Source organism: Pagrus pagrus (genome assembly GCF_965226575.1).
Source record: "Pagrus pagrus genome assembly, chromosome: 9".
In the NCBI taxonomy this organism is placed as follows: Eukaryota; Metazoa; Chordata; class Actinopteri; order Spariformes; family Sparidae; genus Pagrus; species Pagrus pagrus.
Window position 1 is genome coordinate 34,103,714 of NC_140193.1, and position 62,062 is coordinate 34,165,775.

A 62,062-nucleotide genomic window follows, 5' to 3' on the forward strand; every position below is an offset into this window, starting at 1 on the left:
CGATCAGGGAGCGGTATTTAGGTTAGAGGCGGGACTTATAGCAGAGACCGACATTTAACCCTTTGTGTGCCATAATCATTGACTTAACACTACGGACAGTGGTTGTATTGATAGTGACTACACAGTAGCGGCCAAATATTGGTAGGGATGTGTCCCAAGCGTCCCTACCCAATTCTACGCCCTTGGCCACAGGAGTACATTCAGTACTAGACTAATTCCACCAAGATGCACCACAGAGCGCCACAGGAAACCATTCCTGCCTGTGGCCATCAAACTGTTCATCTCCTAGCTCTGAGTGTCAGACACTCTGAGTCAATAGGAGGACTCTGGAAACAGCAATAACCCATATTTCAACTGTAGCATTATTTATTTCACTGTATATTATTATTATTATTATTATTATTATTATTATTACACTGTATATATGGATATATTCTAGGACAGGGGTTTGCAACCTGCAGCTCTGGAGCCACATGCGGCTCTTTTGCCCCACTGCAGTGGCTCCCTGTGGCTTTGACATTTTACATGAAAATGAATTATATATATATATATATATATATATATATATATATATATATTATCATCATCACTGCTTTAGGCCGACAGTGATTCTTGCATTCTCCTAAAGTAAAAATGCGTAGCCTACACACAGAATTGTATCTGTTCTATCAAGTTGTGATTAATTGAATGATCCTGATTTAACACATTGTATTTAATGCTCAAGCCCGAGGGTTGATTGCTGTATGTGGCTGAGGATAAAAAAGAAGGATTAACTCACACTGAAATGGACTAAAATAAATTTAAACTGGCTTGTGTGTTTTGTTTTTTTTACTTTTACTGCCTGCCACTATGTGTTTTATTTACTATCAAAAGAGGCTACTTTTTATTTTGTACATTTTCACAAACACAGGGAGGACTTAAGTAGGTCTAGTTCTGTATTGCTACTCTATTCTATTCTATTTCATAAATGCACCAAAACATGGCATCATTGAAATGGAAATGCAAAGTTCAAGTACCTTATACTGTAAGCATAAGTAGCCCACTGCAGAGTTGCCACATCATGTGGAATTATAAATGAACGTTCATTGAGGCTGATTAATAATCTTGATAGGCTAATTTAGACTTTCTAGGCCGTGTTACCTTCATCATAAGACACAAATATGTTTTGCAGCTCCAGACATATTTTTTTGGCAAGGGACGTGGACAAAAATGGCTCTTTTGATCGTAAAGGTTGCTGACCCCTGTTCTAGGAGAATGTACATTTCTTGTATTTTTGTTCTGTTTTTATTGTTCTTGTTTATATATTATTTTATTCTTCTGCATATTTCTGGTACTTTGAATGGGAGCAGCTGTAACGCATGCAATTTCCCCTTGGGGATCAATAAAGCATTTCTGATTCTGATTCTGATTCCTTCAAGGATAATATCTTCCAGATATTGTGAGATATTATTCAAAACCTCACAGGCTGGCCATACAGCATGCTTGTTTAGTGAACTGCCCTTTGCCATACCAGCGTTTCAGTACAGTTTTAATGTCTGTATCTGTAGAATATGTCACAGACATGAAGAGAATACACACATCAGGTGAAGGGCTTTTTTCCCCTGTGCACTCTCCTTTTCTTTCAAATATGTCCTAATAGTCAAAAATGTGCTACTGATATCGTTGCACAGAGTTTATACTGTTTCACACACAGCGTGTCTCAAAATGTAGCGTTTTTTGGTCTGGTGAGTTTCTCCGTGGACGACAAAGAAGCCAATATTAGTAACTTTTTAATTTTGTTTTTACTGTAAAAAAAAAAGAGAGAGAGAGAGAGAGAGAGCGAGCGTCAATAGGTTATATTCTTTCATCAATTTGGTGTAAATGGTGAAATCAGTTGAAACAGCTGCTGGGGGGTAAGACTCGGAGCAGATAGGATGCACTGACACGATCAGACAGGCTTTTGCAGCGAGCCACGACAAACGGACACTTTTTACAAGGAAAGAAACATCTTAATGTATTGTATTTAATATCAAATGCTCAAGATGTTACCAGAGTGACACTTCATTTACGTGATCCAAAACCATAACTTTTACACACACAGCAGACCACGTCTTGCAACAACTATCAAGTTTTTCACAACAGTTGTATCATTTAAATATGAAAAGGTATGCCATCACCGCATACCCCAGAGAGAGACTGGTCATTGTCACTGTCATTCACTAGCCTATTTATATTATTAATGTAGAAACATACTCATTACATTGAAAAAACAACAACATTTTTTATGGTTAAAATAATGTTTGTTGAATGCTTTATTGATCTCTACAGATGTATGATATCACTGCTTTCATGGGAGATCAGACCCGACTTTATAGGAGCTCAGCTCCCACTGGCTCCCACGTAACTCGAACCCAGCTCACACCGGTCCAAATGTATGGTCTGAAGTATGCGGGGAAGTAGGCTTCTTTTGTAAAGACCAATGTGTTGGAAAAGCGTGGGAGTGTTTCAGTGCGTACATCTTGTTTACACGTCCGACCCCAAGTCTTGTTGCGTCAGCTTTAATCCAGCTTTAACTTTCACTTTTGATTTTGATATCAGTCGGTACAGCAGGCTGACTGTCGTCTGGCTCCTTTCTCCCTTTGTGGCAAGAAAAATATATCAGCATCGAAATACCTAAGAGGTAAAGTTAACACGGCTTTTCTGTCAGGGTAGGCTGTATTTGACTGACCTCATTTTCCTCTTTAACCGAGTTTTGTTTTCGTCCGGCAGGCCATGACTGACATTTACGGTAACCGCATGAATGGCAAGGTAAGGGCTCGGTGATTTAGGCTAATAAGTATTGAAAGAGTGAACTCGTTGTCGGTGAATGACTAAATCATCCAGGCTGGTTGTAAACTGGGCTATTTGTGATTGTCAGGACGATGGTCTGGATGACGAAGACAGCCAATTCAAGGAGGCCGCAAAAGATCTGGAGACATGGAAGGTAAGATGCAAAGTTCAAATCACTGACATCGTCTCCGCTACACTTCCTCTACACCGAACTGTTTTATTTGAAAGCTGAAGAGAGTTCAGGCTGTACGGAGTGTATAGAGTTATTTGTAGTATGAGTAGGTCAAAACGCAATCTGTTAAAATATGGTGGGTGTAGCTTAATATTGGATGTTTCTGTTCAATAACTGATAATAGATAGGCTACACTTCCTGATTCAACAGCCCTGTGAACAGCTGTAGCTAGTGGAATAGTAGCCTAGCCTACTCAGATCCTTAGACTACATAGATGTTCTAATTTTTTTTTTTCTAAAAATAGGGCTGTAAAGAGATTTAGAAAAATAAACTAAATAATTACATGCTTTGTGATCCATTAATCTAACTGCACCTACAAATATTTGCTGTGACAAGCATTTGAAAAATATTTCAATGCAAATGTTTTGGTAGATGAATGTATCAATGAATAGATAGGAATTATACACTTTAAAGCAACATTATGTAGGAATTTGTATTCTGTGTGATTTTGCGCCGGCCACTGTTTCTGAGTTCAACACATCTAAATAAATATCCAAAGTTTCTGGAAGTGAACATGCATGCTCACGCATTTTTGCCATGCAAAAGTCCAAATTTACACAAGCCTTGCACACAACTCAGAACAATAATGCCAAGCAGCCATAACCCTAAACCTGAACAAGAGAGAGAGAGAGATGATAGCACCTGGCTGTAAAATGCCACTAGCTAAACCTTTAGTCAAAATGGGCTGACTTGGTTCATAATAAAAACACATAACACAGCCACAACATCAAGCAAGTGCAACAACACAAGACATACTGTAACTAAGCTAGTCAAGCTAATGTCGCTTACAACAATAAACCAGTGGTGTCTATTCTGGTGTTTCGGATTATAACGGATTAATTCAGATTAAACACAGTAGTAATAGTTTTAATCCCCCAAAGTAAATGGGCCTGTATATTTTTATTTCTTTTTATGAATTTGCCGTCTGGGGATCAATAAAGGCATCTTCTGTTCTAATTGTATTTATCTGTAATCTTTTCACTGCTATAAAAATATAGAAAGCAGACTGACTGCCTACTGGAAACATCTGGTAAACTAACTTGTACAGCTGAATCATAGGTTGAAAAACAATAGATGTGTAGAATGAAGCTAGTAGTCAATAAAATATTGTTATCTACATTGGGGGGCCCTGCAGAAAATTTTCCACTGTTAAATGGGGATGTAGTGACAACTCACAGCAGTTGCAGGTTGCTTTCAGGAATCTCTGAAGTTGATTCAGAGCAGAGGGGGAACCAGAAAACATTTTCTCCATAAAATATGATCAAGTTTCAACAAAATTAGTGATAGCTGGTGTTGTATGCTACGTAGTACTGTAAAACGCTGCACACTGAGTTTCGACCTGCTACCTGAAGTTATAAGTGACCTGGGGGCGAAGTGACTGAGACAGAGTCCGTTGACCCTGTTACAAGAAACTGTAACATTAAAATTATTTTGAAGCTGCTATTCTAAGGTGAAAGAGCTACATAGTGTTGCTTTAAAGGGGGTGACATTTAAGACTAGAAGTACTCAGATGGTCTGAAAATTTCTTGCTGCATACCTTGCACAGAATGGTGCTCCTGTCACCAGTTCCATTTTGGCGTTTTTTAAACCCATTCCAGTGTACTTTGGTATTTTTACAGATAACGTTCGTCGGTAGCCCCTCCAGTTATGCCACATTTTTGTTTTTTAAACCATACCTTTTATGATTTTGTTGCTGAAGCACATCATGCGTATGGCAGAAATGTTGTTATCATTGGAGAAGAAGGCAGGTGTTTCGGACTAAGAGCAGTGGATTTTGAGTAAGCCCTGGTCATCTTTAGACCATCCAGCCTAACTGGCTGGACCACCCGAGGAAGGAAGAGAGTTGGAATAAGAGCCATATGCTAATCCAGTTTGGTTTAAAGGTAATGTGTGTAATACGTAGTGGCATCTAGCACAACAAACTTGGCAGAAATGGAATATAAGTATGTAAGTATGTATAAGTATATTTTAATAACTGTATAATCACCCGAATATAAGAGTTGTTATTACCTTAGAATTAGCCATTAATATCTAAATAGGGAGTGGGTCTCCTTCCACGTAGGTCACCAGGTTCCACCGCCATGTTTCTACGATAGCCCAGAACCGGACAAACCTAGCACTAGTGAGGGCCTTTGAAACGTGGCTACTGGACATTTCCGGGTTGGAAGAAGAAGAAGAGCAAGTGGCACCTGTTTCCTGCTAAACAGTCTGTATTGTGAGAAGTTTGAAATGACAATATAAATAATGCATTATACGTATTTTGTACCAGAAATATCACAGGAGTGTGATTTGTTGTTGAAGAAACGAAAACTCCAAGATGCTAAACAAGCTAATCAGGACGAGCGACGGCATAAAACAATGATAAACATTGGAGCTGCCTTTCCCAAATGGAAACTTCTGATGATAGAGAAATGTTTGCAGACTGACACCGAAGTAGGTCAGTGTATCGTTACAGATTACAACCGACCGTAATAAATATTTCCCACTGCTGCTAATAGTACAAAACCTTAGGGCTGCACAATTAATTGAATTTTAATCACGATCACGATTTTGGCTGCCACGATTAAATTAAGATGATCATCGCGATATTAACATTTAAAAAGCGGGCTCTGTTGCATGTCAAATCAAGCACTGTCTCAACCCAATAGTCAGCCAACCACCAGGGGGCGAACGAAAGGTTAGGGCTTCATTAAGCTGCCTTAATAGCAAGCGAGCGCACCCTGCAGCAGCGGCAGCCTCAACTTATATTCAACAGTGTGACACCCCGTCCTGACATACAGCGACGCGACAGCGAGCGAGCGAGGAAGTGATTAGAGTGTGTACTTTTCAATCAGCCTGTCCTGACATGCCGCGAGTGATATCGCTCCGTCCAGCGATGTTGCTCAACCCTGAAAAAATAGCTCACTCTGTCTCTATCTGGACGACATTTTGCAGCGGTGTCCCGCCCCTAACATTTCTAAAACTTCTAACTTCCTAAACTCCTTCTCTTTTCAGAGTTGTGTCTGCGCCACAGGGCAACACAACTAACTTATTCAACTACCTGAAAAAACACCACAAACCCGAATATGATGAATGCATGAACAGGGTGTCCGCGGGGTTGTAAAAGGTATTAAAAGGTAGTAAATGAAATTAGCAAAAATTAAGGCCATTAAAAAATATTAAAAAGTAATAAACGTCATCTGACGAGGTATTAAATTTTCGAACCACTATCCAACTATGAGGTTTTTTTCCATTTGTGGTAAGTGCAGGCCTAGTCTATGCTCCAGCCGGATAGCACACGGCTGGCTTGCTGCCAAAAGTTTCCAAAAGTTAGCTACGATTGATGAAGTCTTGGGGAAATGTAATTTTGGACATCTGGTTAGAGGACTTGAGATTCAAAGACTGGCTTAGGCCAGTAGTTGGTAACAGCCGAGAGGCTTATTGCCACGTCTGTAAAAAGACAATGAATATCACCTGGATGGGCGTGAATGCTGTCAGGTCACACATGGAGTCTATTAGCCACCAAACAAGAATGCACGGACGTAGTGAGCAACTACCAATTTCGATGTTCTGCGCTAGTGCGATGGCTACATCACTGCAAACCTCCACCGCTATCCCGCTAGCCACTGCCAGCGGTAAGCCTAGTTTATGCTTCTGCGTCGCGGCGACGGCGTAGCTATGTCGTCGACCCTACACCGTCATTGAGCATTCGAAGTTCTGCGTCGAGGGAATGCGTTGTTCCGCTCGTACCACAAAAACTTTAAAAATGGCGGTGTTGTTATACTGTTGACCGGAAAAGCAACTGCCGGAAATGACGTTCTGAGCGGACCAATCACAGTCCTTGCCGTTCGCGTCTCGACGCGTCGACGTGACGCGTAGTCAGGATTTTTTTGAGGCGCACGTCAGGCTACGCCGCAGGGTCCGTGTAGGTGTCTGCGTAGCTACGCCGTCGCCGCAACGCAGAAGCATAAATCAGGCTGTAGGCTTACCAGCACCGTGAGTAGACCTACACAGACGTCAGACATCAAACTCTATGTCTGTCTGTCTGTCTGTCTCTCTCTCTCTCGCCTACTTACTGAGTTTTCTTTTAAACAGACGGCAGAACTATATTACGCCAAAACTCGCCTGCTGACTGAATGAATGAGGAAATCAAATACCGTGTGTGGCTGAAAGAGGGCGGAGACAGAGAGAAACTCGAGGTTTGTTGAGAAAAACCTGGTCCCGACCAGGTTAGGTTCATAGAGTATGTTACCATGGTAACTGACCGAGAGCTTAAGTTACCTCTCTCTGTGAAACAGGCTAGAGTTACCCCTCTTTCTCTGGTTTGAGTTACCTCCCTTTGTGAAACGGAAAACTCAGAGTTTCCCTCATTTCAGGGTTAACAGACTCAGAGTTTTCACTAAACCTGCTTTGTGAAACGGACCCCAGCTCTTTGAAGTCTGAGATTACCTTATAACTTGTTAAAATAAATGTTCCTGGTTTCGTTGAATGCTTTACATTGTAGGAGAAAGTGCATCTCTGTCTCAACCTCACCTGTCGAGCAGTGACCACATGTTGTGTTTTCTTTTGGTTGCCATGATTTTTTTGTCTTCCTGTTTGGATTGTCAGTTTGTGGTCACTGAGCCTGTACTTGGTGAGCATCTGTCTCTGCTTTCTATCTCTGACAGTAGTGAGATATTCTGCTCATTCATCATCTCTTTTTAGGGCTAGATAACATTCTGATCTACTTTGGCTTTTAGTTTCTTCTTTCCAATGCTGCAGGTAGGTTTCTTTACATTGTGTTATAATTAGCTTTACTCTGATTGGTGTTTGGAGAACAGTGTTGTTGTGAGGCTGGTCAGACTGTGTCTGAGAGGGGGCAGTTAGCCTCAGTACCAACTGACATAGGGACTCTTTTCTGGGCTCAGCTCTTGAGTTTGGAGGGCTTTGGAGTGGAGGGTGTCTCGGGGGCTGGATTTCAGGTGGTTAAAAAAGTTGAGCGTTCTCTTTTGAATGTTAATTATCAGTGGGTATCTGCCTAATTCTGCTCTACATGCATTTGTTGGTGTGTTTCTGTGTACATGAAAAAATGTGTCTGCAGAATTCTGCATGTAAAGACTGTTGGATGTTTGTTTCTCTCTCTTTTTTTTTCTCTCCCTCTTTTTTCTCTCTCTCTCTTTTTTCTCTCTCTTTCTTTCTCTATATTTTGTCTTCATTGAGATAGAATGATAGTGAACGAAAGAGTGTAGCGCTGGAGAAGTGGTGTGTGCTCTTCCTACACATAACAATGAAATCATTTTTTGTCTTGGGTTAGAATTAAATAACAAATAATTGTGTATAGGTCAGTATTTTTATTGAGGCAGAAAAGTAACAAAGTATCCAGTAATAATAGGTACTTGATTTGAATTGTAAGCATTACTACACTTATTCACTTAGAAAGTTAAGTAACAAAATGACAGTAATCCGTTACTTTATAATTAGTTACCCCCAACACTGAAGTTCGAAAGGTTGCCACTACAGTTGCAGCTCGAAGTCGTGTTGGTATTAAAAAATATTGTGAAGGTATTAAAAAAGGTATTAAAAGGTATTAAATTCAACTTAAGAATTTCTGTATATACCCTGATGAAGGCCAAAGCTAATGCTGGTCCACTAAATCCCCGTCCGTGTCCAACAACCCAGGCACTTTATGATTGCACTCTGTAATGGCATATTTATTTTTTGTCCTTTGTCTTGGGTACATTTTATTTTATTATTTATGATTTATTATTATTTTAAGTTTCAATTTGAAGCCTTGTTCTGATACGGTTTGTTTAAAAAAGAAAGTGCAATAAAAAGATGTGTTTTACCTAATATAATGAATAATCGTGATTAATAATCGTGGTTATCATTTTGGCCATAATGGTGCAGCCCTACAAAACCTACATAATGTAAAATGTTTATTAGCAGTACATTAGTTTCACTGAAAAGAGATGCTGGCACGTATAACATTAAATGTTAGCACACTGTAGCCTCAGTTTATGCCTCTCAGAATTATTCCATGTCTGCTGTGTCTTGTCTTGTGTGTAACACGCGGGGCAATCACTAGCTAAGATATTTAGGGCTGGGAGTGTGCCAATGACAGTCAAAGTAATGGCTTAGCGTGACAGATAAACTGAGGAAAAGTTTGCTCGCCATCGAGTTAATAAACTATGTGAATTGTTTTCACAGTGCTCCATAATTTCTTTGTATGACTTTTTTTTTTTTTTTTAGCTATCACCTATAGTTTTATAGACTAAATAACTAAATACATATTTACCTCATCACTTGAATTAGTAGAAATACTTGACGCTGTTGTGAATGAGTCCATATTTAGAAAATTAGTTTAGTCTCTTGGCCACCATAGCTTCACCAACGTCTTCATAAAGGGAGGGGTGAGTGAGTGAGTGTTGCAGTCTGGAACCTGACCGCTAGATGCCGCTAAATACTTGATATATTACACACTGTACCTTCTAGGCTGCTCCTGGCTAAAGTCTGGTTGCAGGAAAAGGAAAAGGATGAAATGGCCAAACAACGTGAAATCAGAAACTGTTGTGCCTACAGAGACCTGTCTCCACCTCAACATCTCTGATCAATCCATTGCACTCCATGGGCTAACCATGTTCTGAGCCAACAGAGTCCAGCAGCATAGCGGGACGAGACGAGGTGCACTAACATCGATACTCTGTGGAGTCAAAGTTGATAGACAGTGCTTCCCAGATGGAGAAAGAATCACATAATTTAAATGTGTTCCTTAATTATAATAACAGTACTAATAATAACGATGAAGATGATAGTGATGCCAATAGGAGTCAAGCAGGACTACAACAGCAGGGCCAACTAGATCCATGAGTACCTATGAGATGAGAAAGCACGGAGACACCGGGGAAGAAGCCAAGTTAGTAACCTGCGTTAATGAGACATGAATGTGTATGGCTAGAGAGGAAGAGAAGGAAGCTCAGTGCATCATGGAGAGTCCTACAGGAAGCAATATGGCGGCATTGCTAAGGGCCTATAAAGGCACTAACTAGGTTTTAAGCCTTCTCTTAAAATAGAGAGGGTTTCTGACTCCCGAATCGACACCGGAAGATGATTCCACAAGAGAGGAGCTTGATAGCTATAGGCTCAGCTTCTCATTCTACTTTTAGAGACTCTAGGAACCACAACTAACCCTGCATCCTGAGAGCGCAGCATTCTAGCTGGGTAATAGGGTATAATGAGCTCTTTAAGATATGCCGGTGCCTGGTCATTAATAGATGTGAGAAGGATGATTTTAAATTCTGTTCTGGATTTTACAGGAAGCCAATGCCGAGAGGCTAATGTGGGAGAAATATGATAATCTAATATTAGTTCTTATTAGTACATGCACAGCATTATTCTGGATCAGCTGGGGAGTCTTTAGGGACTTGTTTGGCAAGTAACAAACGCATTGGACTTGCTGCATCTTTTCAGGATAATATATTCCTGATTTATGTCCTTTTTAAAACACAGGGTTTTTCCTGGTACCAAACAGGGCGATGGTAGTAGGTGAATCACCGCCAACGCCCTATTTGGAGGGGCCAAGGCTGCGGCAAAACATTTTTGATTAGTAATTTTCATAATGGCATCATGCCAATTAACCACAATTTCAGATACTTTAGGCTAAACAGTTTATAACAACTCAAAAAGATGGCAAAATGTGTCCTCTCAGGAAGTATATTTAAATAAGTCTGTTCTTTAGAGTGACTCTTTAAATGAAATATAATAAAAATAAAAATATACTTGATGTATGCGGATGATTTGGTTGTTTTTTCCCCGAGCAGTGCTGGTCTCCAACAGCTGCTGAATTTCTGCTCTGTACATGGTGCTGAACACGACATAAAATATAATGCCAGCAAGAGTTATGTTCTGATCTGCCGCACTAGAGAGGACCAAAAAATGGCTTTTCCTGTTTTTAATCTGTCAAATAATAATATTGCTCCCTGTAAAAAGGTCAAATACCTTCGCCATTTCCTTACAGAGGACATGACAGATGATGATGACATTAGAAGGCAGTGCTGCAAAATGTATGTGCAGGCAAATACTCTTGCTCGCAGGTTTCATTCGTGTACAGATGACGTCCAAATATCTCTGTTCAAAGCGTACTGTACACCTCTGTACACCGCATACCTGTGGGTTAACTATAAGAAAGCAAGCATGAAAAAACTACAGGTTGCTTATAATGATGCATTAAGACTCTTACTTAAAAGACCCTGATGGCTGAGTGCGAGTGAAATGTTTGTAAATGCACGTGTCAACACCTTTAACGCCGTACTTAGAAACCTAATGTATAGATTTATGTGCCGGCTTGATGCCTCAGAAAATCATATAATTAATAGTTTGATCCACATCAACTGTAGTTCCAGCAGGTATCAATCTCTGTTCTGGAGACACTGAAACAGTTGTCTATTTTTAACTTTATAGTAAATTTTATTTTTGATATTAACTATGTAAAACCCAATTTTTATGTTTTTAGCTTTATTCTCTTTTACTGTTTGTGTTGTCTGTTGTCGTGTTTGTGTTTGTCTTGCTATGGACCCTGAGTCTGAAATAAAGTTATATACATATACTAATTTACAGTTAAAGTGCCAAAAATGGGAACTGTCCCCGCGTGATAGAATGATATGGGCAGCCCACTACACATTATAGACCGACAACATACAACATTTAATGTAGAACCACAATTTATTGAAATGTATATATGTATTGTATGTATGTATTTATGTATTATTATTATTATTATTATTATTATATTTTGTGGTTATATTTACATTAATTAATGTGAAAAAGAAATGTGACTTTAGTGCCATTTAGACAATCCTGCAGAATTTTTCAATACATACATAGCCTTTTTCAAATATATAGGCTTACAGACTGTAAAGGACAAAGCCCGCTAGCCTCAGCATCGTAGTATCTGCTGGTGGCTAGTCTTATAACGACAGGTGATTCTGAATGTCAAGTCCGGGTTTTAGAATGGAAAGTTGGAGTGTCTGCCTGTTTTCCAGGACACATTTCATTAGGCATTGAAAAGGAAACTTGTAAAACGCATCAATATGCATTTAATAGTAGGATCATACCAACTTGTCTGTCAGTGGGGTCATTTTGTAATCTCAAGCAAATATTAACCAAACACATAGCAGCTATAGCCTATAATGAATTAAACATTAATCTTACCGCTTTGTGTGCTCCTCCAAATCAACACTGCTTGCCACTTGAGGATCATGATGGCCAAACAGTTGGTTGATTTTTTGTATTTGGACATCTCTAATGCCTGCTTCCATTCTATCTGAGCATTTCAGCTCCTCCTTTACTTTTTGCTATTTTCATGTAGTTTCACCTGGCAAAATATAAATACATAAAAAATAGGTTGTAACTCAGAACCAATTGTAATGGTAAAGTACAACCAGGGAAAGTGGTATATATAGCTGCTAGCTTGAAACACTACACTAGAGGTCAATACATGTGGAGCTTTTAACGAGCTTATATGACAATAATAATCGGTAAAGCGCTAGGGCCTGTCAAAAGGTAAGATGGGCCAGTGTAAGCGAAAGTGTCTGACAGGCTCAACAATGCAGCAGCCTACTTGGACTTGCCCCGGTGTGCCGGATGGCCAGTCCACCTCTGCACTTGTTCAAATATCAGGACATCGCCTGACACCGAAAGCTCTTTGGACTGAAGGAAATTTCTTTGAGGAAAATTGAAGTTTATTTTCTTCCTTTGCTTCCATTCTGGGATGTGGACATAGTCAGGCTACGCGACAGTGGCACAATGGACAACTGCGGTCATTGCATGTTAAAAAACTGTGATGAAGACATGGAATGATTATATTGTGTATTACGGTGGGGGCCGCCTCCAAAATTAATATGCAGGAGAAACCCTGAATATGAACCGATTAATCGGCTATCTGCTTTTTGCTTCTCCCAAGAAGAAGGCCTTTAAAAATCCACAATCGGTCGACCTCTAGTCCAGAGTAGCTATATTATTAAGTAATGTGTCTCTAAGATATTCAAGGCCCGGCACAATAACTTCTGTTTTGTCTGAGTTCAGTAGTCATCCAGTTTAGTACAATTGTGTATCAACTGCATAACAATGAAAATTGTGAAAACATTTTGTAATGATATTTCCTAAAGGAAGCATATATGAAGTGGACAGTATTGGACCGAGCACAGAACTTTGTGGAACCCTGTGACTAAGTTTGGCATGCAATCAGGATTAAATGTTAACTTAAGATCGCCCTAATAAATATAACTAACACCAGCCCAGTGCAGTTCTTTTAATGCCAATTAAATGTTCCCATCTTTGTAATAGGTTATGATGGTCAGTGGTGTCAAAAGCGGCAAGATCTAACAAGACTTCACAGAGACAAGACCCTCATCAGATGCAATTAGATCTTATAAAAACAATCTTATGGAAAATCCTCATATAAGCAATTGTTATGTAGAAAGTAACATGAGTGATTGGCAATTCTTTCTCAAGGATCTTACAGAAAAGAGGAAGGTTAGATATTGGTCTATAGTTGGCTTAATCCTCCAGATCAAGTGTAGGCTTTTTCAAAAAGAGGTCTGATTACAGCTACTTTAAAGGACTGTGGTACATAGCCTTTTAATAGGGACAGATTGATCATGTCTAGTGCTAACTATAGGTAGAACTTCTTTCATCAACTTAGATGGGATTGAGTCTCGGAGATATGTTGATGGTTTAGATGAAGAAATTACTGAAGTTAGCTGGTGAAGGCCAATGGCAGAAAAGCAATCTAGATATATATCTGGTTTTACAGCTGTTTCTAGGATTTCTGTGTTGGAGACTAAATTGGTAACATTTTAGGTCAGAAGGTGATGAATTTTGTCTCTAATAATTACAATTTTATCATTAAAGAAGCGCATGAAGACATTACTGCTGAGTGTTATGTGTCTCTGAAAATTTCCCACACATCTAACTATAATCTGTCTTGACTCTCCCTGCATTGTCTCAAGACTAAAGTAGAGAAAGCTGATGATGTGAAAGCCAGGCTCATTTTGGAAAAACTGGAAGAAGATGATGCCAAGACAAAGGCCCAGGAGGAAATGTTGGTTTGCGTCCAAAAGCAAGAGGAGTGCCAGGAGGAATTCTCTCAAAGTATTAATGCACTGCAGGTACAGTTGTCTCTGTCACATCTACAAACTTTTTGGAAGAAATTGAATGAGAAAAACAAGGGAATTACTGTAGTATTTCCTTGTGTTCTTTCCCACAGGATGAAATCCTGAAGCTTGGTAAACGCAGACAGGATTTGCTGGACAAACTGAAGAGATATCAAGCTGAACTGGAGGCTAAGAGGGCGGAGTCCACCAAACTGAAGCAGAAATTCAAGGTTGGAATGGAAAAAATCTTCCAGGCTGTCTCTCCTAATTACAGTGGCAATACACTGACATGCAACTATAGAACCCCAGACAGTTTTTTTCATCAAGACCCATGCATTATTTTCTGAGAAATAATCTTAAATGTCCCTTTATCCAGATCCCCACCAAAAGTTAATATGGTCTATTCTGGGTTGAGAACCATCCTTCATCCAAGTTTTGTGGAAAGTATATTTTGTGTAATCCTTCTGACAAACCAACCAACCAGCCAACAAACAAATAAACAACTGGACACTGAAAACTTAAAGGAATAGTGTAACCGGTATTTACATCCTGCTGTGAGTTTCAAAGTTTCAAATCAATAGTGCAGGCAGATCCCTCTTGTGTTTGTGTGTCGCTCGGTCGCTCACAGCTGGATGTAAATACCGGTGTGTATCTACCGCAAGTTCTTGTTGATCTTGTCTGGCGCAGCTTCCGTAGTGCGAGCGGCAAGTCTCCCTCACAGCGACCGTGCCTCCAGGCAAATATGGTATAGTGACTGTTTAGGCTAGAAAAATGTACTAAATGACGTTGTTTCAAGTAAACTCTGGATGTCACCACTTCAGGACACTTGGATTGCAGCGGACAAGCAGTATGGAGGAATATTACAAAGTTTTTGTGTAGTTTTATGGACCTTTTCGTCTTGGGCACCATTGACGCCCGTTATATGGATTTTTGCTGAAGGATGGTACCCCCGCGGGTCTCCAGCTGCACATTGAGGAATAAGAAACTACACCAGATTTCTCATCAGCATGAGGGTGTGTCGATAATGACTGAATTTTGTTCTAGAGTGAACTATTCCTTTAACCTCCTTGGTGGAAAGTAATAACATACAATTGCAGTGTCACAGATATAATTATTGTTCTGTCACTCAGTGTGTTTGTCCACCTTTCCAGATCTACGTCCAGATTCCGGACACAGAAGTAAAGTTCTGGGGTCAGAATAAAGATGAGAGGGAGGATGACGGTCAGCTAATCAGAGGAGTGTTTTCCATCAGCCAGAGACCCACTGTGCTCCTGCAGGGAGGACAGGCACTCATTACATTCGAAGAGGAGAGAGGTACACATTACTTGATCTACTCTACTCGCTATACTGCAACATTGTAACTAGCTGAGTTCTTTACTTGTATTGTAATATTAATAAAACCAAAATATTGACAAATAATGGCCGCGTTTCCCAGATTCGTTAAGAAGCTCTTAAGTGCTAAGATCTTCTTAGGAGTGCTCTTAAGAACGCTGTGAAAGAAGGATGTGTTTCCCAGAGTCGCTCTTAGCTTAAGAAGATCTTTCACTATGAATGAAATGTAAGATCGAGCTGACCCACTCTTAACAGCCTTCTTAGCGACCAAATGCTCAGTGATCAAGCCACGTCAGGGAAATTTATATCCTCCACTTTTCGAAATAATAAAACAATGCTCAATGTTGAAATGCGCTCATAGCTGCGGACCACTGGCGCAAGAAACATAGGTTAATAGAAGAAAAAAAAGTTTTATTGAATTACACGTTTAAGTTTTCCACACACATCTGCATATATGAGTTTATAGTACTACACATAAAAAAACAACAAGGCGTTGCCAAAATCCGCGCGTGTGAGAAACCATGGCTGCAATACAGCACATTCTCGCTGCGAACCGAAGCCAGACGGTTTAAATAAATGCATACGTGCGTCAGCACTTCTGCCCACTGGACGTGCTGTCAGACCGGGCTGTCCAGGCAAAGTAGCCGTAGCCTAATCACCTGTGTGGGGGGACCACGGGGCGCTGTGTGTGACTTATGCGCTGATAAAGAGGTGGGTGATCGATTTGCCTGGCATCGATTGATTCAGTTTCAGCAGCACCGCGGTAGACAGCTCCCACTAAGAGCTTCTTAAGAAGCTTCTTTGGCTTGATCTTAAGGTTCTCCTAAGAAGGCAGTTAAGAACGCATCTGGGAAACACCTGTATCTTAGCGCTCCTTCTTAGCCGAACCCTTCTTAAGAGCCTTCTTAAGTCCTTAAGAACGATCGAATCTGGGAAACGCGGCCAATAACAGTTTGTGCTTAAGGCTGTATTAACAAACTGTAGTTTACACACTTAAGTTAACCATCAGTTAATATAAAATATGTGTATCAAAGCAAGATGAAAATACATTGTATTCACATTTTTATTGAAATCAAAACATTAAATTCAAACTTAAACAGGAGATCAGCCTTAGGTTAAAAACTTTAAAAGTCTTGAAGTCTATTAAAATAAGGCGTAGGTGGAGGAGTGTAGAGTAGAATCCCATTTATCTTGTGTCTCTAATAGTCTTTTTTAATAACTTCATATGACTTGGTTGTTCAGTTTACAGTTGACAACTATAACCTTAAACGTCATGTCTACACATACCCTATATGGAAATGTACAAAACAGATATTTTTTACATTAAAAAAATTCGGTCCACATGACCAGGGGCGTCACTAGGTTTTAAGGACAGGGGGGGCTTAGCCCCCAGGAGATGCACAGAATGTGAGCGAACGTTTAATTTCACAAACAGCTAACAAAAACTGAGAAATCGCACGTTTTGGACAGATTTAACAGAGATACTTTACTGTGTAAATGTTTAAGGCCACCATTACATTTATAACACAGTACAACAACAAACACAGGAAGTACTGTATGTTTACAGCATATACATCTCTCTCTTGGCTATCTCCACTTTCCAATCATTACTCTCCTAAATAAAAGCTCAAGTTAAATAAGTCTTATATGGTGCACTTGGACTGAAATGTTTCATATTTCATATTCATATCGAGTTCCATAAAATTCCAAGACTGTCTGCATCACAAATGACTCTATCCTGTGAAATCCTTTAGACTCACCTTTCCAGTAGAGGTTTCTCCCCTCTCACTCTCTCTGCTCCTCTGCCCTGACTCCTACAGGTCAATAGGGGTCGTGGAGTGATTATTATTAGTGTATTATTATTATTATTATTATTACCGTATTATCATCATCATTATTATTGTCATTATTATTATTATTATTATTATTATCCACATAATCATACGTGAATGAGCTGTTTCACGGTGTGCATCTGATGCTGGAGCTGATGCTCCAGAAGGAAGTCACCCCAAAGATAATATGAAGAGTGCACACCTAACTCTATAAACAACCAGGACCTTCACATTGCATTTCGGACTAACTAGCTAGCTACTGTAGCAGAGTAGACTTTTTGAGCTGAAATGTAACTTTTGACCGCAAAACAACAAAGGTAAGACGTGCACAGAGATATACAGCAGCATCTCACGCTGCCTCCTGTACAGGGGGCTCTCAGCTACAGAGTGTGCAAGCCAGGTTTTTATTTGTCAAACAGGGAGCATTTGGCAATTACGTGGGACTTTCTGCTGTTAGCTGGGGGGTTGCAGCTAACTTATTGTTACTATCAGCAGTGGTGAATACTTACTCCCTTGAAAAAATTTTGTATATCCACTCTTGTTCACGTTCTTCTCCTAATGCTGCTCTAGTCGGTTCTGTGTGCTCTGCTCCCGGTAAACACACTGCAGGTACCCAGGTACCGAGTGCAACCTAGGTTGCAGGGAAAACGTGGACTGGATTTCAGTGATGTGGGCGTGCGCTATATGAACAAGTGGAATGGACTGGATAACGACGCACTGACTCTGACTCTGACTCTCTACCGCTTCCACTATGAAGTGAAGGGAAACTAAGATTTATGATCACATTTAAGTTAATAATAACTGGTTTATTTATTTAAACTCATAGTCTGGCCACATTATGTTGAATTTGTCTGCACTTTTTTGTAAAAAAAAAAAAAAAATTAATAAATGAACATAAAATTATTTAGGGGGGCTTAAGAATATTTTAGGGGGGCTGAAGCCCCCCTAAAATAGGCCTAATGATGCCACTAGTAAAAACTCTAAACAACTCCCAGTTGAAAAGGGTCTGCCGCTGTATTTATCTCCTCCGGATGTGACGCGTTCAGGTGCGCACGCAGACAATGGGAGATGGGAGTTTCCAACCTGGGGGCTGTGACAAGCAGGCACCACCTACTGGACCTAAGAGTCGTTGCACTTTCCTTTGTTCATCAGGCTTTTGTAGTGCAAGGAAGCCGCATCAAAGCATTGAGCTGCATGCGGGCCGATCCGACGTCAGAACCATGTGGCTGGTCCCAACATCATTTTAATCACATTACCTTTGTTTTTGCTTGTAAATCGGATATTAAGTGGTACACGATTCTGTTAAGGTAAAGAAAATAGCATCTTTTTCAATAAGTAGCTGGAACATTCAGGGGATATGCTCTTCAGTTTTTGGTTTGAAATCAACAAACCCTGACTTTCTGAAAAATATTAGAAATGTAGATATAATAATATTGAATGAAACTTGGAATCAAAACCAAAATCAATCTAACTGTCCAAACGATTATATAGAACTTATTATACCCTCTGTAAAACACAAGCATATTAAGAATGGCAGAGATTCAGGTGGTTTACTCATAGGGTACAAAGGAGAATATAAAGATTACATCTCACCAGTTAAAAAAGGTACAAATCACATTTGGATTAAAATTCACTCAAGTATTCTAGAAAACAACAGAGATGTCTATCTATGTGCAATATATATTCCACCCTCAAACTCCCCCTATTATGCAGAGGAGGTTTTTGAGGAACTCCTGAAGGAAATTTCCTTCTACCAAAGTTTAGGATCAGTCTTAATATGTGGCGATCATAATGCCAGAACTGGTAGAGAGCCAGACTTCATTAACTATGAAGGAAACAAACATATTTTCAAATGTCCCCCTTTGTACCAGACCTGCATAAACACACAAAGACAAAGCTATGATAACACGGTTAACCAAACTGGCAAACAGGTACTACAAATGTGTAAAGGTTTGGGTCTGTACATTGTTAATGGCAGAATCAGAGGAGACTCTCTGGGCAGACTCACACAATGCTCTGTGTTAGGTAGCAGTGTTGTAGATTATGCCATTACTGACATTGAACCACAATATTCATTCACTGTATCACCACTACAGCCCTTTTCAGACCATAGCCAGATCACCCAAAAGTCATTGTCAACCACCATAAATCCAAATCCTGAGCCAAGGCTGTTTCTTCTACTGAGGAGATACAAGTGGACAGAGGAGAGCACTGCTGCCTATACCGCTGCGCTAGACTCTGCTCAAATTCACAACATGCTAGATATTTTTCTCAACACCCAATATCAGCCTGAAAGAGTAAACGTAAATCTGGCCACACATCACTTAAATACAATATTTACTCATTTGGCAAAAGAATCTAAATAAAAAATCTCACAAACTAAAAAATCCAGCATGAAACAAAAAGAACGTTGGTTTGATAAAGAATGTGCTGTATCCAGACAAAACCTGAGAAAACTGTCAAACAGAAAACACAGGAACCCAAATGACCTGTTAGGACGGCTTGAATATGTCCAAGCCCTGAAAGAATACAAAAAACTCCTTTGTGTGAAACAAATGCATTATATGGAGGGAGAACTCAACAAAATTGAAAAAGCCATAAATGACAACACCTTTTGGAAATTATGGAAAAACATCAACAGAAACCCATGTACAGAGACCAACCCAATTCAAAATGGCAAAATCTGGAAAGATTACTTTGATGACCTCTATAAAAATCCAGAGTGTCACGGTCTGAATCAGAACCAAATTTTAACAATAGACAAACTGAAAGAACTAGAAAGTACAGTGAAGGACAACCAATGTGCCCTTGACTACCCCATCACTATTAAAGAAATACAGCACAAAATCAAAACCCTTGAAAATGGAAAAGCTTGCGGTATAGACAGCATTAACTCAGAGATGCTGAAACACAGTAACTTAAAACTCCAACTACCCCAGTGTTTGGAATAAAGGTCTCATTTCTCCTATATTTAAAAATGGAGACAGGTATAACCCCAGCAATTACAGGGGCATCTGTGTTAACAGCAACCTGAGTAAACTCTTCTGTGGCATCCTCAACTCGAGATTAATCACTTAACTCACTGAACATAATATTCTGTCCAGAAGCCAAATTGGCTTTTTACCCAAACATCAAATATCTGACCACATATACACTCTCCATACACTCATCCAACAGCATGTTCACAGAAAACACAAAGGAAAGATATTTGCATGTTTTGTAGATCTAAAAAAGGCTTTTGACACAATATGGCGGGTTATTTTTACAACTTCTCCAATATGGAATTGGGGGTAAAATGTATGATTTAATCAAATCCAAATATTCTGACAACCAGTGCTGTGTTAAAATTGGAAACAAAACTGGGCGGTAGATATCAACCTTGACAAAACCAGTCATGCTATTCAAGAAAAAGGCCAGGTTACAGGAATCCAAACATGTTTTCAGGGTAAAGGTGCGTTCACACTGGACCTTTTATTTTTGTCGCTGGCGACAAGTTTACATATTAAGTAAATGCAAACGAGCGACTGAGCGGTTAATCGCTCAGGCGAAATGTCGCTGGGGCTCTGAGCGACAGCGTCCAAGCGACGGAGTGAAAAAACGCTCTGTCGCTCGAGATGAGAAACCCCAAGTCTCTGGTTGTCAGTTGCTTGTCGCTCAGCGCTGACTGGCTGCCGTAATCTATAGGCTATGTAATTATGACAACTACTGAAACCATGGAAACGTAATACAACTCCACCGGTCCGGAAGAGCAAAGCCGGCTTTACGTTGACACACACACACACACACACCGGAGACAAATGGCCAGACACTCCTCAGCTGGGATGGAGCGCCTGTAGTTGGTGTCCAACCGGGCAATTCCTGCCTCCGATTCTCGCCAACAGCTCGTCAAACTGGGCCGTTGTCAGCCGCGTATACCATTGAAAACGAGAAGAAATGAGCGCCTCTGAGCGACGTGAAATTCACTGGAATCGCTTGAATGACGTTATCAGAGCGATCTGTTCAATTGTGCAGACAAGCGACTGCAGCTGGGCAACAGAGCGACTTTTCTGGAGCGACACAAGCGACAGCGACAAAAATAAAAGGTCCGGTGTGAACGCACCTTAAGAGGGACCACACTTCAGCATACAGTGGAATATAATTATCTGGGCATCATCATCAGTTCATCAGGCAGCTTTGACAAAGCAATAAATTCCCTCACAGAAAAGGCACGCAGGGCCTGCTATAGCATCAAAAGCTCACTATATAAATTCAATCCTCCAGTTACAATTTGGCTAAAACTATTTAACAGTGTAATAAAACCCATCCTAATGTATGGAAGTGAAGTGTGGGGCCCTCTAATGACCCAGAGGCACACCTCATGGGACACAACACCCACAGAGAAACTCAACCTTCAATTCTGCAAGGAAATCCTCAAGGTCCACAGAAACTGTCCAAACCATGCATGTAGAGCAGAGCTGGGACACTTCCCTCTCTCTCTACACATGATCAAAAGGTCAATTAAGTTCCAGGTTCACTTAGCACAAGCTGATCCTGATTCCTATCACCACAGAGCCTTTCTCAGTAACAGCCTCTGTCCAGAGACAGACCCTCTGAGAAACACCAGAGAAACCTGCCACCTCAAAATCCAAGACCTCCAAACTCTCTCCAGAACTCACCTGCTGTCTATAGACAAAGAGAACAAAAAGACTTACATTGACAATTGGAAAAATGAAATCAAATCCATCAATAAATTGGAGTGCTATCGCTCACTGGATAGAGAGTATTCTCCAGCACAATATCTGGTCAGCATACATAACCCCAAACAAAGACGAACACTAACAATGTACAGACTCACCGACCATCAGCTATAGGTTGAAACAGGTCGGCATAAGAAAGAATGGAAGCCCAGAGAATTAAGAGTCTGTAAACACTGCTCTTCAGGAGAAATGGAAACTGAGGCCCATTTCCTCCTCTCCTGCCCCCTGTACCAAACTGAGAGAGAGGTTTTCCTCCAGCAGATCACTGCAGCAGATCCATCGTATCAGGGAAAAACATGTGATGAGCTGTTAAAAGTCTGTCTGGGAGAAGATCCACAATTTGTAAAGTTAGCTGCACAATATGTAACACTCTGCCATGAAACTAGAGACACACACAAATGCTAACCACGACCATTATTGCTATGGTATAATATTGTTGTTGTTGTTGTTGTTTTTCATTTCTTTATTTTATATATTATTATTATTATTATTATCATCATTCAATATGAACTGTATATATATATATATATATATATATGTATATAAATTATATATAACAACTTATAACTGTCTAATGACACCCAATCTGTGTATAAGAGAGAGACAGCACACATCAATACACACACACACACACACACACACACACACACATAGGGTATACAGTATAAATGTATATATACTTTTTTTGTTTATTTTTTTATTATATTTGTTCATATTTGATTCTGTGAGTTGTATTTGTTTTGTTTTCATTGACTCTTGATGCTTTGGCAACATAGTTCTTGTAACATTCATGCCAATAAAGCAAATTTGAATTGAATTGAATTGAATTGAGAGAGAGAGAGAGAGAGAGGGGGAGAGAGAGAGAGAGAGGGAGAGAGGAGCACAGAGAGGAGAATGACTGCTGCAACCGTCACCATGCCGCAACTTGTGCGATATGGCAGTACTTTGGCTTAAAAACAAATGAGCGAGGCGAGGCAATTAACGCTGATGCACCACTGTGTAAACAGTGTTTTAAAACATGCATGGCTAAGGGTGGAAACACCTCCAACTTAGCCAAACACCTCAAGGACAAGCACCCAGACCTGCAGCCTGAGTTCAGGGAACGACAGGTAATTTACTCATGAAAAAAAGCCACAGTCAGTGCTAACAGCAAGCGCCACCCCCCTAACAAAAGTAGCTCTGGAAGAAAAAAGAAAAAATAGAGTTGGTTTATTTATATTATATTTATATTTTCACAGTGATTTTTAAACTTTTTGGCATACATGTAGACATGCTGATTTACAATAAATCTGAAGTGGTCTCTTAATTTTTTTCCAGAGCTGTAAAATGCATACATGCATGATATTTATAAAGTAACAAACTTTTACATACACATTTAGCCATTTAATAGTTATAAAGACTAGTAACATACCATTTAAAGACATTGGTCCTACTTAAGACAGGCTATATCTAATGAAAATATTTTTTAGGTTATGTATCTCAACGTAATTAAGGCCTCAGCTTGTATGACAAATGTATCACCTAATTTTATTTTTCACTGCAGAAGTCTGGTTTATTTATTTTAAAATTGTGTGCATTAGGAAAGCTTGTCTTTGTGGTATTTTATTTTATTTACTGATTAATATGTTATTGTTCTAATATTTTCTATTAAAATAAAGTCAGTAATGACATTTTTTGCGTTCTCTTTTTATTTAAAAAAGTATCGAAATACATGTTGGTACCGGTACCAATACCAAAATGTTGGTATCGTGACAACACTATCACGCAATTAAAATCACCTCCTAATATTATTATTCCTTTTGAGTTCCCTGCCAAGAGTTGAGCCACCACCTTAAAGAACCCTGGGTCGTCCTCATTGGGTGCATAGATATTCATAATTGTCAATACAAGTTCTCCAATGGAACCTATGACTATGACCCAGCGACCTTCTTTGTCCCGGAGAACCTTTTCTGGGACCAAACACAAGGATTTATGGCAGAGAATCGTTACTCCCCTTTTCTTATGATTTTCATATGATGCGCTAAATGCCTGTCCCACCCACCCCCTTTTTAACTTAGCATGCTCTTCCTCATTTAAGTGGGTTTCTTGCAATAATCCTATCGAACATTCCAACCCTTTTAATTGTGCCAATATTTTTTTCCTCTTTATAGGGTGATTTAGTCCATTTACATTGTAACTAACACATTTCAAAGTGGTCATATTCTACTATGTGGGAAGAAGAAAGAAAAAGATAATATAATTCACCATTTCTCTCTCTCAAAATAAACTTTTTTCCCCTGAAACTCCACGTCTCGCTGGGCCCAGGCTTGTTGGAGCACTGTTTGTTTAACTTTAAAGTCCAAAAACCGCACTATTATCGATCTTGGCGGTGCTGTCGGCTTCGGCTTCGGCATTATGGCATTATGGCCCTATGAGCCCTCTCCAGACGTATGTTCATATTTTCCTGCAGTTTTAGAGTTGACTTAAAGAGATTAGTTATGAACAGAATCATCTCTTGATCTCTGGATTGTCTCTGGATCTCTGTTGTTCCTGCGGAGCCTGTTTTCCAGGTCATGTCTGGCGGTTAGCTTTGCATCTTTACTTAGCAGGTAAGCTAGCACTCTTTCTTGCCGCAGGCCCCGGTCATCGGTGTTAATTACTCTGGTTTCGGTAGATGTCAACCTCTCCTCAAGTGTGTCTATCCGCTGTTTAATTTCGGCCATTGACGTCTCCATCCCTGTCTGGGAGTCTTGAATTTGTCGTTGTGCCTCCCCGGACTCTTGTCTGAACTTCCGGAGCTCTTTTAGCATTAGCTGTTCGGCTCCAGACTCACTGTTGGCTAAATTAGCATAGAGTGTTAGCTGCTTTTGTTTCATCTTCGGGTCATCGTTTTTTGGCTTGAGCTCATTTTCGTGGTCACTTTAAAGTTGCGAGTGGGATATGGTTGGTTTTCAGGCTATTTTAAACTGAAATCGGGCAGAGCGATCTGTTTAGGCTTCTGACTTGGGCATGGCCAGAACCGGAAGTAAATCTAGTATTCTTTTATTTAGAATACTACAGAATAATTTACCTAGCAGGGTTTCCTCCAGGATTTTTTTAAACCGTGGGAGAGGTCTGCCTGGGTGCAAGAGGGGGGGTGACGACGACAACATGAATTTTTAAATGTGAAATTATGACTATTTCAAACTGAATGTTTTTCTAAATCCATTATTTACTATAGGGTTTCCGATACATGAATTGAAAATAATAATTGAAGATAGGATCTTGCAGTATCACTAGGCCAAAACAACAAACACAACAACAACAAATTAAAGATTTCAAAGTCATATGACTAAACTAGTCTATACTGAGTACAGTCCAATAAACATCTCTTCCTGCATATAATGTGTACAAAAGAAAAAGGCAGTCATTCCATTTGAAGAAAATGGCTACAATGTAAAAATACAAGGCTGTAGCACAACTACATACACAACTGTGCCCTCCTGTCTCCTGTGAGACTTGAAATTTTTTAACATTTGAAATTATGACTACAAACTGAATGTTTGTACTGTAGCAAGCATATACACAACTGCCTAATCTAATGGCACAGTTTACAGCCTGGCTGAGAGCACTTTATTTTTCTTGGTTTTTTGAAAAAGAGCTCTAAGTCTCTGTCGTAAGGGAAGTCCTTCAGAGGTGGCCCATTGATGCTGAGGAGCATGCATGCTTGCCAGATGGTCCCCCTGCAGCCTGTTCCTTAGGTCTGTCTTCACCTACACATAAAAACAATTAAAAGGGAGTGGGGTTTGGGAAATTGAGAGAAACCAAACCATCTCTGACTTACAGTTTACTATTAACCAAATGTCTGACCCTGTTCATTGTAGAGAAATCTCTCTCACAGTTGACGGATGATATGGGCACTGTTAATGCAATGGCTGCTAGCTGGCTCAAGCATGGATAAAGCTGTCCCCATTCATCATTTTGGGATGCCAGTTTCATCATCATGTTGAGCTGGTCCAGATTCTGAAACACATTAAATGTATAACACTGATCAGGGGTCCTCAATCATCTTTCTATATAATTCCCCTGTTGCTTAAATTCTCATTTTACCTTGAAGGCTCCAACTAGCAGATGCTGCTTATATGATGTCCACTTTTGCAGCAGTGCTGGATTTTCTGGATGCTGTAAGAATTTTGTAGACAAGGTCCGAAGATGTCCTGTGTTGACTGCATCGTCTTCTGTGGCTGCCTGGGGTCCCAGCACTTGAAAGGCTTCCAGGATGTCAAGGTGTTGAAACCGGCGGTCTAGGCTGTCTTGCAGGCCATCCAGATAAGGCTCCATTACCGAAACATGACACAAAATAGAAAATTAGTAACTTTTTGAATTGATAGATTGAAAACCTTATTTAATTCGCTGATTATATTATTTAACTTCACAGCCATCAAAAATGTACCTGTGTCCTAAAACAGGACCAGAGACCCTCTCTTGTCTCTTCACCCCAGGGTCTGCCTCTCCTGTGTCTCTCCTCCTCATGCATGATGCTAAATGTTCCTAATCCAGTAGGGTCATCTAGGTCCTCATGGAGCCAGGCTAGGAATGACCCTTGTAGCTGTTGATCAGCTGCATCTCGGATTGACCTCAGGCGGGCCTTTGTCACTGGGACCTAATAAAGGCAGTCACACAATGCTTAGCTTTTTTGTTTAAAACAATAAATGACTCACAAAAATAGCTTCATAGGTTCTGTTGCTTAAAAATCCTGAAAAAGTCTAGGGATAGATTCTTATAATGTACCTGCTCTTTTATGGCCAGGAAGTTTACATTTTCCTTCTGGAAAATTCTTGAGATCCGAGCCAGATGTGGCAGCACGTCTGCCTGCCGGTAGACTGCTGTGACGAAACGGTACGTGCAGCAGAAACCATAAAGGCCCTTGGCTACAGGGCACTTGTTCACTTCGGTCTCTTCAGCCAAAGCAGCCAGGACAGCCGGCAGGTTTCTCTGCAATGTTGTGATTGCCAGGTGTTGAGACAGCCAGCGGGTGTCTTTTACTTCCTGAAAAATATTTCAGTCATGAGATAAAAGCTAATAATAAAGAAAGTTCATCTGTAGTGCACAATAACAGTCACACTTGTTGTTTACATGATACAATACATGTATATTTTTCTGTGATCTCACTGTCACTTTCAAGGCCTGCAAGCCCAGGAACTGTGCTGCAGTTTTTAAAACAGCAGTTCTGTTGGCACTATTGTGGAAATAAAGATGGAGCTGCTGCAATGGTCTCTGAAGGTGGCCATATAGGTGACATGAGATGAGGCATCCCTGCATGCCAAGGCGAGGCGATGTGCAGCACATGCAACTGGAAGCAACCAAGGGAAGTCATCCTGGAGCTGCTTTGTTACACCATTCAACCTCCCTGTTTCAAGAATAAAACAAAATTAGTACATACATGCAGTAATTCATGTTAAGAATCCCAATTAATATTCTACTTATGTTGCAAGTTCATACCAGTCATTACAGCAGCTCCATCCGTTCCTAATCCATACAAGCCTTTGGGTAGGAATCTTCTTTTTGTGCAGCACTTACTTAATAGCTGCCACAATGGTATCTGCCTTTCCATCACTGACATTTACCAGGTCCAGGAACTGGCCAAAAAGCTGCCCCTCCTTGTCCATATATCTTAAAATGCATACAACAGATGAATTGTAAACATAAAGAAATATAATTCAGATTCAGTCAAAAATAATTCCCTTTGAATTTCTACCTGACATGCAGATCCAGCTGTCTTGTCACAGCGACATCTGTACTTTCATCCACCTCTAACCCAATGGCAACAGAGGAGTGGATGTCTTTAAAAATCGGCTCTTCCACGACAGTGGCCAAAATCTTCAGCATTTCATCGATAATAATGTGAGACCTGTAATTTATTGTTTTCCCAATCTAAGAGTAAATGAAATAAAATATTAAGATTTTTAAGGTCAGCATGAAATAAGGCAAATATGACCAATATGACCACAGTAATTACCTTACCTTAAGCTTTTTGAAATAATTACAACCCAGCAGCTCAGCCAGATCCAAAAGAGCTGGGTAGTTAGTATGGTGTGCCTGCTCCATCTTGGTCAGATAATACAGGCATTTAGTGAGTAGTTGAAAACGCTTTTCTGGTCTGAGTTTGATTCATGATAAATCCGTGGTATATTACTGAGATGATCAGTCGGTCTTCCTGTCGGCGTGAAGAGCAGTAGCTAATGGTGCCTTGTTGTAGGCCTAATGTTGGATGGTTGTCATGTTAATATGCTGCTTGACTCAGCAATAAAAAGGATTTGAAATTATTTTTCTGCCTTTAATTCTTTGTAGAAGTGTCTGAAAGGCTCAAAAGCAGCCATTTGTTAAAAAAAATAAGTAAATATGTAGATATATTAGCCTACTTAAATTAATAAAATTTTAAAACTATATAAAAAAAAAAAATCTGCCGATTAATCAGTTATCGGATTTTTTTCCCCCTAATAATCGGTATCGGCCCCAAAAAATCCATATCGGTCGGGCCCTAGTGCCAATAAGGCTTGGGATTTTACACTATTTTTGTGGTGCTCCGTCCCCATGTGTCTGTCTATGTAGTCAACACAGTAGATTTGGCATCCTGCCTCAATGAATGGTCGCTTGGCCACTCCTGCTTTTGCACATTGTTTGTGTTGGCGGCATAACCTGCAGAACATTCCTGCAGGCACAGGGTCAAAATTAATGGCACAGTCATTGTTCAATTGAAATTAAATTGAATGAAAAATAAAAACTAAATTGCATTTTTAATACTCACCTTGACTGGTGTGGTACAGCCATGGGCGGAACTTGGTTACGTCAGTCCATTTTGGGTCCCAGCCGGATTTTCTGTGTTTTTTTTTCCTCCCTCTCTCTCCTTTGCTGCTGCTCTCTGCTGCCTCACCATGCTCACCCTCCTTCTCTGCCTCTCCTCTTTTCTCTCCTCCACTCACCTCCTGCACTACTTCTGCCTGTGCTCTTATCTAATATAATATTGGGTGTTAAATTTGTTCACATCACCAATACCACGCAGGTAATGTTAGGAATATTTAAATATTACACTTACCACGATACACATCATTATCATTTCTATTGACTTGAGGGAATAACATCATGATAATAAATCAAGAACATTGAGCCTCTTCTTTATGTAACGTTACCTGACTCTCTTCCTCTGGAACCTTTCTCTTCTTTTGAAAATAGTTTAATATACTCATCTGAAAATGTAACCAGAAAAGAGTCATGGCAGAAAATTACCTGGGCATTACCTAAGCTAACGTTATGTTGTGCTGTTCAAAATGTGTATCTGAAACATAACGGGTTTCCTCTATCAATAGAAAATTAAGTTTTACGGTTAAAAATTAATCTACAACAAAATAATATCTCTCTCTACTGTATAACCAAAGACTCGACATGCTTTATTAGGCCTAAAGTAATCTCTCTTTAACAAGTGTCAATGGTACAAAAATAAAATAAAAATAAGTATCTCTCTGAAATAATGATCGAAATAATGCATATCCTGTATTAACCAATCAATTACATGTAGAGGAAACCCTGCCTAGACAGCTGCTGACACAGATGCCACGGTAGTTATTAGGGTCTGATCTGTCCCCATTCTTATGAATGGGGCAAATGAGCCCTTTGCACCAGATGTCAGGAAATTATTTATTTATTTTATTATTTCTCATGTCTTTTGTCCTCCAGTGGCCTCTCAATTGCTGAAGATTCCCAAGTGCTCTGTCACCTGTGACAACAGTTGTTTGGATACGAAACCAAAAATTATTACCATGGATCCTGCTGTTAAGTTTGAGGTACGTTGTGATGCAGTGATGATAGTTTATTACTATGTCACACACACACACACACACACACACACACACACACACACACACACACACACACAAAACAAGATTGTGGATATACTTTCCGAAACTAAACCTTGGCCACACTTAGATGCACACACTAAATACATGGCCTAGCATTAAGTCATCTGTTGAATGTAGGCTAAATGTGAGGAAATAATGGTGATAAAGTCAAATTTTGTCAGCTCAACAAAAGCATCAGTGACTGAATTAGAGGTTCAATTCAGGACACCAAATTAAAAGGAGAGGGCTTAGTCCAGACCTCTGTAGAGGAATCTGGGGGATCCTCTAACAGGAATTTCCTTTTTTCAAAGATGCTCTATTTTGATACTATTCTCTGCCTTGTGGCACCTTACTTACATGGTAGCACTATTTCCACCAACTTTCTCAGTTTGTCGCACTAGCACCTTGATTTGGTCTCAACCTGTTTTTTTTAGACATATACAGTCGTGGTTAGAAGTTTACATACACTTGTAAAGAAAATGTATATAATGACAGTCTTCAGTTCCAATGCTTACTACAACAAATTTTTCTGTGATGGAAAGAGTGAAACGCATTAGATTCAACTTTACTGTCGTTGTTCACAGTACAAGTACAGAGACAACGAAATGCAGTTAGCATCTAACCAGAAGTGCAAAAAGCAGTAGTGCAAAGTATGTACAGTATAAATAATGCAGCAAAGACAGATATTACAATATGTACAGTAGGCATGGGCCGGTATGAGATTCTGATGGTATGATAACCTTAGGCAAAAATATCACGGTTTCACGGTATTATGATTACAGCTCTAAAATGTGTATTTTGAATGTCTGTATTTAAAAACATAAAACTAATAATAACTTTAGGCAGATATGGTAACTAGCATGCTAAGATGGATCTATCTTAGCATGCTAGTTAGCATATCTGCCTCAGTAAAAAAAAAAAAAAAAAAAGTTACTATCAGAGATATAGAAAAGATAAGATATGGTAACTACCATCTGCCTCAGTAACAAGCTCATTTCACTAATGTCAGACGCTAATACGCTCATTCATTTCAAGACAACATTAACTTTACCTTGAATTTAGCATACAGCGACGGGTGGTGCTCCCGTAGATGCGCTATCATATTTGATATATTGCCTCCTCGGGCTGCCACTGTCCGCAAGCACGTTTTGCACGGGCGACCTACTTCCTCCGAGCCGTGGCCGTCTGGCTTTTTACGGTAGCTGAAGTATACATACAGCCGACTTGGTCCTTTTAGACGGGGGAAAAGTTCGCGGGGCTCGCCTCCTTCAGCCATCATACTGCCTGCAGAGCTGCCTGTTTGTCACTCACAGCAACCGCAGGTGCTCGGGGGGGAGGGCACTTTACGCTGCAGCTGCACGGGGCGTGAGGGACCTCTACTTTATCTCTGACGAGACGTCACATTAAAAAATAAAAATTAAAAAAACGCTCATACCGCAGGAACGGTATGACGGAAAATTTTTGTGGTTTTGAAACCTTGACTTTTTCATACCGTGGTATACCTTGAAACCGGTAACAGGCCCATGCCTAATGTACAGTATATAAATAAATAGTGTAAATAGGTCTAGGTGCAGTATGCGAGGAGGTTGAACAGTCTGTGGTTGGGGTGAGAACAGGCCTTGACGATGTTGCGCGCCTTTCACAGACATCGCTTGCTCTGGAGAGCCTTGCTGGAGGTTAGTGAGGAAGTGGTGATGTGTTGGGCAGTTTCCACCACCCCAGAGACAGAGCAGTTGCCATACCATACTGTGACACAGTTGGTAAGGATGCCCTTGATGGTGCAGCGGTAGAAGTTCACCAGAATCTGAGGGGACAGATGGACCTTCTTTAGTCTCCTCAGGAAGGAGAGACGCTGGTGCGCCTCCTTGATCAGGGTGGAGGTGTTGAGGGTCCAAGAAAGGTCCTCGGAGATGTGGACACCCACAAAATTGACAGCTGGTGACACGCTTAACCTCCGTCCCGTTGATACAGATGGGGGGTTGATACAATGAGCTCTTTGGTCTTCTTGGCGTTGAGAGCCAAGTTGTTATTGGCGCACCACGCTGTTTGGTGCTGGATCTTCTCCCTGTCGGCCGATTGCTGATGAGACCAATCACCATTGTGTCGTCTGCAAACTTAACAATGGTGTTTGAACCGTGTGCAGGTGTGCAGTCGTAGGTGAAGAGGGAGTAAAGGAGGGGGCTCAGCACACATCCTTGTGGAATGCCAGTGCTCAGGGTGAGGGTTGAGGAGGTGTGGTTATCTAACCTAACAGACTGTGGTCTGAGAGGGCAGAGTAAAGCGCCATGGAGATGGCATCTTCTGTGCTCCTGTTGTGGCGGTAGGCAAATTGGAAGGGGTCCAGTGTGGGTGGTAAACTGGTTTTGAGGTGAGCCAGGACCAGCCTGTCGAAGCACTTTGTGATGATGAGGTGAGTGCAACTGGGCGGAAGTCATTAAGGCTCGCTACAGTGGAGTGTTTTGGCATCCGCTCAATGGAGGTGGTTTTGAAGCACGCGGGGACAGCTGCTTGGGCAAGTGACAGGTTGAATATGTCAATCCAGACTTCAGTCAGCTGCACAGCACAGGCCCTGAGGACGCGTCTGGGAACACCATCAGGACCAGCAGCCTTCCGTGCATTTACCCTGCTCAGTGCCACATGCACGTCGGTGGGAGAGCGTGGAGGGGCTGGTGGTCTGCAGGGAGCACAGCCTTGATGGCCATCTCCTTGTTGTCCCTGTCAAAGCGGCCATAAAAGTAGTAAGCTCATCAGGTAAGGAGGCATCGCTGGATGGAGTGGAGGTGTTGATGGGTTTGTAGCCTGTGATGGCCTGGATGCCTTGCCACATGCGTCGGGGGTCAGAGTTGTTCTTGAAATGCTCCTTGATCCTTAGCTTGTGGCTGTGCTTGGCCTTTTGATGCCCTTCTTCAGGTTAGCCCTGGATGAGCTACAGGCCTGAGCATCACCTGATCTGAAGGTGGTGTCACATGCTTTCAGCAGGAGTCGGACCTCTCTGTTCATCCATGGCTTCTGATTAGGGAATGTGGTGATCCGTTTGAGGGTGGTAACACTGTTGATGTTGGAGTTGATACAGTCCAGAATGGAGGAGGCATATAAGTCAATGTCCGTGTGGGAGTCGAGGGTTGCCTGAGTGGCAAACATATTCCAGTCAGTGTCTTCAAAACGCTGCTGAAGTGCAGAGTCTGCTCCCTCTGGCCAAACTTTGACTGTCCACACTGTGGGTTTAACATGTCTCATGAGTGGTGAGTACTAGGCAGGAGGAACAGTGAGAGGTGGTCAGATTTATCCTAGGTGGGGAAGGGGGACAGCTTTGTACGCATCAGCCATGTTTGTGTAGACATGGTTCAATGTCTTGTCTCCTTTGGCTGGGCAGGAGACATGCTGGTGAAATTTGGGTAGTACAGTCTCTAGGTTGGAGTGATTGAAGTCACCTGCAGCAATAAAGGCTGCCTCAGGATGGAGAGTCTGTTGTTTGCTAATAGCAGTATGCAGTTCTTTCATTGCAATCTTAGCATTAGCATCCGGTGGTATATAAGCTGTAGTCACAACAGTAGATGTAAACTCTCTGGGCAGACAGAAAGGTCTACACTTAACCATGAGAAACTCTAGGTAAACTGAGCAGTGACTCCCAATGATGGTAGTTTCCTTGCACCAAGTTTTGTTAACATAAATGCACAGACCTCCACCTCTGGTCTTACCGGAGTCAACAGCTGTTCTGTCTGCATTGAGGACGTAGCACCCCGTTAGCTGAATAGCACTGCCAGGTACGTCACTGTTGAGCCAGGTTTCAGTGAAAATCATGATGTTGCAGTCCATAATCCATTTGTGGGTGATGCCGTCTGTGTTTATTTCGGTTGGTAGAGCGGGGCTAGCTGGTCCCGCTGTTTTGGCAATCTCTGGGAATTTGCCGATAAAGTTGTCATAATTGTAGGGACCGATGTTCAAAAGTTCCTGTCGGCTATGTACGCTAAACTGTGTTTAGCAGAAAGACTTGAAAGAAACAAGCAGATAACCACTAATTCACAAAATCTGGAGAGACACAGGGCTTTGCGATATGTGCGCGCCGCAATCCTGGGTCATCCAACTTTGTAACAAAAACATTCATGAGTATGGTTCTTCTGAAAATGTGACCAAATCTGCTGGCTCAAAAATGTCCATATAACAATTTGAATGACCAAGTTTGGTGATGTGGAAATTTTAATAAAATTATTCTGAACTTATCCATTTTAGGTCAATGAGGTGATAAAGGAAAATTATAAATAATCACAATCATTATTTTTAATTTTTATTTAAATTTTAATAATTTGTTTTTCTCTTTCGTTAAATGACATTTAATTGACTGAATGAAGGTCAAAGACACAATGGACACATGAAAAGCAAAATGCACAGTTGTTTTATATATTACAAATGTCAAATACACAATTAAATATTTTGAGAATATTGTCGGCTTTTGTGGATGATATTGAAAGAAAAGCCCTGCCACTGAAATCAATTCTTCAAAAGTTTTTCATTGATACGTAAAAGTGAATGAATGAAATCTTAAACATCTTCAGTGAGTAACATCATGGCTTTTGATTCAAAATTCATAAATTCTTGCTTAAGCTAGCTCATTACCCCAAGTTACAGTTGGAAAAGTAGTGGTGCTCATATCAATGTTAGTATCATCACCCTCTCCACAACACAACTACTATGGGTTAAATGATTGCACACACTGACCCCTTTTTTTTTCACATGAAAATCTACATTTAGAGCAACAGGCATGGATGGTCACTACTGCTACGCATTGTAAATTGTATGTCGTACATAAACACACACACACACAAACACAAAGACAAAAAATTAAGAGGGGAGAGGGAGAGAGAACAAGCTAGTTAACAGATGGATCCAAGTGAAAAAAATACAGATATATTTGGCAATGAGACCAATATAATGTTATGACCAGGGTGGACCAAGGCAAACACCCAAAGAATATTGTCTCTAAGACCACATATATGATCCAATGGCGTAAAGTCGGAAAGGAGGGCTTGCCCATACTTTCAGCCCCCTTTCTCTGACCATGCCATCTTTGAACTCGGCCTTCATTTTGATCTTAACTGCACACCTATTAAGTTTCATGACTGCATCATGCATGGTTGTGATGTTAATGCTGCAGAAATCTGTCCACAGACAGACAGACAAATACACATCTGGCGAAATACTCTTGAGTTTGCAACTGCAACAAAAGGTGTTATTATTATATTTATATTTTTGCCATGATTACACACAGACTCGCATAGTAAAAACATTACAAAACAACTATATCGCAGCTAGTAGACCTACAGTATATATTCAAACTCATGATTTAAGTTTTCAAAGAAGCACAATCCACCGTTTGTTGATAAAAAGTTACCCAACAATGCCAACCAACTTTTATGTCTGAGAACTTTTGAATACAAATCTGTCCATAAAACAATATCCAAACTTTCTTCACTAATTTCAGTTACTAACTTTTGACTGGAAATATTAATGGCAACAGTTCATTGAAAGTATTTTTGCAAGGTGTGCATGACAAGGTGAGTGACATATAAGTAAATCTTCCCCAGATGATGTTATCTTAACATTACATCATTCATTACTCAGATTCTGGAACTACTGCGTCTAGAACTCTCCGCCTCTGCTCGATTCCTCTGCCCTGTATCAAAACTGAGTAGAAAGATAATATTTTACAACTGCTATTGCTACTTTTGGTTGGAAAAACAGTTAATTTCTGTTAAAAGAAATTTGAATGTTATAATATTTTCAGTCCATGCAGTGTAGTGTGTACTCTGTTCACTAGTGATGCAGGGGTTGACCCATGACACACAGGACCTACTGACTGACCAATGGGTTGGGCGGGATGGTCAGTTTACAAGAAAGTCATCACAGTTTTCAGCGGGTGGGCAGTGAGTGACAAAGCAGCGTTACATGCAGAGTTGTACTGTTTACGAGTGCCAGCATGATGTCCTTGTCTTTTGGAGAGATCACTGTTACACACAACCTCTGCTCTCAGTGCTGGCTGTGTATTCCAGCAACAAGCGCATCCAGTGAACATGCTTTCAGTGTGCTCAAAGCGCGTCGAAATATGATAAATTCTGCAACTGTGACTCCTCTTTTTCTACACAGTGCAGTCACCACTGCTAGAAGAATATGCAGAAACACTAATTATTTCGGTCTAGAATTTGCGTACAAAAAATGTGTAGAAACAAATGAAATATATAAAATAGATAACAAAAAGGGTTTGAACTAAACATTGACAAGGGGCGAAATACTGCCCCTACTACCTACAACATCAATTTCCTGTGTCAAGGTGATTCATTGACTTTCGCTGCACTGCCACGGCCATGCTCTACAATGAAAACTCAATCTTCACAATACAGCATCCTAGAGTTCTTAATTTTTCTCAGCATGTTTGAGGTGGCTGTGGTTAGGTTAGCAGGAGGACATCATTGTTTGAAAAATGTAATTTCTTGCTGCCACTAGGGTAATGCTGCAACTGTAACGAAATATCGGCATGTAAGTGTGTTCAGAATGGGATTCTTTTTAAATGTGTGAAGTTTTGGTGCAGAATCAATCATATACAATCGAAAAAAACAAATTCCTGTGTCATGGCGAATCATTGATATTTGCTGCGCTGCCACAGCCGTTCAACCATTAAATAAACCTTTAAATAACTTTTCATCACAAATGTTCATTTGCCAATAAAAATTGAAGTTGATTCAGTTTAGTTAGTCAGAAAGAAATTGCAAATCGTCAAAAATGAGCTGAAGAATTCAAAATAGCTGACTTCCTGTTGGGTTGAAGTAGTGGCACCAACAGAGGTTTTTGCAGATGTAGGTGTGATAAATATGTACCCCCAATTTATGTGTGTAAGTCAAACTAGCCCCAGAGGCAAGTTTGGTAAGTAGTATAGGAAAATGGAATTTTATTTTGCCACTAGTTAGAGCTATGACTGTAACAGAATATTGGCATGTCAATGTATTAAGTTTGGGACTCTTCTCAAACGTGAAGTTTGGTGCCAATTCGACTATGTACAATGGAGCATTTTCCTGTTTCATGGCACCACATCAGCCTTTACCATGCCGCCATGGCTACGCCCTTTAACGAATGCTCACGATGTTCATCATCATCATCACCACGATCTTAAGTGCTTACTCACCATGTTTGAGGCAGATCATTGTTTAAATACTGTATGTTGATGAAGAGTCTTTAAGGACACGTGTGAGCTCTGAGTTTCAGAGTTGTTAGTGCCACTTGTGACCCACAAGTTTATCCAACCGGCCAAGACCAGCGATTGCTATAGGCGAACTAGGCGATTGCCTAGGGCGACAAATGTGTTGGGGGCGCCCTCTAGTGTTGCCCTTACTTTTTGTTGCCCTTACCCATTAATCATGGAATTAGAACGACAAGCGAAATAAAACATGTTTATTAAACATCATCATCCTAGGGCGCCCCCTCAGCCACACGTTTACTTGTCAATCTGATTATTAGATTGAATTGATGATTACTGTCGATCATTACCTAATGGGGGGCGGGCGCTCTAGTTGCGTTGTGTTATGTTAGGCAAGTGCTCAGCTGCTGCCTCGATCAAGCTTCACCTGATTCCCAAAATGAAGCGGTCTAAACCCTCTGGTTTTCGGGTCGAAAACGGAAAAAGGAAGAAGATAAAAAGAAAGCCAAGTATAGAGGTAAGTCTTCTCTTCTCAGCCATTAAAGTGTCAAACGAAATAAATTTAGTATTGTGCATCACCTAATATTGGATGCTTCATTGCTGTCACTACTTTGCTAGCTTGCTATATATTACTAGCAAACATAACTTCACTGATAAGCTACATAGATGTAAATGTCATAAGACCAGTATCTGGATAACACATGCTTTTATAATGCTATTTCGCCAACCGGTGGTAGCAGTGGTGATAAAAATCCTCAAATAAAATATCCTGAAGTGAACTCTCAACAAGGGTTGTTGTGCTGATGTTGTGTTAGCTAGACCAGCTAATCAGTCATCTGAATCACTATAGCACTAGGTAGTGCTAGGAGCTAGCTAGCTGCTAACGGTAAATAGAGTATCAGGTAACCTGACATTCTATTTATCGTAAGCAGCTACCGTTAGCAGCTAGGGAGGTTGCATTGTAACGTTCATTTTAATTATCTCTTACATATAGGATGTTTCAGATACATGAACATGAACTCTATTTTTGCCAGCATAATCAGGCTACTGCGTCTAATTTAAAAAAAAAATCATAGCCTAGACAACCTGATCTCACAGAAAAAATGCATGAAATAAGCACGACCTCTTAATAACGCATTGCGTGCTCCTAGCACGCATTGTGTAAGAATTCCGTGTGATCACCACGCAAAACAGCCTTCACTGAAAGTCAATTAGGATCCGTTCCGTGGCGGACACACGCATTGTCAGCTTCAAAGACGTCACGCTGTAGGTGTTGTTTCATAGATCCCGGAAGTGCAAATGTAGTTTAATCGATATTCTGAAGAAAGATCTGATTATTAGCCATAACGTTGTAACCAACCAAGGCAGACTATGTAACGATAGTATGTGCTTCTGTCGAGTCCAAAATCCCCGTGTAATATCAACTTTATTTTAAGAAAACACGTATTATTTCCAACGTCATATCACGGAGAAGCACTACATTACCCATAATCCTCATGTCTATCAGCGACGTGTCTGATTGGTCGAATTGAATGAAATGGTGCTAGTTGAAAGTTGGCTTGAATTTTGACTTCTTTTTTTTCTTTTTTCATAATTTTCACCAGCATCTTTCTGGTCCACATCACATCACGTTTAATGTAATTTTTAATTCAATGAGTGAAATTTTATTTTTTATCTGAAAAACATTGTTATGAATTCAAGGGTCAGAGGTCACTGATTAGTGTTAAATTAATAAATCACTTAGACTTTGATGCAGGAAGCTGAGATGAAGATGAGCTTTTAATATTTGTCCCAGAATGTCTAGTAGAGTGTGTGTGCAAAAATTCAGAGCTCTGTGACATTCAGAAGGGTCAAAAATAATGCTCCTTTCTCTGACCTCATATTAAAGGAGAAATGTTTCAACAGCAATTCTTTAATAGCTTACAGATGCTTTGGCCTATCAGGCTGAATTTTTAATAAGTGTATCAGGGGGCTAGGGCCACCCACTATGTGCAGATTCAGGCCCGTGTGACCTTCACAAGTGTCAAAGGTCACCGTTTTCTTGGTATTTGAACTTTACGACTGCTCTTTTATAATATCTCACAAACGCTTTGAGATAGGACCCTGAAATTTCAGTATGTTGCTCGTGAGACGGCCTCTTATCATAAACTTTTGGTCCCGTTGCGATCGGACCCCCGTGAGGCTACTTGGCTTTCTGATTGGCCCACAGAGTTGGGTCTTGGGGGGATTCATCCAAGCCTTCTCACCACTCCACAGGCCAAGTTTCAAACGATTCGGTCCATCTCCATGGAAACGGCGGCCTCCAGAAGGCCGCAGAAAGCGTCTGTCTAAAGCCCCGCCTTAGTTTCTCCAAAGCAGCCAGCTGCATGAGAAGGTGTAGAGGGCCATATGTCTGACAGCACCTGATTTTTCAGAGCTTTGGAGAAACTTTTGTTCTAAAAGTCGTGCAGGTCTGAATTGTTAATATGTGGTTTGGCGGCCCGGGATGAGCACGTAGACGTCCGTTCGGTGCCGATCGGACCCACGCTTCTCGAGAGGCGGGGCTTTAGACAGACCAGTTTGATATAGATGGATTCCTTTACTCATATTTTAAACCATCTGTCTTCTCTGGCCAAGATGTTTACATTATTGTCGTCAAAGGAATGATTTTTCTCCTTAAGATGTAAGTGGACAGCAGAGTCTTGGCCTGAGGAGTTCGCCCTCCTGTGTTGTGCCATTTGTTTATGGAGAGGTTGTTTTGTCTCCTTCCCTCTGTTTATGCCTGGGTCATCATCATTGTTTAAAATATATCATAGCCTGCTGCTACTAGGGGGCACTATGATTGTAATTTAATATTTGCATGTAGATTTGTTCAGGACTTAACTCTTACCAAAAATGTGAAGGTTGGTGTAGATCGATCCATGTACAGTGGATTTAAAGCAACTTCCTGTTTCATGGCAAATTATCAACAATTGCCACGGCCACGCCTTCAAACAAAAGTTTAAGCTTTTGATAAACACAGGAACCTCAGAAACAGTTGTAAATTCTGACTTATATTTAGACTGCTTCTCTCCCATTGACCTCCACCAACTAACTTCGATGATTTCTTCATCTAGACCAACAACTTGTCTCCTAGACCCCATCCCAACCAGGTTGCTGAAAGAAACTTTACCTTTAATTAGCACATCTCTACTAGAAATGATCAACCTGTCTCTATTAACAGGATACGTACCACAGTCCTTTAAACTAGCTGTAATTAGGCCGCTCCTTAAAAAGCCTAATCTTGATCCAGAAGCGTTAGCCAACTATAGACCTATATCCAACCTCCCTTTCCTCTCCAAGATCCTTGAGAAAGCAGTCGCCAACCAGCTATGTGACTTCCTTCATAACAATAGTTTATATGAGGATTTTCAATCAGGTTTTAGAACACATCATAGCACAGAGACGGCACTGGTGAAAGTTACAAATGACCTCCTAATCGCTTCTGACAAAGGACTTGTCTCTGTCCTGGTCTTACTAGATCTTAGTGCTGCATTTGATACCATTGATCATCACATTCTACTACAGAGACTGGAACACTTAATTGGCATTAAAGGACCCGCATTACACTGGTTTAAGTCCTTTTTATCGGATCGATTTCAGTTTGTACATATTAATGATGAGTCATCCCTGTATACCAAGGTTAGTCATGGTGTTCCTCAAGGCTCCGTGCTTGGACCCATACTATTCACCTTATATATGCTCCCTCTAGGAAATATAATTCGGAAACACTCCATAAACTTTCATTGTTACGCAGATGATACCCAGTTATACCTATCAATAAAGCCAGATGAAACTAATCAGCTTACTAAACTCCATGCATGTCTCAAGGACATTAAGACCTGGATGACCTGCAGTTTTCTGCTGTTATATTCAGATAAAACCGAAGTTATAGTACTTGGTCCTAAACACCTTAGAGATGCATTATCTAATGATATAGCTAGTTTGGATGGCATTAACTTGGCCTCCAGCACCACCGTCAGGAATCTGGGAGTTATCTTTCATCAAGATATGTCCTTCAACTCCCACATAAAACAAATTTCAAGGTCTGCATTTTTTCATCTACGTAACATTGCAAAAATCAGGCCCATCTTGTCTCAAAAAGACGCAGAAAAGCTAGTCCATGCATTTGGTACTTCCAGGCTGGACTATTGTAATTCTCTATTATCAGGCTGCCCTAACAAGTCTCTAAAGAGTCTCCAGCTGGTCCAGAATGCTGCAGCACGTGTACTGACAGGAACTAAGAAAAGAGATCATATTACTCCTGTATTGGCCTCTCTGCACTGGCTCCCTGTAAAATCAAGAATAGAGTTTAAAATCCTTCTCCTCACTTACAAAGCTGTTAATGGTCAGGCACCATCATATCTCCAGGAGCTCTTAATACCCTATCACCCAACTAGAGCATTACGCTCCCAGAACGCAGGATTACTTGTAGTTCCTAAAGTCTCCAAAAGCAGAATGGGAGCCAGAGCCTTCAGTTATCAAGCTCCTCTTCTGTGGAACCATCTTCCCGTTTTGGTCCGGGAGGCGGACACCCTCTCTACCTTTAAGAGTAGACTTAAGACCTTCCTTTTCGATAGAGCTTATAGTTAGGGCTGGCCCAGGCCTGTCTTGGACCAGCTCTTAGTTATGCTGCTATAGGCCCAGTCCAGTCCGGGGGACAAATGACACACTGAGCTTCTCTCTCCTCCTCTCCTCTCCATCTGTATACATTATGCCTGTATACATGCCCCATCTCTGAATGTCACTGACTTCACTTCTTCCCCGGAGTCCTTGTGCTTTCTAGTACTACAGGCTCTCATGGATCCTGGCCGCGCCCGGGTCGTGGATCGTGGATGCGCCTACTGCTATGGCCCTGCCTGATCGTGGATGCGCCTACTGCCATGGCCCTGCCTGATCGTGGATGCGCCTACTGCCATGGCCCTGCCTGACACCCACCACTAATGTTGCTAATATTAGTCATATCTCTGTTACATACGTTCCACTACTATTATTGTAATGCATTACTACATACTATCCTTACCGTTAACCACTGCTACTGTTATCACTAGTAATCACATTTCCATGTGCATTTCATTATTATTGCTGTAATACCTCTTTATGTACTTTCATTCCTGTCAACCATCCATTATAATTGTATACATTGTGATCTTGTTGATCTGCTCTGTGCATGCGACATCTATTGCACGTCTGTCCGTCCTGGGAGAGGGATCCCTCCTCTGTGGCTCTTCCTGAGGTTTCTTCCACATTTTCTTTCCCTGTTAAAAGGGCTTTTTTTGGGGGGGCAAGTTTTTCCTCACTCGAATCGAGGGTCGAAGGAAAGAGGGTGTCGTCACTGTGAGGCAAACTGTGATTTGTGAATTTGGGCTATACAAATAAAATTTGATTTGATTTGATTTGATAACTTTTCATTGCAATGTTGATTAGAGGTGGGTGCAATTCATCGATGTGGCGATGCGTCACGTGACGATTTGGCATCGATTAATCAACGTCGATGCTTTGCTAGGGGCGTGCATTTAGACAGAAGGTGGCAAATTGGCGATCTGTTTTGGTCCGCCAATTTGACGCCTCTGAGGGTACACTTACTGCCGCCTCCATTGCTATCTAAATCCGAGGCGATCACAGCAGTCAGTTCATCACTTCATCCGCGGATGTCAAGATGAGCAACTGGAAAGCCGCTGAGATCCGGGAGATGCTACCGTCTCCTCGGTCTCTGTAGCTGACAGCTAGCGGACACAACCAAACAGCTAGTAACTGCTGACTGTCAGCTGTTGTGTAGCGGCAAGCTACGAACGGTCGCTACTTTCAAATTAAAAGCCCCCCGCTAAGAACCCAGTTCTAAAATCCAATGGGGTGCAATGTAAAGCTCTTATTTTGAAGACAACTTTGTTGTCACTGATCACTGCCCAACTTCGTGCTTCACGCCACGTCACGTCACATGTTTACGCCTCATTAAATCCAGGGCTTGACTGTTTTCAGTGTTTTCCGCCAATAGAGGGGGCTCTCCTGCAAGTGGAGCTTTCCCTGGTCAAAGTTAAGTAGGTCAAAGTGCAAATGTTTACATAGTCATAAAATAAAATATTTTGTGTCTTTGAAAAATACAAGTCAAATGTTCAAAAAACCTTGTTATTTACTTTATGAGTGTAGTTTTAGAGGATCTGAGTTAATTGATAGGCTATTTATTTACAAATATAGCCACAGATGAAGACAAAATCAATCTTGTATGGAAAAAAGCATTAAAAATTGCAATAATCGAAGAATCGTAGCTAATAATCGAATCGAAGCTCCCATAATCGAAATCGAATCGAATCGTGAGGTACCCTTGTTGGAACACCCCTAATGTTGATAAGATTGCCCTGAAAACCTGATTGGGTGAAAGCTGCAGGAGGAGTTTGTTAAAGTACAAAACATGCAAATCGGCAATCGTTTAGGCAATGGCTGCAGGAGGCATTTTTGTACATCTGGGTATAACACATATGCCTGCCAATTTTCCATCATGGGTCAGAAGGGCGTTGGGGGGCTGCTGTTTAGGGAGTGTGGTCAAGTCCTTTAGCCATGCCCCCGCACAAGACCCATATTAGGCGTAATCTTTCGCCATGGCTGACATGTGGGCCAAGTTTGGGAATTTTTTGAGCATGTTTAGCCCCAATATAATTTGATTATACTGGGAGAAGAAGAAGAAGAAATATGGTAAAGCCTACAGTTTCAATAGGGTCCTTGCCCGGTTCATGCTGGGGGCCTGCTGGGGCCTGTTATTTTTGTTGAAGGTTGACTCTTTTTTGCTGCTGTCTGGTACTGTAAGAGACATATCACTGCTGAACAAACACTTGTTTTGTTTTTTAGATCAGGCCTTTAAAAAGAATGCAATCATCTGATTAACCTATAGTCAAAGTCCTTTCCTCTCTAGTGAAATTCTACTGGTTTGCGCCTTTCATTGGCACTCCTATGTAGCATCGCTTGCCCATGGCCATGCTTGTATCCTTTGCACTTCCCTGTTAATTAGCCTCAAATGCGAAGCATCTCCAGACAGCGCTGTTTTCTTTTGTCAACCAAAACCGGTAGGCTCTGAACTCACCATCTTTAATGAGCTAACACCAAACAAAGCTGAAATGAAACCGGTGTGTTTGGGGCGAGTGACATGAAGAAGTATGAACTGGGTGAGTAGGTGAGTGACAAGAGGTGGGTCCGGCACTGCAGTGGTGTGTGTGTATCTAAACTTGCTAACGGTGAGAAAGAAGAGCGAGAGAATGCAGTGTACTGGTATATTGATACTGCGGAAAATGTATATGGAAACAGTGTTAAATATTCCAAATCGATATGTTTTTAAAAATCAATATTTTTGACTATATAATACTCCTCCTCCAGAGCCGCTCACATCCCCGTGATTTGCTGATCATTTAGGCTCAATCCATTCGGCCCACGGTTGCTCAGGTACACCACTGAAGGTTCCATTGTAGAGCTATTTCTCTGTTTCTCCCTGTTAGTGGACAGTGACACCTTGTGCACTGCCATGCCCACCAGTTAAACCTTATCATGCAACAGGTCTGCTTACCTCTCACAGCTGTCAGAATATTTTCTTTTTTCCAAAATCTCCTGCCTGTCTCCCGCCGCATTACGGTATTGATACATCCACTGGAGCTGTGGCAGATATTCTAGACGATGCTTGTGTTTCCACAGCAAGTTTTAGTAGCGTCCTAGAAGAAACTTTCCCCACAGCACAAGAAAGTCAGAAGTATTAACAATAAAGGCATTTAAAACAAATAACAAATAACAAAACTATTTAATTATGTAGCTTACTCAACCATGGTAGAAGAAAAACCCAGTCCCCAAAGAGAACTGCAGTCCAGAATAAAGTGTGTGGCAGGAGGATTCTCGTGTTTGAACATTAACACACTTTGAAACAGTGTTTTGAAAATGGACAAGATGACCACTGATGGCACCCAGCCACCTCCAGATGCCGACACAGCTATTGCTGCAACAATGCCGTGCAGGATGCGGTGGTCTGGTAATGTCTCAGTAACAGTACAGTGCTGTGAAGTAATGATGGAGCAGTCAAAGGCTCACTTTCAGAAAGCCCGGCACTTAGACCCTGAATTGTTTCCGCTGTCTAAGACCAGTTTCTCCCAAAAGCAGCTGGGCAGTGCAAAATAACATTTCCCAATGATCTGCAGAGAGAAACTGAAAGATGAGCTGATGGCGGGACACAGTAATGCAGACTTCTGCTATGTCACTTTTGAGGATGGTAACTGCGAACATTCTCCAGAGCACTTTTTCTAAAACACTGAAAGTAACAAATAGTCATCACATTCCCCATGACATCAGCAGAGTCAAAGAGGTGTTTCACTACACTAAAGAGGCTTACTTCATTATTCTCGGGTACTATGGGACAGGAAAGCCTAAGCTCACTGTTATGCTGTCTATTGAACGGGAGTTCACCAAAAACTAACTTGATTTCAATGACATATTGTTTAACCTGTTTGCGTCCCAGAAAGCTTGTAGATGTGAGCTTTTTTTCAAACAAGGTAGCCCTGTCTGTCTTCAACAATGACAGTTGTTTTTGCTGTGGTTATCGAATTGCTTTATTCAGGACATGATGTTTGACACAATGTGTTGCAAAACAGGCTGTAATTGGCAGTCGCTGCAGTTGGAACACATTTTGTAGTGCATCCCTATTTGGACTTTTCTGATATTGTAGGCTCAGATAAAGTGTTCTGTTTCATTAAAAATGACAAGTGCTGGGCGCTGATTAGCTCAGTTGGTGGAGCAGGCGTCCCATGTACAGAGGCTTTGTCCTCGCTGCAGTTGCCCCAGGTTCGAGTCCTGGCCTGGGACCCTTTGCTGCGTGTCACTCCCCCACTCTCTCATCCTATGTCCTGTCATCTCTCAAGCTTGCCCTGTCAATAAAAAGCCATACAAAGGCCAAAAAAAAATAAAAAATGGCATGTGCTGTCCAATGAGGCACAAGGCAGGGTGGCCACTGGACATTGAGCTCTGACACAAGCCCCTCATTTACTATATGTTTTGGACTCATAAATGACTTAAACCCCAGGGTTTCCCCCAGTGTATTATAAGCCTGGCGTGTCGCCAGGTCTTACTTGCCCCTCCGCCAGGCAAAGCATTGTTTATTTATTTATTTTAAATCAGTTTTTGCGCTCCATCAACACGTGATCAGTTGTCTTTTTCATCACCTGACAACGTCACAACTTCGTCGCGCATAACGGGACATGTCTTCGTCGGACATCATGCTCATCAGACCGCTGCTTCACCAGCTGACCGAGAGGAACGCACTAAGTCGACGTCGACCTCGTAGCCGTTAACTTGAGCCGAGCCGCAGCTCTAGTGGCTCAGCCAGCTGCTGCAGCGGCTAGTAGCTGTTAGCTGTTAGCACGTCGTCCCCTGCAGCGTCAGAGCTCCGGACTTCTGTGAGCCGAGGTGCTTTCACCAGATGTGAAAGTGACCCAGTGTTTAATTTTTCAGCTTGTACGGTTCGCGTTTACACACGTTTGTTTTCTCTGGTCCAAACAGTAGATTACAGAGTATCTTTGGTAGATCCGTGATTGTCACGTTTCCATGACGACTGACCGGAAAAAGATGCGTGGTCATGTTTACGTGAGGAAAAAAATAAAAATCTCTGAGACACCAGGCAGTTGTTTTTTAGTGCAGACAGTTAATATTATTTATCTAAATAGTATTTTTATTATATATTTATTTTTGTGGTTGGTTGAACAGCATTCCAAGAGTGCAATCTGTAAGACCTGGTGTTAAATAAATGTCTTATAATAACATATGATAATAATAATATTTTCAAATTTCCAGCCAACTTTTAACATTGATCTTAAAGCCTTATGGAATCACTCCTTCTAAATTCTACTACTCCATTAATGAATCTGTTACCTATAGGGCCCTGCCATCAGTCAATGGTCAGGGTCAGGCCCCTGACACAAAAAAACACGCTTGGGCACTGTGGGGCCGCTGATGGGCCACCCTACCACCAGGCTTAACAAGTTTTCTGGGGGAAACTCTGAACCCACATTAAAAGTCGCTGAAACAACAAAATTGGAGAAATTGTGTCAAAAAAGGAAGCAAACACGACCAAGAGACAAGATTTGGGCCGATGGCACCAAGCTACCGACGCTGCTAACGAGGACATGGCTATGCTTATTAAGCAAGTTATGGCCACGGAGATGGAAAACTTGCAAAAAAATGGTAGCCAACATGCTTAAAGAGTCTCTGACCAAAGCTCTTGACCCCATAGAAAAAAATATGGCAGAGAATGGAAACATCTTGCGGTCACTTAAAGAACAAGCTGAAAACCACGGCAAAAAGTTCAACACGGTGTTCAACAAAATAGATACTATCCAAACCAGCCTGCGCAAGACCGAGAAAGATACAAATTCATGCATCACAGAGGTGAATATCCTACGAAGGAGGATACATGAACTTGAGGACAGGTCGAGGAGGAACAATGTGCGGCTGGTCAACTTACCGACCGGCACTGAAGGTGACGATCCGAGAGGCTTACTCCAGAAGATGCTTCCTATATGGTTTCCCTCTCTCAAGAATCTACATGACACACCACTGGAGATTGATCAAGCACATTGGATATATTCTAACAACACCTCCCGACTGCGGACTATGATTTTCAGGCTCCTGCGATTCACTACCACCAGGCCATTCTGGAGGGAGCCAGGTGGGCCAAGCCCACTCTACCTAACGGCACCCAGCTGCACTTCTTCTCCGACTAGGAACGACACAGGAGCGACAGATGTACAAGGAGCTCCGACAACTCTGCAGAGGAGGCGGATGAGGCCCCAAAGTCATTGGTGCTGTGGGAGGCAGAGGAAGTCACGGAGCTGGGAGCAGACGAGCAGCGGGAGGACACAGAGATGCAGTGAGGAGTTTGTATGTATGTGCGAATGGACACGAAGAAATTGGTTTAATAGTGATTGTTTAATTGTGGTTTTCTACAAGTTTGTTACAATTTAGTTAGATGGTTCTTAACACAGTTAAATAGAATAGCGATATTTTGGAAAAGGATCTCCAAAAAGGTTACACAGAAGCAAAGGAAAGTAATCTTAAAATGAAACAAGCAGAACTAAATAATTTGCTAAGAAGCAGGGCTGAACATATGATCCATATTACCAAACATAAATACTATGCAGAGGGTAGCAGACCAAGTCGTCTTCTTGCCTTAACTCTCAAACATCAAGAAGCCAAAAGGACCATACCTGCAATTAGATGTGAGGAACGTGGTGTAGTATTTTTAACAGAAGAAATAACTGAGACATTTAAAGAATAATTTTAAATTAATTTTAAAGATCGATATATGTGTGGACGAGTCCCTTCAGTAGATGATTTCGCCAAGTTCTTTAGTGATTAGACCTCCCTACATTATCACCAGATGATATTTAATCTCTGGACGCCTTAATCACATTGAATGAGCTACTTAAAGCTGTTAAATCTACAAACAAGGGCCGTACACCAGGAATAGATTAGATACCTGTCAAGCTATACCTGACACTTTGGGATATACTAGGACCGATATGGTAGAAACTATTAATTATGCTATTGAAAACTGTATGTTCCATAGAGATCTGAATACTGCGCTTATCACAGATATTGCCAAACTTGGCAAAGATTCACTGGAATGTGCCAACCATCGCCCAACATCTTTAATAAACGCTGACTTGCACATAATTGCTGAAACCCATAAAATCCCACCCACATGTGGACTGCTGTTTCAAGATTCAGAGAAGGCGTTTGATCGCCTAGAAAGGCCATACCTTTGGAGAGAATTAAAAGAATTTAAATTTGGAGACAGATTATAAATATGATTAAAACGTTATATGCTAATCCCTCTGCTCGTGTATGTAAAGGAGGTGGCTTTTCAGAACTATTTGACATAAAACGGGGAACGCGGCAGGGAGACCCTTTGACCCCCTCATCTTTAATATCTCTGTGGAAACACTCACACAACTTAATAGAAAATGTCCTCAGATCTCACCAATCACAATAGTGGCTACGTCACACTCAATATCGCTTTATGCAGATGATACATTTATGTATGCCGATATTCAACAGTCTCTCCCTCATATTTTAAAAGTGTTGGAGCAATTTGGCTATATTTCTGGATATAAAGTTAATCTGGCAAAATCAGCACTAATGCTACTCAATACAGATAAAAGTAAGGTGGTGCTTCCACCACAGATTAAAGTCATGAATGAGGTCACATATATGGGTATTAAAATCAACACTTTCCTCACATCTATTGCCAAAACCAATTATACTGTAATTCTGAAGAAAATATAGGAAGATGTTTAAAGATGGAGACACTTGCCAGCATCAGTCCCAAACCGCATATCCTACCTCGCATCAACTTTGTTAGTTCCACTGAATGATATAAATGGTTCAAACTCTATCCTGGGTATTGAAAAGCTAGTATCCAGGTACAATGTAGAGAGACACTCCCTCTTCTTCTAGTTCAGAATAAGATTAGCTGGAAGGCCTATATGGTTCCCTGGGGTTCAGAGCTAGAAGAGCATCCTATTTTAAAGTGGATTCAAATTGCGCCAAGGAGAATAGTATCATATATTTATGACAAATTACTTTCACAACAATACTTACCCACATCAGGAATGAAAGCTTGGATTAGAGACAGTTGAAGTAGGAGATGAATTAAATTGGAATGTAATTTGGAGGAATGTTTCTAATGCGTCAAAAAACCCAAACCATCAGTATATACACTTGAACTTTTGTCATCAAGCATATATTGCACCTAGATGTAGACACCAAATGAAACTGACACAGGACCCATTTTCCTCATTCTGCCCTCATGTAACCATAGGCTCTTTTATGCATGTTGTGTGGGAGTGTCCTGGTATTTTGGGGGAACATTGTTTGTAATCTGGAAATTCTGACTGAAGCCAAACTACTAATGGACCCCTCTGTACATTTGCTAAATGATGACACTGACCTGGATATTGGTAGAAACTCTAGGAAGATTTGGCTTACAGGCTTGACTGCAGCTAAGAAGATGGTAGCACAATGCTGGAAACCGCCCCACGATATTTCTCTCATACACTGACTTCACAACTTTTTGGACATTTCTTACCAAACTATCCTCAGCACGAATCAACAAAGACCAAATACTATCTCAATGTGGAAAAATCTGATCAGTAACCTGATTCCAATTTGTCTGTGTAGTAGTGTTTAAAATGTCAATTATTGTTGGATGGAGCAGATGGGGAAGAAGGGAGAGGGTGGGAGGGGTGGGAGAAATTGTAAAAATGTAGTTGCGACACAGTTATTTCATTGCATGTTTTGTGTATAAGATCCTGCTGTTGTAATAAAAAAATAATGACCAAAAAGGCATGTGCTAAAAAGAGTCACATGGTGTGTGTGTGTGTGTGTGTTTGTGTGTGTGTGTGTGTGTGTGTGTGTGTGAGAGAGAGAGAGAGAGAGAGAGAGAGAGAGAGAGAGAAGGGGAGGGGGTTGATAACATGTAAATATTTAATGAATTCCTCACATATTGAGTATGTAATTGCACATCCAATTGCTTTTTGGAATAATAATAATAATAATAATGTACCTCAAAACTTACTTACAGAACAATAGTTACATACGTTTCACACTGTATTGTGCATTCACATTATAATGATAACAACTCTTTGCAGTGACCAGTAAAGATTCCCTTGTAATCAGTGTGTGCTGTCATCAATATAGGTCTACCTTGACGTTTCCAGAAAGAAGCTCAAAGTTTCCAACGTCCCCTCTACCATGTCATTGGAGAGAATGGCTGACCGACTGGAGATGAGTTTCTCTAAGCCTAGCAGAGGAGGTGGAGAAGTGGACAGTGTGGAGTACGATGAGAACACTGGGACAGGACAGATCACCTTTCTCCAACCCGGAGGTACAACTCTCAGCGCCACATTTACTAAGACAGTAGGGAAGTGTATGTGAAAGAAGTAAATGGGTCCTCAGTGAATTGCAGCCACATTTTGTGTATATTTACAGTAGCTCCTGATTTGCTCATTAGACAGACAGTTCCTGGACAAGGACTGAAACTGAAACACATTATGTACAGAAGGGCAAGCCCAATAGGCATAGTTTAGCAGTGACATTTGATTGCAAGTACCAAGTTCTTAAGGAAATTATCATTTGAAACATTTCCTGCCGTCAAACATAGGTACAATAGAAATGTTAAAGCAGGACATGGGTGGCAAAATATAAAAAAAAATATATAAATATAAGCCCCCTCAACCAGTAGAGATAGGGGGATGCAGTTTTTGACAGTGGTAATGGAGTGGATGTCTTATTAACACTGCAAATGTCAAAAGAAGTGTAGTGATTGCACAGTTCACTGATGGTTAAGTTCCCTCAAGTTCAACACACACCTAAACAGCTTATCTGCTGATAATTTTTTGTTTTAAATAATTGGATAATGTGTTCGAATCTTGAGATTTATATAGAATAAAAGTACAGTATGTTTCTTTAGCAATTACAATTTTCCTTGTGGCCTGGGTAAATGCTACCAACACTGTGTTCATGACTGGCCTTTAGAGGCGCAGAATTTTCCCTACAAATCCAACCATTTCAATCTGGTCGACCATCATAATCAACCTCTGTTAACATGTCTGTACCTGTTACATGGAAACACTCCCTACAGGGATAGGCATACCCCAACTCTGATCTGTTTGATATAGTAAAAATTGCTTTTGTCAAAAATATCAAAATATTGAAAAATATCAACTCTGGATTTTTGTAACTGTTTCAATACTCATCTTCCACAGTATTGACACTAATACCAGCTATACAGCTAGTTGACACAAAACACTGCAGTGTCCACATAGCCCCACCTCCTCCCCTCCTATGACTTGTGACTATGGTCACAAGTAGATTACCTTAAATACTGTTGTGCTTAATACACAGTAACCAAGCCTTGTTATATTTATCTCTGGTAATGCTTTACAATAAGCACACATTTATTAACATTACTTAATGCAGTAAAAACATTAATAAGGTGTTAATTCATGTAGTAGTTAATAGTTTATTAACAACAACAATAGAACAAGGACAAATATGTTAACATTACTTAATTGAATAGTAACATTTTGCTATGAGTCAATGTGTCAAGTAATCATTTACTAATGATGTTCTATTTACAGTTAAAACAATAGTGACGAAACCTTACTTGACATTAGCTAATGGAATCATTACCATTTACTTACATTCAATTAATAGTTAACTTATGTTTCAAGCCATCATTTACTAATGGTGGTCCATCTTAATTAAGTTGTTAATTCATACGTTGTACAATAAGTTATTAAGCCTCTATTAACATTTGATAAAATAGAAATGTTAGCAAATTGCATTAGTAAATGCATTAATCAGCAATACCTAGCAGTTAACTAACAGTTAACTTGTGTCTGTTTATCATTAATTAATTGTGTTCCTATTAATTATACATTATTAGTTTATAAAGATTATATTCACATTAGTTAATACAATAATAATATTATTAAGTCTTAATTAATACATCAATAACCATTAAGTCAACAAATGTCTCTTGTTTACATTTATTATGGGTTTACATATTAATTCATGTACTTACTAATGTTAGTATATGGTTGATAAAGATGTTCGTTGACATGTATGTCATCAGATCCTTAGCTACTGTCCCAACATTACTTCACCATAATTAACCATAAATGAATGCTCTTTGTGACTTTTGAAGACTTCCTAAATGCACAAGAGTGGTGAAGAAGAATCCCTTAAATAAAGCAGCTGATTCCAATAAATCCTAAGATCATGTCTAAAATATTTATTTCAAAAGCTAAAAATAAAATTTTTACTGGAGAGTGACCTCTGTCCTGTCAAGTTTATAATTACGGCTTTTATTTTAGTTGCTTAAAAGTGGCTTCTTTAATAATAAAATCTGAGCGTACACGCATCATGAACCAGCTTATGTGGGCGCATCTTACTATCTAAATAATCCGCCCTTTATTTATTATTTATTAAAATATTGCCATCACTTTCTGCTGTGTCAAAATAGCAATGTGCTATCAATGCGCCTGACCACACCTCATTTTAAGACAAATATGCCCAGGGGCCACATAGGTGTGTGCAAGTACATTTGCTGCTTGCACCACGTGGGCACTGGGCGTGAAAATGACAACTGCATTGGTGAGAAACTATTAATGACACTTGTGCTTGGCTGTGCACCACCTTTTGCAAGGTATAAGATAGGAACCTTATCATTTCTGCTGTTGGGGGATTGCAGGTAATTTAATTAATATGTTCCTCACTAAAGGCATATTTCACCCACCCGCCTCCCATCCACTATTAATCAGAACGATTAATAGTTCAGCAGGAGGTAGAGCTGAACCACAAATTTCTCCTGATGAGCAGTTCGGCACCTGGCATGGCAGACTCTGTCATCAGTGTGTGAATGTGTGTGTGAATAGGCGAAAGTGACAAGTGTTGTAAAGTGCTTTGAACGGTCAGTAGACTGGAAAAGTGCTATAGAAATGCGTAAGTCCATTTACCATTCATCTATAATTTTTATGGATGTTCAGAGTTTTGCACAGATGAGACTCTGAAGACCTGTTTTTTCTGGATTTGGTTGCACTTAATTACACAGTCCAATGTAGGCAAATCGGCCCTGTGAATGTCATTGAATTTTGTGTAGCCTGCAATTGCGTGGTTTCTCTTGGTTTGACAATATTGTTTGCTTGTTCAAAATAGCTGTCTCTTGTCCTGGTGTCAACAATCTGTGCCTTCCACCATGGCCATCTCTCAGTTCAGCAGAAGATCCAAAAATATGAAATAATTGATTACAGTGACCTAAATAATTATAAATATGAAATGAAATTACAGGGAGGAGCTTCCTGGTTATACTCAAGATGGCAGCTTGATTTTCGTGCTCCCTGATGGTTTAGTAGAATAACCATGTGAACATTTCAGATAATATCGAAGTGAGCTTTTTTGTATATGATGGAAAAAAGCTAAAAGCTTAAACAGTCATTACAATCCCACAAGGTTCTGATGTAATGGAAACATTGTTCACTACTCCAGTAAATAGGACAGACCTGCCCAATTACATTATATTAGGTTGCTGGTCACTGGGCAGCTTTGACTCTGGTTGTAGAGCAGTCATCCAGCAATCGGAAAGTTGGTGGTTCGATTCCCAAAATTGTCCCCAGTGGCTCTTCCATCAGTATGTGAGTGGGTATGTATTGTTATTGCTCCTGAGGAGTGCCTTGCATGGAAGCCTCTGCCACCTGTGTAGAACGATTAATTTTTAGAACTCCTTAGAGCGCATAATTCTAATCTCCTCCGTGAAGTTCAGATGGCTAATAAGAAAGCCATGCGCTATTTAGATAACTTGCACGCAGCAGAGTTAGATCTTTGCTCACACAAGGAGGAGTTGTTAAGGCTTAGGTCAGAATGTCTTTTCCCCACCACAGCCAATGTGATTCTGGTTACTCTGATTCACACTTCTCCCTTGATGGAAGGTTAACTCCCTCTCCACTCAGAAGATGTGAACAATTCCCAACTGACCAAGTCCTTGGGAATGAAGTCAGTTCCTCAACCTCCACCGAGAGTCAGAGATAACAGTTACATGACTTCCCATCTTCCTGAAACAGACAGTGAGGTCAGAGGTCGTTTATCCCCCAGAAGATATTCTTCCCACTGTTCCCAGTCTCTGATGCATGACACCTTCATCAGTGCCCATCCCTCTGAAAGGGGGACCAGGTTACTCCAGGACTGCCCCACCTGATAACAGCTGTCCTGCCCCTGCCTCTCAGCTAGACAGAACTGTGTTGTCCTTCCAAGACATGAAGTGCTGCTGCAACAGGCTGCCACACGCCAGGCGCCATCTTTCACTTGTAGAAGGCCTTATGTAGAAATCTTGGCCCAGAATTACGACCAGCGAGCATACTGTTCAGATGATGACCACAGCTTCTCTGACCAAAAGACCTAGAAAACACACACACACACACACACACACACACACACACACACACACACACACACACACACACACAGATATATACAATGAACAAAATGACAAGACCCTGACAATTTCTATTCTATTTATTCGACTATATATTCTATATATCTATTCTGTATATATTATGTTAACAAATTAAGGGATCCGCTCTGGTTATGGCTTTGTTTGCTTGCTTGTTTGTTTGTTTGTTTGTTTGTTTGTTTGTTTGTTTGTTTGTATAATTATGCTGTCCAAGGAGAAGGTTTATTGGTATCCTACCCAATTTAAATAATTTACTGGATTAACTCCCAACATTATAATATGCATCTTTATTACTGTACATCCCCTCATTTTTTTCCCTTTTAAATAGTTAATGGAAAATTATATGGGATATACTGTATATTGTCTAAGAGAAGGATAATGAATAAGAAGAAATTTATGTTTCAAAGTCATAATGCTTACTTCTAATGCTCTCTGTAATATGCAAGACTGTTGCTTTCTAGCTGGTGAAACGCCTTGTCCTTCAGATAAAATATGAGAAGAAAACAAGAAATTACATTACTGTGACATTGGCCAACAATCACTGTGTAACATAAGCCTACTGATATGTGGGACTATGTTTTACTACAGTACATATACATAAAGCGGAGTAGTATAGTGTAGATTGTAGATAGCTTACCGGATCTAATTTCTGAATGTATGGATGACAGATGCAACAGTGTTGTGGTTCAGGTTGGGCTGAATTCTGCCAAGCCTCCCTACTCAATCCATGGTTGAGCACGTAACGTGATCACATCTGATACCATCTATACCGTTTCCCTCCATTTTCCTCCGAAATAGGTGAGCTCATCTGCCATGTTTCGGTAATACTGGGCAGGGGCACCATATAGGGGGGAAAAGTTAGGACAATTCCAAGGGCCCCAAAAAATAGGTAAAAACTAATATACAATTATTAAACCATCATCATTGAGTATATATTTCAAATATAATAATACAAGTAATGATCTCTTTGTTTTTACATGTTTTTGGCAGTAAAAGTTAAATATCCCCATTGACCAAAAAGTAAACATCCATATTGACCAACCACCCCCCTGTATCTGCATGAAATTTGGTCCTGCCTTAGTGCACTTATCAGTGACCGTGTTTAGTTGCAGTCAGTAGATGCGCCAGAGCTACAGTGATCACAATGTTGCCTAAATCAAAATCTGGTTTTCAAAAAAGGAAAGAGAGGAAAGAGAGAGAGGAAAGACAAAGGAAAGTGTGTCAATCTGTAACCCAGTTTTTCAACAAGAAAGGTGGGTAGCCTATAGTCTGTGAGTGGTATTAACCTGTTGGCTAGCTAGCTACAGACTAGTGTTAGCCTACATTTCATCAACATTTAATCAGTGCAGGGAAACGTTTAGCAAGATATTCATATTAAATCATTGTCCCTGCCCCTTTTAGCAGACTTAACAACAGATGAGTCAGCAGCACCCCAGTCTCCCCATAACTGTACCCCTCCCTGTCCCAGTGAAGAAGGTGAGCAACATTGTGTTCAATGACATGCCAGTTAGCATCATTGTAGGGAGTCTGTGGGGATTTCTCTGTCTCTCTTGCTCTTTTTACCATTAGAAAAAAAAGGAAACAATTATTAATGACAGAAATTCAAACACAAATTATTTTCTCACATAATGATCATTATGAAATAAATAAAAATAAAAAAACAACCTACTGTCTGTACTGGATGCTGGACAGTTGGAAACAGTGAGTAGCATACCTCAGCCTGCATGTAAGTTACAGACAATATTGGAATAATCCAGCCCAAAATTCCTGGCGGCGCCCCTGATACTGGGGCTCTGATTTCTAAGTGCGTGTGTGTGTGTGTGTGTGTGTGTGTGTGTGTGTGTGTAGTTGCTGAGAGCCTGGCCCTGAGAGGAAAGTACCGTGTCGATCTGGACTCTGAAGTGAATGTGCAAGTTGGAACCATTTACAAATACCAGCTGTGCAAGTTTCAGGTAAGATTCAACACTATGTGGATGATCACACCGAGAAATGTCGCAAAAAAATGTAATCAACAAAACCATTGTTTATCTATGGTATGACGCAACTGATGTTTTTCTCCTTACTTTTTTAGTGATTTTTTGAGGTTGAAATATTTAAACTTTGTAGTGGTAGCTGTGGGGTTACATATTTTTTTTCATTTATTACATTTAATTGCCTGATTGCTCAACAGGCAACAGGCATGCTGTTTGGTCCAAAACATGCTCTTCTAGGGTGCATTTGAGGCTGCTGGACCTGGTATAATATGCTCCATGTGATCGGATGCTAAAACTGGTTAAAGCTACCATTCAGTCGTTTATACAGCATGCCCACTTCAACCAGCATAATTATCATAGTCTGCATTCCTCCTCTCCTGCCTGTTTCCCCCCAGATAACACATACAGAGTAAAACTGATCAGTTCTACACCAAACGTTCAACAAACCACACTGATATCCTAAGCCTAAAACTACGGCCAGTGGTGAAAAGTAACTTAATTGTTCATTTATCATTTTAGAATGCAGGGCTCTACTATGAATCAATTCAAATCATCAGATCAATTCATTTAAGAGCCCAAAATCACAATCACATTGCCTCAGTGAGCTTCACAAACTTTACAGTGAACGACATCCTCTTTCCTTAGAACCTCGATTTGAGTGAGGAAAAACTTGCAATATTGAGGGAAAAAAAAACAAGATCCCAAGATCCCTCTCCCAGGACGGACAGACCTGCAATACATGTCGCACGTACAGAACAGAACAACAAAATCACAATTTACAAATTGAATTGACGGAAAATCTGATACAAATTAAAATATATGTAAAGTGTGTGGCTCCAGGAGACAACTGAGCAGGCCGAGGCATCGCCAAGTGGTGCCCGAGCCACATGACCTCCTGTCCACCGTGGTGACCTGGAAGAGGGCAGGCCACACAGGATAATTAGCAGTAAAACAGAGAAGATCAGAGTGAAGATGCATCACATTTTACAGAAGTACAGATATAAAGAGATAGTGAAACAGAGGAGAGCAATGATCCAGCGGAGCCCAGGGTATGATGATCCAGATCCGTCAATACGTGAGGCAGCAGGAGCCAGGAGAGGAAGATGGTCCCAGGGGCCCATGATACATCAGAAGGGAGTCTGAATGAAAAGAGAGGAGGAGGAGAAAGAGGAGGAGGAAGCTATAGAGAGTGAGAGAGTGACACAGCTTGAAGCGTGTGGAGACAAAAAACAAAAACAAAAGTTATAGAAATGTGATGTTAATCAGAATAAACAGAGTGTTTCATGTCGGCAGGACAATGTGAATTCTAATACTATAGGTAACTCATTGAGACTGAGACCGACCCACTGAAGAAGCTAGCAATCCAAGTCAAGGACTAATTAAAGGCTAAGTCAAAGAAGTGAGTTTGGATTTTAGATTTAAAGGTGTCAAACTTTAAAGTTGGTCTGACAGTATGCCATGATCTGTGGTATCACATGCAGCGCTGAGATCCAGTAACAGATGCACCATAGTAGAGTGTGGGTCAATAGTAAGTAGAATGTTATTTACCACTTTAGTAAGTGCAGTTTCGGTGGAATGACAGGCTCTGAAAGCTGACTGAAAAGGTTCAAGAAGATACTATTAGGTAGGTAGCCTGAAAGTTGCTGGGACAAGACTTGAGAGAAGAAGAAAAGGTTTGATACCTGTCTATAATTATTTAGAGATCCTGGGTCAAGATGGTTTCGTAAGTAGAGGCTTAACCACAACAGACTTAAAACTAGTAGGGACAGCACCGCAAAGGTTTTGCCGGAAGGCGGTCCAGGTAAGTTGGTTTTGAAGTTGAGACCAGTTTAGACAATATCTCAAGAGAGATATTTTCAAAACTGTTAAGAGCTGAGACTAACTGGGAATCAGCATAAGGATGGTTTACAGTCAACTTTGCAGAGGAAGCCAGAGATGAAGAGATAATTTTGGTTTGGTTTGGTTTTGGTTTCAATTTTATTGCAAAAGAAATCACTGTCAACAGTGGTTAACATAAAAATCTCAGATATAGATCAACAGCTGTGGTCTCTTGGAATTCACATCACTGGTGACATTCTCTCCTCATCTGACTCTGAAGAAGTGAAAAAAGCTGTTTAACTGTACACTGGGTAATGATGAAGCTAATATAAGTGATTCATTTCAGACCTTCACTGGCTCTCCGAAGCGAACCATCCTCCTGGATGACATTGAGGACATGGAGGATGAGGAGGACCTGCAGGATCACTTGGAGATCCACTTCCAGAAGCCCAGCAACTATGGTGGTGAGATAGAGTGCATCAAGTACATCTCCAGGGGGAAGGCTCTGCAGGCATTTTTTTCTCTGTGAAGACACCATAGAGATGGAAGTCTTACTTTTAACCAGCAGGAGCCAAACCCCCTACAGCTACAACATGTAAGAAAAGTAAAAAGAGTTAGTAGACTTACTGTTAGAAGTAGAAAATAATATTTGAAATGTGTTTTTATAATCTTTCAATAATTTCATGTCTAAATTAGAGGGATGCATTTTGGAAAATTCATTCATTTGGTTTGAATTTAATTATGTTTTTTTTTATCATAAGATGAGGGTGTTTTGTTACATACAAAGGCCATCACCATGGCACTTTAAAATTACTCATGAAGTTTGTTTCCAGTGTCCTTTCACATATATGTAGAAAACTGTATGCATGTGTACATCTTCATTAAATGTAGACTCTTGTCCTATGTTAAAGCAGGATTTCACACCCCCAATCACATCTGTAATTGCATATACCATATGTGTGTTTCGTTTATCAATGTTACACAATAACATGGAAATCCAATCTCAGTTGTTGAAAGATAGTCTCACTAAATAATGTCATGAACAATAGTGTTTATAGAACTACACATTTATCAGGTGACAGTACTGAGGAGTATTTATTCACGTGTTTGATGATTTGTACCTTAAACAGAATGCACCCAGTATTACTTCCCCCTGCTGTGTTTTATCGTAGGGCTGTTTTCAGTCAGAATCCCAGTTAACAGGGATAACTAGGACCATAATCTACAGATATTAAATTTGTGCTTGAACTATTCATCTGTAATCAAGTAAATATTATTCAATATCCTGTATTTGAGTGATAATTTGCATTTACATTACATTTACATTATTTACATTAAGAGGGAACTGTGTTTTCTTAGAGCACATAAACACATAAACTAGTTACTAAGCCAACATTAAAGCTGCTGTAAGCATTGCTGTCTGTGGCTAACAAAACACTCTATAACAGTCATTACTGTTGGAATATAGAGGTATGTATCACTAATTTTAACAAGAAATTATAATTAATATCATTGTTTTTCTTGCATTTGATATATTTTATCATATTATGATACATGATATATATATGTATATATATATATATATATATATATATATATAGAGAGAGAGAGAGAGAGAGAGAGAGAGATATTATGTTAGTTATGGAAGCCCAGTTTTCCAGAAAAGGGAAACATATATGAAATGTTATATATTACAAAAGATTTATATAATCGGGATGATGAAATAGAAAGTCGTAATTATGAAATAGAAAGTCAAACTTTTGACTGCATCATCTTTTAGTCGTAAACCTACTTATGCTTTGCAGGCGGGTAGGGCTGGAGCCGATTACAGCCGACATTTGGCAAGCAGTGGGGTACACCCTGGACAAGTCACCAGTTCATCACAGGGCTGACATATGGGACAAACCAATCACGCTCACATTCACACCTGTGGGCATCTTTGAGTAACCGATTCACTTCACTTCCATGTCTTTGGACCGTGGGAGGAACCCTGAGTACTGGGAGAGAACCCACACAAGCACCGGGAGTGCATTATATTGACTTTAAATGTTTCACAATATAAGAGTTAAACTGGGCAGTACAATAACATGCTGCTTACAAACCCAACATATTATTGCAAGGCCTTTCCATACACATTTGCTGGCTGGCTCTACTATTTAATTCAGCACATCATACAGTCACGCCAGGCATTTGTATTTCCATTAAAACAGGAGTAGCTGCTTGAAGGTGTGTCTTTAACTAATGATGCTCTTGGAGGAGCGGCTGTAAATATTCATGCTTCTCACAATATTATAGTATATAAGAATAGCAGAGCTTTGTCATTGGCCATTTAGTAGTAAGTCGCAATAAAAGTTTCCCATTAAAATACAGAAATGTAGAGTTTTCACTGGCAGTAACTTAACACAACTCTTGAAAAGAGTATACATTAGGAAACATTATGTAAAAGATTCTAACTGGGAAAAGGTTGGGCAACATTTTCTGTTAATTATTATGGCGCAAGGATGGGCTCTCTTTATTAATTAATTTGGACTTGTCTTTAGTTCCCGAGTTGGATCCCTAGAGTGGGTCAATAGATGACTTTTTCAAAGACTGGTATTGTGCTGGTGGACTCTTAAAAAAAAAAAAAAAAAAATTGGAGACCTAATAGTCTACTCAATAATGATGGTAAATTATTTGCTTTGATTTCTTCCTAGATGATTAGAGCAAGGCTTAAATCAATTGATTGATGAGGAGACATGTTAGTAACAATATTAGTTTGTTATGCAAATGATATATTAGATTGATTTTTACGAGGCGTTTGACACCATTGAACATTGAGTTAGTTTTTAAAACCATTTCTTTCTTGGTTTTGGAAATTACTTTCAAAGTGCAATTCAGACACTATATAATGACTGTTCCAGCACTGTGAAGTTAATGTTTAGTACCTCAGAAAGATTTGACATTTTTTGTGTTATTAGACAAGGCTGTCCAGTCTACTTTTTGTCCTTGTTAGTTACCCAAAAAATGGCTACTCATGTTAAAAGCAGTGGCTTGTATAAATAAGTTTGGTAATGTTACAAGTTTAAAGTTGAACTTGGACAAATCGATTGTATTTCCAATTAAACCTTATGATCTGTTGAATTGTCGTGGGAT

At 40.4% G+C, this 62,062-nt stretch overlaps 1 protein-coding gene across 1 annotated transcript; it reads left to right on the forward strand.

Moving 5' to 3' along the window:
- The first annotated feature begins 2,458 nt into the window (after positions 1–2,458).
- On the forward strand, positions 2,459–60,216 carry nmi (N-myc (and STAT) interactor). The gene is made up of 10 exons (XM_084361802.1): positions 2,459–2,659; positions 2,749–2,787; positions 2,897–2,962; positions 14,005–14,163; positions 14,262–14,378; positions 15,300–15,462; positions 29,741–29,847; positions 50,828–51,014; positions 56,988–57,091; positions 59,277–60,216. The coding sequence occupies exons 2-10, from the start codon at positions 2,752–2,754 to the stop codon at positions 59,457–59,459; spliced, it is 1,122 nt and encodes a 373-aa protein (XP_084217928.1). The 5' UTR covers positions 2,459–2,659; positions 2,749–2,751; the 3' UTR covers positions 59,460–60,216.
- The last annotated feature ends 1,846 nt before the right edge of the window (positions 60,217–62,062 follow it).

Excerpts from the sequence above, each read along its gene's own strand:
- nmi (XM_084361802.1), top strand. The coding sequence starts at position 2,752 with ATGACTGACATTTACGGTAACCGCATGAATGGCAAG. Across the intron at positions 2,963-14,004 it reads AAGATCTGGAGACATGGAAG|ACTAAAGTAGAGAAAGCTGA; the intron begins GTAAGATGCAAA and ends CATTGTCTCAAG. Across the intron at positions 14,164-14,261 it reads AAAGTATTAATGCACTGCAG|GATGAAATCCTGAAGCTTGG; the intron begins GTACAGTTGTCT and ends TCTTTCCCACAG.